We start from the raw sequence: 60948 nt of genomic DNA on the forward strand, positions 1-60948 counted from the left end.
ACCATCTTTTTCTTGAAGTGCCCTTCTGCATCATCATTACATACACACATGGAGGCGCCTTCATCATCAGAATCAGAATGAGTTTTATTGCGATGTATGTTTACACATACGAGGAATTCGTTTTAGTGACAGAAGGTCCACAGTGCAACAGAATGACAGTGACAAGACAGGACACATAATAATAAATAGATAAATAAAAACAAAATAGACAATGTACAAAAAAGTTAAAACAAGACAATTATGTACAGGTATGATATGTGCAAATTTGAAATGTAAATAACTGTGTGTGTTAAACAATGTATAATGCTGCATTCCAGGCAGGTTTTTGAGCCCATAAATCACGACTTCAAACCATGACTCACGACTTTGTAGCGTTCCATGCAAGTCACGCCAAACTGCCTGAGTGCAAGGAATTGTAGCTAGATTATTTCATTTATTGGAATCTTATATTGTCCTAAAGTGTATTTCTCACTGTGTACCACTTGCATACACACCACATTCGTAGGAAATATTATCCATAGGGGCTGCCATAGTTGTTTCGCAGGCTATGTGACGTCAGAGATCCGAACTGGGAGTACATCGATCTAGCATGAGTTCTTGAAGTCATGGGTTTGACTGCCGTTCTGATGCACTTTCATGGGTAGAAAGTTGGAAAAACACAGGTAACGGGTTGTCTGGAACGTGTCATAATAGTGTTGTGTGTTCCATGTGCATAATGCAAAGAATCTGCGCGAAGGATCGTGGGAGCCTGAAGTGTCCATCAGTTGTATCCTTCGAAATCCTTCATTCAATCCTTCGTTTTGAGCTCTTCGGTTAGGAACGACCCTTAAATATAGCGGCCATGATTGTTTTCACTGAAGTGCCCTACTGAGGGTGATATATCCGGTTTGGAACCCACTGCCAAACACAACTACTGTGTTTGTGATTGGTTACAGCTGTGTGCAATCAGTGCAATGGATGATGGGAAATGTAGTCCGTTGTGATGTGTAACAGTCTGTGAGGTGAGTGATTCAATATGATGGACGAGTGACCTCTGGTCGAGATCTTACGGAAGTCCATGGACAGAATTCGTAACAATAGGTAAACAAAAGATGTTCAATAGAAGCAGCATCAAACATGCTTCACAGAAAACACCACTATATACATAATAAAACAATGTAATCACACTAAAACTATTTTTTAAACCATTTTTAAGCATAATGAAAGAATCAGATTGGTCAGTGAATCAGTGTTGGGCAAGTTACTCTGCAAATGTAATCAAAATACTGATTACTGAATACGCCTTTTTAAAGTAATCTCGTTACTGATCTGATTACTTTATTTCAAAAGTAATAAGTTACATTACTAGTTACTAGGGATGCACCGAATCCAGGATTCGGATTCGGATTCGGCCGAATACTGTGCTTTTTGACGGGGTTCGGTTTCGGCCGAACCTTAGGTTTTTTTTTTCACCGAACCGAACCCTAGGCTTGCGCTACGCTGGTCGACGTCACGCTGATGTTGATTGCATGAAGGTGTTTAAATGAGGAGGAACAAAGTCCGACAGTTCGCTCTAAACTAAACTGTTCAGGAATCTTGAGCGCCTGGGACAATTTAGGGGCCGTTTACATATCGCGCCTAAAAACGCGTGGAAAACGCTAGCCGCGCCGCTTTCTCCTCCTTTCCAAAGCACTCGGACAGTTGCGCCCCTGAGGCGTCTGCCTTTGTTAAGCAACCATGACTTGCTCTCTCCATGAAGACGCGGAAATTTCAGCAAAGGATAAATGGATTTGCAGCTGTAAAAATCGCTTGCAGTAGCTCTGCAACTAAATTTATTTCAAAATGGCAATCCATATACAACTATGATCAGCTGTTCCTTCATCTTGGCTGATCTTTCAACGTTGTTACGGGAAAGGATGAAGCTGATTGGTTAGTTCTTGTCACATGACCGCTGTGCGCTTGCAACATTCTGAAAAGTTTAAATGTTTTTAACTCGTTGCGGTGCGGACGCGCCTGGAAAAAACGGGCGCGTCGCACCGCATGCGCGTCGTGACCGTGTCGCTTCCATTATAAGCGCGCATGCAACGCGCTTACATGGGAAATAACAAACTTGAGCGCGCAAAAGACGCGATATGTGAACGTAGCAATACAGAGCCAGCCAGTCACATCGGGTGCTGACGTGGAGAAAAGCGTTTTTTTCGGTGAGCCTTTGATTCCTCTTAGAGAGGATCCTCTTCAGTGGTGGAAGACAAACCAGCAGCGATTTCCAATGCTGGCAAAAATGGCAAAAATCTACATCTGTGCCCAGTGAAATACTTTTCAGTACTGCTGGGGACATTCGTTCCCACCAGGGCCGTGCACAGACCTTTTGAGGGGCATGTGCTGAAACTGAAAAAGGGCACCCCCTCCCTTTTTTTTATATCAATTATATATATTCTCTTTTTAGCTATTCTGTTTGGTTTCATAAGCTAATTTGTATTATTTGGTTAACATTTTTATGAATGACATTGAGAAGAGGGGAAGGTGAGCAATGAGTCAAGTATTTTTGACTAACTTTTTTGAAATATAATTTAAGTAATTATGTCCAACACTACGGTACAACTCAATTCCAGATTATAAGAAACTACAGCCATACCGTTACTATAACATATCCAACATGTTTCCGCCTACCTGGCAAAAATTTGATACTGTGGTGGACCAGGGATGTTGGTTTCTTGAAGGTCTCCTATTCACTACACTTTCCCTAAAATAAGCCAGCAATGAAAAAATAAATAAAAATAGTGTGAAAAGTACAGTCGCAGTGAAAAGCATTTCTGAAGGATCACGTGACACTGAAGAGTACTAACTGCAGTAATGATGCTGAAAATTCAGCTTTGATCACAAAAATAAATTACATTTTAAAATATATTCAAATAAAAAACAGTTATTTAAAATTGTAAAAATATTACACTATATTACTGTTTTTGCTGTATTTTGGATCAAATAAATGAAGCCTTGGAATGAATCATGAATTACATTCTGCATGATAAAATATAAAGATTTCACAGTGATCTTCTGTAATTTTTTTTAGTTACTACTACATTACTGTAGTAAAACCATGTTTTACTACTTTTTATACAGAGAGTATACGGAGAGTATACCATAACATGATTATCCCTAAATGTTAAAAAAATTAAGTGTATCAGCAATCATAAATCAAAGAAGAAATTTCTTAGAAATATAGTTATCTAGGTGACGAGGATCACTCGCTGCTTTGTGTAAATTCCAGTACGAAACTTGTTATGATTTTCCGATGGTAAAAACAAATTATATGTTGTTGTTATCAATATATCGTTTTTGACCAGCGAATGCGTGTAAATGTTATTTATTTTTTTTGTCCGTCATTAAAACATCACATTACATTTTCATCTACAGGTTACAAACTAGTTTTTTTAGCTATATAGACGGAGCGCTCAGTTTTTCCTGTGGTAAAATGCATTTGGCCAAAATCGCATTTTATAAAAGATGAAATGCTACTATATGCCCAGGCTATTTAAGTGTTGGCTATGTATTGGCTATGACTAGATGGCAAATGTTAGCCCTCTCTCTCAGGCGATGTCCCACATGTCTCAGCCAGTCAGACAGACATCCAATAAATAAAATATGAGCCTTTATAGACATAGTGTTTAGTAGTACTTATTCAAACAACAAGATATTTATTTACCCTTCGCAAAACTGTTCAGCTCAGCTGTTGTCTACTGTTCGGCTGCTGTGGAACTTCAGTTGATTCAATGAATATAGAGGGGGCTGAGTTATCAGCTTACTGACAGCTTGAGAATCGAATTAGATTTACAGACAGACAGACGACAGAAATGGTGACCAATTGCATTAAAAAAAAAAAAAAAAAAAAAACACCACCAAAAAAAAGGGCACTTCGGAGTGTAAGGGCACTACCTCAGGTTGAGCACTTCCTGTGCACGTGCCTGGTTCCCACACTCCCAACCGGCTGTCACCTGTTAATGTTTTTTTTTTTTTGTTTTTTTTTATTCAACAAAAAAGTTTTTCTCACTTGTCATCCTTTTTACAGTTAAAATAAAATAAAATGAAAAATACATTGCTGTGGACGTTGTTTGCTTCATTAATGTGTTTTACTGTGTTAATGGAATAAGGATGCGAGTAGGATTCGGTTTTCGGATTCGGACGAATCTTAAACAGTGGATTCGGTATTCGGCCGAACCCCAAAAATCTGAATTAGGTGCTTCCCTACTAGTTACTGTACGTTACTTTTTTGTCCTAAAAAAGTAATCAAATTACAATTACTAAGTAATGCGTTACTGCCCAATACTGGTAGTGACATAAACGTATAACGGAATAATTATAGATAATATGTTATCATTGGAAAATCAGACAGTGTTTGTAACAAGACCAGGCAGATGATGAATTTTCCTTGTCAACTGGGTCCTGTGGAGAAAGAAAACAGATTATTTTATTATTATGTCTATGATCATGAGTGTTTTACAGTGCTGTATGTCCATTTGGTGAATGAGTCTGTCATTTAGGTTATAAACAAAACTGTTGAAGTGAATACAAATTAGCACAAAGATCTCAGGGCAGCCTCTTGAAAAGGTGCATGAATCATTTTATCAGAAGAGCCTCTTGAGGTTATCCCGATAACATTGTTTCTGACCTGACCTACAACCTGAACCTAAAACACTCTTGTGTGCATCACAGAATTGAATATGGAAAATCTAGACTCCACTAACTTGAGAAAATGTATATAAGAGTTTATAATGATCTGGTTATCCCCGTCGTAGTAATTGTGAATGAACATGATATCATGCAAGAAAAATCTGAATCTAAAAATAAAGTTATATATCATGTCATATATATCAACTGATTAATCAACTGATCATTTGTACTCAACTTTCACTGGAAAAGTGGAAAATCCTTCAACATGCTCCGGTGTAATCATGGTCTGTTCAGGGAGAAGCTGGAGGTTTGTCCCCACTTTCAGACAATGAAAAGACTATTTAGATACAATATCTTTTTTTTTTTCAGGAACTTCGGTTGTAACAACAGTGTTGTGAAACATTACTTTGAATGTAATTCTACATTAATCTGTTACTATTACTTTGCATCAAATTGTGACCCTAACATGGAAATGGCTTTGTTTTTTTTTTGTTTTTTTTAACTAAACAGGACAATAAAGACAGTAAAAGTGGATCAAGAGAGGGGAAAACCTTCAGATTTAGTAACAAACAACGGATGCATTGCTAAGATCTTTTTGACAAAGCTGTGGGGAAGAGAGATTTCAATTGATTTTATCAGTCAATAGATGAAACTAAAACTAAATTCGATGATGTGGTGTGTGTTAAAAAGGTCTATTACAGGTGTACTGTAAATGTACGTTGAATTTTTTTCAATGGACTCCATTGTGTAGAGTTGTGATTTGATAACATTATTCATATCTTTTCACTGGAGGCCAAGTGTGTGATCTGGCATCAAAAGTGAAAGTTTAGTGTATCCTATGAAATTATAATTATTTCATGATCCTCTGTCATCATGTCTATTTAAATGTGCATTGATAAAATAATTCTTACTGTTAGGGTAATCGTTGTCTCTGCTGTTTTGTCGCACAGGTTTCAGTTCTTCAGTCGGCATCTTCTTTGATTCGTCTGTCAGTTGTGTTCCATCCACATGGAGAAAACAGTAAAACACATATCATCTCATTTACTCATCAGATCATATTATTTGAGATCTACGCAGCAGAATTGTGTTTCTCTTCTAAATTTGATTTCTTTGCTTTTGATTAATATAATTATCTAAAATATGCTTAATAAACTAGATTCAATAATTCAGGATGAATGTGACCCAATCAAGAATTCAAAAATAATTTTTACTGAAACTGTAGTTCCCAGCATGCTTTGCTTGGGACTTAATGAGGAGAGTAAAACAGTTATGTGTTATTGAAGTGTTATTTTATATTTTTTTGAGTAATATGAGAAGAGGGGGAACTTGATAGTGTTTAATGTGAAATTATGTTGGCATTATCAGAACTGTTTAAATGACACTGGGTTAACACTGAAGAGTGCAGCATTTGCATGTTGTGACTGCTCAAAGAATGTTTAATGCTTAGCATTTAGCATGCTGATATGTGCTCTTGCTAACTAAAAAGCATATTGGCTTGTACAACCATATAATTCAGTCATGAGACAAAAATGCATATAAAACTGAATTAATTAATTCTGTCAGAGAACTTTACACAGTAAAGTCAATTTGAGATTACTTAATCGGGTCACTCATTTAAAATGATGTACATGATGTAAACATGTAAATCCAACATAGTTTTTCAGGGTATAGTGTCATCTCACCTGAGCTTGTGTCCGGTGCGTCTTCTGCTGACGCTGGCAGTTTATGACCTACTTCACGATCACCCATTTCTTTCTCTCTTCTATCCAGTTCTACCTTTCTCATATAACATTTTTCACCGAGTAGTCTCACTCTTCTATCAATTTCTTCCTTTCCTCTATCCTGTTCTATTATCAGTTCTCTCTTCTATCCATTTCCTCCTCTCTTCTTTCCAGTTCTCTCTTCCTCTCCTCATACAGAGGTCTTGGAGGTTGTGGATGTGACTGTACAATACAATTATATTATTTTGTGCTTTGTTTATACTTTGCTTATCACAGATGATTTTGCATTCACATTCATTCATTCATTGGGAAAATCTATCTTTTCACCAAAATCTCTTACAGTGAATTCAATAAATTTGTATTTGTTTAGCATATTAATATTTTTTTTTGTCACATGAACACAATTTCATGGTAAACTGATTTAGTGGCTAATTCGTCTTCACACAATTTGCTCACGCTGCAGTGATAGTTATGTTTAGAAGTGATGTTAGGGGAAGGCCTTCATGCTCACTTTAGTTTTTTTCTGAAATGTTTCATTTATATCAGATTCATATGAAATCGCCACCTTGTTAAATACAGTAGTTCCACTCTCCTCTGAGATCAGCATCAGATTCTTGAAATACTGTTTTATATTTTCTAAAACACTCCAAATATTGTAGTGTCTTTTAAAAAAATTTAATGATTAGTAAACTGTCAAAAGGGACTCAGTTTACCTAAATTCACACTACATGAGTAACTTTAAAACTTTTATCATTCTATTATTGTAAAATATAATTTAAACCATTAATATACAAATTTATTTGATTAATTAATAGATTAGTCGTTTATGTTGTGTGTGTGTGTATATATATATATATATATATATATATATATATATATATATATATATATATATATATATATATATATAGTTGTTCAGTGTTATTTGTGTTTTCAAGGGATTAATGTCAGTATCTTACCTTACTTATAATTATTATAATCCATTAATTGGCCTTGCTAAACTGATACTTTCTATTATTGCTCATATGTTTCCTTTGCTCATAAATGACTAAGCAATTTTCTTTCTCTAATGCATTACTGTGCCTTCTCAATAACTCTTGCAAGATCTAGCAACACTTTCATTTTTCTGGCAATTTCCTCAACCATCGTTGGCACATCGCAGTTTTTTTAATTTATATTTATGGTTTTGTTTTTCTTGTTGTCGCACCAAATCTGTTCATATTTAGTCAGGGCCGCTGGTATAATCAACACAAGATGGCGACAAACATACATTATAATTATTCACAGGCAAAAATGAAATAAAATAAATTATAATAATAATAATAAAACTCATTCATCTTTAAAAATACGTGCTGCACTGTCGCGTGCTGTGAACGAACACTGAACAAGAATCAATCGCCTAAACTAGCCCAATACAAGTATTTTAGCATCCTTTTTAAATCGAAAGTGAAAGGAGAAGTTGTTCTTGCCTGTCCTGACGCAGGATCCTGATCAGAAGTCTCGGTCTATGTAGTTTAATGTTTATTCTGTTTTAACTATAGGCTACAGAGTGTAAGCATTTGTGTTAATTCAGTGACTACCAGTCTCTCTCTCCCGGTGTACTCCTGCTCTCGTCTGATGCTGCACTGAGAATAGCGTTCAGCAGCAGAATGTATTCCGCCCAGCGCGTGCACGAGCATGAATATGTGTTTGTGATGCCCTTCAATTTTAATTTAATTTAATTTATTTTTATGTATAGTTGCATCCTTGTGTGGGTATATAACACTTTTCAAATGTTTCCTTTTATGTTCTACATAAGTCATAAGATTTTAGGGTAAATCAGTTTTAGATGACTTCAAAATAAGTTCCATTAACACTGTTATTTGACTGTTATCTGACATTATTGTCACTGTAGATGAGCAGCTTAAAGGTGTTTTGTTCCAACAGAAAGAAAGGAAGTGTTTTATTGTACATAAAATAAGAAACAGTCCAATTTCAGCCTTCTATGAATTACTGAGTAAGTTTCAGTAATTATAATACAAATCATTGGTTTGTTTGCATCAACACTGAAATTAACATTATACAAAATGAGCAAAAAATACTTTTGTTGCATGAAATTAAATGTATAAAAAAAACTATTTCTTAACTAGTTTAAACTAAAAATATTCTTCTTTTTTTTTTAGAAGAATTCTCATTTTTTATTTATGGACATATATAAAACAATTTATACAAATTACTTACTATAAATACTTTAAAATGAAATAGGGAATGTACAAATAAAAACAAATTCAAAATAATAATAAAAACTCCGTTTCTTGATTCTAAAATATCCCTGGTTGTAATATAAATGCAAATAATGACGGGTCATGTGACCCACAGGAGGGGGTCAGAGAGAATATTGCTCAAGGCATGGCCATCCTGGGACCCTCGTTCACTCTGGACACTGTGGATGAGTGTCTGGTTAGTTACAGAAGTGTCTCTCATTCTCTCTGGCTCTCTCTCGTTATTTATTAAATGAGGGTTATCATAGTCTGGATAAAAGGGGGTATGGAGAAGCTGCGTGATCCAAATCTTGCTTTAAACATCCAGTTTATCCAGCTATCATAATAACTACCTGTTATTATTCCAGGTGTGCGTCAACTGGAGATCATGTGCGGTTTCGGCCGCATGTCGTTTCTGGCAAATTACTTTGTGTTCATGACCTTCTTCCCAGCCAGTGTGTCGCTGAGTGTGTTTGTTTGTAAGATGTTCTGTGTAACATATAACCCCAGATGTGTCTGAACTCTGACCCCGGTCACTCGTGCAGCTTTCCCAAGAGAGTCGTGAGGGTCGGCCCATCTGGCAGCTCAGCCGTTTCGCTTGCGTTCTGGTGGAAGAGGAGGAAAACAAACCAAACCCAGTCACTCAGAAAGTCAAAATGATCATGGTGAGTTACAATAATGTCATGCACTACTGCTTAAACACTTGGGGTCCTTATTTTTTTTAATTAATGCTTTCATTCATCAAGGATGCATTAAATTAATCAAAAGTGCCAGTAAAGACATTGATAATGTTTAAAAAATCTGTTACAAATAAAAATTTTGAACTTTGTTCATCTGTGAATCCTGAGAAATAAAATGCATCACTATATCCACAAAAATATGAAGCAGCACAACTGTTTTCAACATTGATAATAATAATCAGAAATGTTTCTTGAGCAGTAAATCAGCATATTTTCATGATTTCTGAAGATCATGTGACACTGAAGACTGGAGAAACGATGCTGAAAATAAAGAGCAATAAATTCCAAGACAGCAAGCAGTTTCGGCCCAGATCTGGCCCACATCCGGCCCACATGGATTTCACACGGGCCAGATGTGGGCCGGATCTGGGCCAACACTATGTTGCTCTCTGGGTTACAGTTTCACATCGAAAACAGCTATTTTATAATATCTTATAACATTTCACTCTATGACAGTTTTAATGTATTTTAAATCGAATAAATGCAGCTTTACTGATGTCTTTTTAACAGTTCTGGTTTGAATTTGCGTCAGTCTTTGGGTCTGGTGCTGTTTCACGCTCACAGTCGACTCGTGACCGAATCTCAGACACACAACATGAGCAGATCAGATGAGGGTCTGCCCGCGCCGAGCATGGAGTCCGACAGAAGCATGTCCGGGTACGAGCTGAGAAACACACAGATGATCTTTCATTCATTGTCACATTTTTGTAATAATCTCTTCTTTCTCTCAGTGTGGATCTGGAGCAGGTCATCACACTCTCTCTCGCTCTGTTACTGGCGGCCATGTACATGTTTTACGAGCAGGCTGAAACTGAATCCTCCCTGTCAATCAAATCTTCTGTGGCCACACCCAGCTGCTCCCTGACCAATAGGAGAGTAGGAGAGGAGCGCTGTCAGAGAGAGTCAGCCCAAAGCCCTGATGGGGGTCCCTCATAGACAGTAAAAGAAATGGACACAGCAACCCCATTGGATTCAACATAGAAAAATTAAGTCAATTAGAAGCACGTACTTCCTGGGGGTCGAACGTACTGCGCAGACTCTGAGTTTGATGATGTAGATGTCACGTGAGCAACCTGTCTGACAATTATAAGTCTTCTAATAGCTGTGCCAAGAGAAATCTGAATCACTGGTTATGACGCAATCATTAGCCTATTTTTACAAAACCTACTTCTACGGGATCATAACGTAAGATACAAGATAATGGAGCCTTTATACATTTTCGTGTTTCTTTAAAAATAATTAATGGACAAATGGATTCTTTAAACACCTCAGATGTAAAGTTATTCGCTGTCAAATGGGGTCCCTACAAGGGGGGCAGGGTTTCATATTTTATTAAGGCATCCCTGGGCGCTACAATTGTCTAGCGGACACCCACCTGTTTATAGCATTCCATTGACTCCCTTTCAATTTGGCGTCACTTTGACAGAGAATAACTTTTTATTACCGTATGGACAGGCAATCTTTTACGGTCTATGAGGCTATGGTCCCTACAAATAAAAGTGAAAGAGAGACGTCTGATCCGTCAGATGGACACCACACAGATGAGCTCCAGTCTCATCAGCACCACCCTGTGGACGAGTGTCTGATGATTCTTAAAGACCCCAAAGTAATTCATCAGTGACAATGCTAACTGATCCTAACTCTTCATCTGCTTTGACATCTCTCTCCTCTCTTTGTTTTTTTTTTACTTTTGTTCATTATTTTTACTACTACAATATTACTTTTTTCTGTAATTTATTCACCTGGTTTTCCCCTTCTTTTGTTTTGAATTCTGCTGTTATTTGATCATGAATTTTTTTGGTTTCTTGTGTTTGTTCTTCTGCTTTGTTAATGCTTTGCTTTGTTTATGTTGTCGCTTGTTCTTTTCTTGACATTTAATTTTTTTTTTTGTATTGTTTTTGATCTTTTCTCTGTTTTAATGCTTTGTGAATCATTTGTGAGTTATTTTTTAGTTGTTTGTTTATTTCCTTTCATTTGTTCATTTATTTTTAATCTTCTTCTTTTCTTTTTATTTTCTTTTGCTAATTCTTGTTTACGCTTTTTCTTTCTTTCTTTTTTTCTGTTGTTTTTTAAATGTTTTATTATATCTGAGTTTGTTTCCCCTTTTGTTAATTTGTTCTTATTTTGTTTATTAGTTTTTCATTGCATCGTTCATTATTTGTTTGGGTTTATTAATATTTACATTTTCATCTTTTTTCTTTCTATTTGTCTTTCTCTCTCTCTCTCGCTCTCTCTTCCTGTGTATTTCTTGCTTTATCTTTCTCTCTCTCTCTCTATCTCTGTCTTTCTTTCTTCTTTCTTTCTTTCTCTCTTTCTGTCTGTTATTCTTAAAGACCCTGACATTATTGATCAGTAATTAACCAATCTTCACGTGATTTACATTATCTCGTTGTCTTCTTTCAGAGAGTAGCTCGTTGCCTGACTAATAGCGAGGTGATGGCATTAGGACCGTTTCATAGTCAACGCGAGAAACGCGAGCAAGCAACGCGAGCGACGCGCTCCCTTTCATAGTCTAAATAGTGGACGCAAGCGTCACGGGCGATGCGTGTATGCAATACACCGCTCACGCAACAGAGGGTAGTAGAGTCGGGTGATATTAGTAGAGTCGGGTCGCGTGATATTCAGATCACAATGGCAACTGAAGAGGAGTGTATTCTGTTGCTGATGAACTATCGTATAAATGTGGATGAATACGTATAAGTTCGCATTATTTTTCCTCTTCGCCCGCCATTGTATTCAAACCTTCTTCTTCTGTAAACACAATATTCTTGAATTAATGTACAATACTTGCAATGTCGCCCCCACCGACAACGCATAGTATTGCGTGAATCGGCGCGTCGCGTATCAAAAACTAGGACGACACATTTGGCCGAAGCGCAACGATGCGTAGCCTCGGGGACGCGTATGCGTTCTTTTACTGTCTATGGTACAGATGCGTTGACTATGAAACGGCCCTTAGTGTAGAGCAGGGGAATTCTGGGATACCGTCTGGAAGCGGTGCTGGAGAGTACGGAGAGAGGCGTGGCCGTACGCAGAGTAATGCTGTCTGTTGAACTGGCGTCTGCGCTGGAGAAGATTACTCTCAGGTGCGGCTCTCCACCGGCTGCGGTGTTTGTCACCTGTGTGTTACAGGTGTTTAATGATGTTTTCTCGCTCACTCTCAGGTTTTCGCCACCAACTGTGAGAATGTGATTGGCTTTGTACTTGTGCATTAAAAACATTACCGTCTATAGCCGCGAGAGGGCACACAACTGCTCAGTGCTCCTGTAGTCTACACTGAAGACACAGAGCGCCCTCTCGCGGCTGGAGATGGTAATGTTTTCTCTTGGTTCTTGCTTCTAAATAAATGCCACTTAAAGTCCAGTGCGACTTATATATGTTTCTTTTCCTCGTCATGACGTATTTTTGGACTGATGTGACTCATACTTAGATGATCCGAAAAATACGGTATACGGTCTATATAATGGTTTCTAATAACATTATCTACTTCTCACAGATTTCTGATTCTTACCCTTGTCCAGGATGTCCTGCACAAGCTGTTCGTCATCAGTGAGGATGACTTCCTCTCTCCCTCCATCGTTCTCAACAGCACTAACAGGCGTCTCTTCAGACCTGGTGAGGGAATCTTTGGGTTGTACACAGTGTTCGTGTACACTCTGGTCTAGATTTAGCACAAGTTTTGAATTAATATCCTAAACAATTTTTTTTACTGTTACTCGAAAATGTTTGGTGTGATAATGTCAGCATTGTTTTTCTTTTCCTTAATGAAAAGGAAGAATACAAGAAGTTTCTGTAATTGAAGAATCAGTCATTTATCAATATTTGCATCATCATGTTTTTGTGAGTGTACCATCGCTCTCTCTCCAGTGTGTTCCCGCCTCTATCCAGTATTTCTCCTCGGCTTCGGCCAGATTATATGTTCCAGCTCCACTGCAAGGAAAGTGAAGAGCGGCCCACTTCCAGAAGCTCTTCATCTTTCTCCCTCCATCGGTCTCAGGAGCACCAACCGGCGCCGGTTGACGGTTCTCCGTCATGATGGGGGAGTCTTCGGGGTGTTCACAGGGTTCTCGTACACTCTCCAAACCATGTCCCATGATAACACTGTTTGTCAGTCGCTAACAGTCGCTACCAAATACATTACTCTCGAGACTTCAAAGCACAAAATAAGCAAATCTCATTTATTTGTATATACAATTATATTTTCTGTTTTGTTCTTTGAAATAAATAAAAAAAGATCACTGTCATCAGTTTGTTTTTTTTGGAGGCACATTGCATAAAATGGGATGCAGACACTGAAAATATACTGTATGTAGTCAACTGAACTTAAAACTACTTTATTGGCTTAAATGTTTCACATGCAGAATTGCCAAAGCAAAATAAAAATTTCCAAATTTATAGTTAATAAATAGATAAACAAGAACCATGGCAAAAGAAAGATTAAAATAAAAAATGCAGTGGCTATTTACACTAAGTGCAAATTGCTATAGATTCTATTTATACTATATTAAAATAGCAGGATTTTCTGCTATTTATATTATTTATTGCAAATAGTGGCAATTATCTGCACCTCAGTATTGTAGTACATTATCTTGTGGTTAATCTTGCAGATCATGACTTATATCTACTCTTCCTCTCCCTGCAGGTAATATAAAGATTCTTCATTTGAACTCCCACCTCTTCTTCGGGTTTTATTGTTCTGGGTCTGAATTTGGGCTCCTGGGGTCTCCAAAAAGAAACATTTTCAATCTCCAAGGTGAATGTTATGACAACACACTCTTATAAAAAGGGTTCATTGGGGTTCTATATAGAACCATAGGGTTTTTTACTCAACTCCAAAGAACCTTTTATGTTAAAAAGGTTCTATAATGACAAGAAAGAACCCTTTTGGCACAAAGGTTCTTTAGGCTATCATTCATTCATATATTACTTTATTCTGAAACATTTTGTATTTGTAATTAAATTATCGTTTGTAGTAACTTAATATCACATTTTAATCATGCTGATTTTTGGAGAAAAACTGAAATGGCACTCTTCATGTGATATTGATTAACTACATAAAATGATATAAATATATACAGTTTCTAACCCCAATATCTTGAATTTTGTGATCATTCGCATGCATTCATAAATGCATTTGCATACACCCAATAATGCAGTGAAAGGACACACTCAAAATGCACACGCGCACTAGTATGGCTTCATCATGTAACTTTACATTAGCCTAGATGCTTGCACTTTTTAGGCACGATTTGTTTAGTTTTCGAATATACTTGATACTGTTAAAAGGCACATCATTAAGTATTCGCTGTCAAAGTGAGGCCAAAATGAATGGGAGTCAATGGGAATGCTAACACAAGTGAAGTTCTGCTAAAAGATGGCAGCCCCCACCCAACTTCAACTTCCGGTGGAGTTCCTTGCCCCCTGCTATGAACTACCGAACTGACTCAAATGATTCGCGAACCCGCTTTGAACTCTTGAACTGATTCAAATGATTCGCGATCCTCAAACTGACTCAAATGATTCGCGAACTCGCTTTGAACTCCCGAACTGACTCAAATGATTCGCGAACCCGCTACGAACTCCCGAACTGACTCAAATGATTCGCGATCCCCAAACTGACTCAAATGATTCACGATCCCACTCTGAACTTCCGAACTGACTCAAATGATTCGCGATCCCCAAACTGACTCAAATGATTCGCGAACCTGCTACGAACTCCCAAACATACTCAAATGATTCGCGAAACCGCTACGAACTCCCGAACTGATTCAAATGATTTGCGATCCCCAACCTGACTCAAATGATTTGCGAACCGCTTTGAACTCCCGAACTGACTCAAATGATTCGCAAACACGCTACGAACTCCCGAACTGACTCAAATGATTCGCGATTCCCAAACTGACTCAAATGATTCGCGATCCCGCTCTGAACTTCCGAACTGACTCAAATGATTCGCGATCCCCAAACTGACTCAAATGATTCGCGAACCCGCATAGAACTCCCGAACAGACTCAATTGATTCGCGAGCCCTACGAACTCTCGAACTGACTCAAATGATTCGCTCCGAACTCTCGAATTGATTCAAATGATCCGCGAAGCCGCTCCGAACTCCCGAACTGTCTAATTTTCACAAATTACGAATTTAATCTATAAACACAATTTCTCTCCTAACAGGTGTTTCATCTGGAATAATAAGCACATTCTATATAAATCTAAATCTTTATTTCTTTTGAATTGGTTTTATAATTATATAATTTTTGTCAGGCAACTTTATTACCATGATGGTCTCATGTTGACCTACTCTGAATTTCTTTCTAAATATAATATTCCAGTTACTCCTAGGGATTTTGCTGTGGTTATGGATGCTATCCCCTCTGGTCTTAAAATTCTTCTTAAAAATACCTGTCCTCTGCTCTTTCCATATTGCTGGATCCTGCTGATACTGAACGGATCTGTTTCTCTTTTTCCTGTATTAAAAACAATAACCGTTGTATACGGGCTTTGTTTCAAAGGGATGTCTCCAGACCTGCTATTATATCATTCTGGTGATGCGCTGATAATTTGTTATGGTTTAAAATCTGGAAACTCCCACATAAATACTTAATTACTAATAAAATCAAAGAAATCTCGCTTAAAGTTATTTATAAATTTTACCCATGTAATTATTTCCTTGTGAACAGATTTAATTGTGAAATTGATACATTGTGTAGCTTTCAACTGTGCTTTAAAAATGTATTATTTGTTTTTTTTTCTCTTATGACAAATCTTAGCATACGGAATATTATTTAATTAATCTGCTTCTTTTGTTAGCTAAATTTAAATGGAAATTTGGAGGAAATAAGCCTTTATTTTTATTTTTAGCAAATTTAGCAATACCTAAATACAATATTGGGGCTGAAAATTAAGAAAGCTGCAAAATGCGTTTCAATCTGTAAACATTTTCAAATCTTTAACCTTTACATTTTCTTTGAATTTGTATATGTATTTTTATGTCTGTTTATTTGCTTTACTTTTTGTACCCCCTGACAGCAGTTGTAATTCCTAAAAGTCAAAAAAAAAAAAAAAAGCCTGAATTTGAAATATTTGATATTCCCGATATTTAAAAAATTTATATGGTCGACAAAATTATTCCGATATTATCGCTAATATTCCATATATCGCCCAACCCTAGTGTGTATATGTATGTTTAAGTGTACACATACACATTTATATACAAATAGATAAATAATTACTAATTTTATATATTATAAATATATTATGTGTATATAATTAAATCAGGGTTATTTTAGTTAACTAAAACCATACAATAAAATAAAGTTTTCATTTCTTGAAATAAATATTAATAAATACAAGAAGTTATTTTGTTTTATTATTTAAACTACTTCAGCTATAGATGGAAAGGCAACCTTTCTTATTTTTTTAAGAAAAAGTTTACTTTGAAGTATTAAAATAATGTATTTATCAACATAAAAACTAATAAAAATGACAAAGACACAAAATGTTCAATTACGAGGTTTTCATCATCTGCGTTGGTGTTGTTTTTACAGGTTATAATATAGACGGTGGGCAGCAGTAGCTGTATTACTTTGATGGAGAGGATCTGGACGTGTCCTGCACCATGCCTTCATTAGAGCTGGGGACTGTGGGAGGAGGAACCGGGCTGCCTGCACTACACACCTGTCTACAGGTAACACAGACACACACACACACACACACACACACACAGACTGGCTCCAGCTCTCTCTGATGGCCGCTCTCTCTGTCTCCTCCGGACCCCTCATCAAGAGTCACATGACTCACAACAGGTTCAACATCAGCACACACCTGCATCTGTGTCAGTGCTTCTCAGCTCTCTCCTGATCAAACTCTGGTCCCTGTTACTCAGGTTATCATGAAGGCCTTCATGAGCTTGTTCAGGTCTGTTGATCTTACATTTCTAGAAACACAAATGACTTTTGCTTCTTTTTCACACACTGTATATTGGTTTCCATCAAAGTTATCTTTTTAATTAAGTGTCATATCAGAAACAAGATTTTTTTTATATATATATATATATATATATATCACAATTTGACATTCCTTTCAATTTGCCAAATATTATTCCATTTATAATATGAATATATTTACTAATAACAATCTGATTACATTACGTTGATGTTTTAAGTTATTTTTTTATTCTGTATATCCATGACCATAAGCGTTTTCTTTTTAATTAGCAATCGTTCTTGTATCAAAAACAAAATCTGTTTAAACACAAATATTATAAAAAAAAATTATATAAATATTTAATTTAACTAATATGGAAAACATTGTTATCCCCTCATTGCTATGTGCATATATATATATAATTTTTTTTCTTTTGTATTTTCTATTGTCTGTCTTTTAGAGCTCGGTCACAAATGCTTTTCAAAAATTAGGAGGACTTTTATGCTGAAACTTTCATAATATTTTAATGATAGAGACTTTGTGTATGTCAAAACATCAAGAAAATGTTATTTTTCATGTCATGACACCTAAAATCAGCGGTTTTATACAAGTATGCACATGCAGAATGGGGCGGGGCTACACATATTGCTCCGCCCACAACACATTTCATTGGTTATTGGTAAAGTTCTCAACACTGGACTGTTACTGTGTTCATTAACATGTTTAACAACTAGTGAAATAAATGTATTATAAATCAATAATAAAGAGAAGGCTTTAAACAATATCTGAATAACATCTGGAGGCTGAATAACTGCACAAAGAAATGCAGGACACAGGAGTCAGGGGTGCAGAAAGATGTCAATCATTTTATTCCTCTATTCACAGTACATGTTCATCCTGACACCTTTAGTGTGACACGAAACAGCTGAACCTCAATGACATTACATTCAGTGCAAATGCAACTAGTAACACACTGGACTATTAGACGGAGGCGTGTCTCAGCCGTACACACAAGCAGAACGCCTCTCCTGATTGGCTGTTTCCACTGAAAACCCCTCCAATCAGCAAGCAGTCACCTCGGTGGGGAAATCAGCTGTACGTTTGGTAAAGCAACACATTCAGCTTTAGGTTTCTCTCTGGTGGATTCGTACATTCGGGTTCAGCGAGTGTTTTATAAATCTCATCTGGTGTAAACGTTACTGTAAATACTGGGATGTTGTGTTGGGCGCCTGCTTGACTCGTCATGCAGCGTATTTAACAGTCTTTCATGGGAACAGATTGACCAATGGAACGCTTTACAAAAATTATTAAAGCTTGTTTTGCAAAAAAAAAAAAAAAAAAAAAAAAAAGATTCTTGCTCAGTATTTTGTAGTTTTCCAGTATCAATATCTAAACATTCATAAATCAGGATACATTCATTGGAGATGCAAAATTACTGGATTTTTACTGGAAGTAAAAATTAAGTGAATTTACAAGAAGATTTTTTTTTTTTTATTCAAATGGATAAGTTTTTTTTTTTACCCCACTTACAAATATTATTTTTCTTGTTTTAAGCATAAGCTTAGTTTTGATCAAGTTATATTATTCACTGCAGATTTGAAACTTAATGCAACATTTTTCAGAAAATGTAATTCTAATTAAAACAATCATATTTGGCAGTGGGCAAAAAAAAAAAAAAAAATTTTATATATATATATATATATATATATATATATATATATATATATATATATATATATATATATATATATAATTTTAAAATTATAAAATATATATATATATATATATATATATATATATATAATTTTAAAATTATAAAATATATATTTTTAACCCATTGACAGATTTATGCATTCTTGATTTAAGCATAACCCAACTAATTATATACTGTAGATGCAAAATGGCATACCTTTTCTAAAAAATGGATCAAAATTAAGTGAAATTATGCTTGAAAACAAGAAAGAGTGGGCAGTTATTTTTTTACCCTAATGACATTTTTTTTTTATATAAGCAAAATAATTGTAATATTATAATTTTTTCAGACTTAATATCTTAAGTCATATTAACTGTAGATGTAAAATGTCTGAAAACATTTTCCTGTAAATGCATAAAAACTAAGTGAATTGATGCTTAATTACTTGTATCTTGATTTAAGAATCTGTACATTATCTTTACTGGAAAACAAAACAAAAATACCAAGAACTTAATATTTAACCAGCTTAGCCTTTTAAGATTGTTTACTAATGCTCGGGATTTAAAATTTCAATTTGGTAGAATTAACTCAATCAAGAAAAAAATAAATAAATGTAACTAATTCTACCTGATCTACAAATATACATGAGCTACGCCCCAAATTGAAACCGCTTATCCCTATTGGACAGAGAATTTGATTGACGTCAAGGCTCTTCCAATTAGAAGCCTCTTTTCTGACAACATTCTGATATGAGGTAAGAAATCAATATGAAATGATCTTTGTAGAAACACTAAAGGACGTCAGGGTGGTTTGGGCGGTACGATCAGCAAGATCAATAATGAGGCACTTTTCTAGAAACGTTTGAGTCTGTACACACCTCTGTCTCACACACACACACACACACACACTAAGGCATACAGAGTTAAATTAGTCAGGTAAAAACATCGACTGACGATCTGAAGCAATAATAAAATTATATACAAATAATCTGCACGCAATGCTCATCTGACATTAAAAATGTCTTCCGGTTACGATCGATCTGGAATTGTGCTGCTGAGACACAGATTTAATTAAATCTCCAAATAAAAGAAGCGTCTCCTCGTCAGCCGCAGATGCTGCGCTTCATAAAAGAGACGGTCAACATCGAGATAGAGTTCACTCACAAACACGCCTTTGATTTCCCCAAGCAGCCGTTATACGAGGACGAAAGCAAAGCTGAAATGTGTTCAAACAGGAAAATAACAGAGCGAGTCTCGTGTGTTCAGCTTCAAAACGCTCTGTTATATATATAAACTTGCTATCTCATTTACTTACATACATACATATAGATTCATATCAGCCAGAAGACATGGGACAGACTCTGAAGTTAGGTTTCTCTCGTCCTCGGTCTGTGTGAGCTAGTGTGGAGCTACAGAACAGCATCAAGCGTCTATCGCTGGACTTCCTGTGGATTGAGAGCAGTCTGAGGAGGGACGCATGAGTCTTCTGTGTCTCTGGAGGAGTGTGCAGGAACCAGAGGCGCTCGTACACACACACAGCAGAAATGGGGACTGCAGAGAACAACAGAGAAGAAACATGCATTTCAGATTCATGATAATAATGCAGTAAGCATTTAACATGTGTAGCAAAATTAACAATGATAATAATAAATATGATAACTAATTAAAAACCTGATGCAAATAATAGAAGTAGAAAAAATAAATAAATTAAATAATAATATATATATTATTAAATATATAAATAGTAAAAAAAAAATCATACAATAATAATGATTAAATGTATAATAAAATACGATAAAAATATATAATACTCAAAATATAATAGTTATATAAAAACCATAACATTTATATATAATACAAAAATAAATAAATAAAACAGTAATATAAAAACATAACATATAATACTAAAAAAATTATAAAAAATAAAATAAGTTTTATAAAAACAATAACATACATATAAATATCTAATACAAAAAAAATAAAGAAATAAATAGTAAAAGCAATATAAAAACATAACATATATAAAATAATAAATATAAATAAAATAGTAAAAATAAATTATTAAATGTATCATAACTATTAAAACACTAAAATATTAAATATATAACATAACTATTAAAATACATAGAAATGCTAAAATAAATTATACCAATAATAATAATAATAATAATAATAATAATAATGCTGTATTACTATTAAATATGTAAGAACATACATCGTAACATTCATAATAACAAGAATGTAATAAAAAAATATATACATAACCAAAAATAATAAGGATATTAATAAAATTAAAAAAGAAAGAAAGAAAAGTAAAGGTCAGACTCTGGCTAAGATCTTTTTCAGTGCTGTGGTCATATAAACTCTGGTCAGATGTAGTTTGGGTCACCTGGTGCTCAGAAGAGGATGGGCTTCCCGGATGTCTTCTCCTGGACGTAGGACGTGAAGCGCTTGAGGAATTTGGGATATTCTCTTTTTGCGACGGCCCTTAGGACAGACGCAGGAGCCCAGCCGCCAGGATTCACTGCAAACACAACAAACACACTGATTTATATACTCATATATTAAAGATTCATACGTTTGTATCTTTGCTCTTTTAAGAAGAGTGTAGATGAGAGGTTTCTCGAACCGTTGGCCACGTATGTGATTTTGCACAGGATGTTGTCTCTGCTGATCTCTTTGTCTCCCTCTGGTGGACTGACCAGGGTCTGGCAGATCATTGCTACGTTGATTTTAGCACGAACACATCTGTTGTTAGGCTACACAAGGACAAAAACAATGAAACTGTGAGTCATAAATGAAAATAATACAACTTATGTGTGTGTGTGTGTGTGTGTGTGTGTGTGACCCTGGAGCTCAAAATCAGTCTCAAGTATCTGGTGTATATTTGTAGCAATAGCCAAAAAAACAAACAAAAAAAAACATTGCATGGGTCACAATTATCGATTTTTCTTTTATGCCAAAAATCATTAGGATATTAAGTAAAGATCATGTTCCATGAAGAGATTTAGTAAATGTCAAAACTTAATTTTTAATTAGTAATATGGATTGCTAGGAATTCATTTGGACAACTTTAAAGGTGATTTTCTTGGTATTTAGATTTTTTTGCGCCCTCAGATTCCAGATTTTCAAATAGTTGCATCTCAGACAAATAGTATCTGATCCTAACAAACCATACATCAATGCAAAAATGATTTATTCAGCTTAATTTTGACAAAAATTGACACTTAAGACTGGTTTTCTGACACATATACATATATATAATTAACTGAAGTGGTTGCACACATTTCAAATGTTTCTAGAAGTCAGAATTGATCCACAAAACCATCGAGAGCAGACTCACCTGGGCATTCTCGTGCTCGACTGAGAAGTTACAGACGAGCCATGTGTCTGGATCGTTCTCGTTATTGGCCACGATCTTACGAATGGCAGACAGGTACAAGACGTCTCTCTGGGACGCTGGCCACACTCTCTACACAGACACAAACACAAGATAATGTCACAATCAGTCAGATTACTCTAAAGCAGTGCTTCAGTTAGAAAGCGTGCTCTCTTCTCACCTTATGAGTCTGGTAGATGATGACGGCGTTATCAGACAGCGTCTCCACAATGTTGAAGTTTTCAACAGTAGCTGGAGACAGAGACAGAAATGACAGCTGATGAAGGCTGAAACACAGAGGTACTAGACGAGGAATTCTACCCATGATGCATCACTATCGACCGAGCCAGTGTTCATTAGCTGAATCATCTGGACAGTGGAAGTGTTCTGGTAATTCACTGTATTAAAGCATGTAAGAGTATATTCTGTTTACACTGTGCTTAGTCATCGACGTGCTCCATTACTAAAGATATGATACAGCAGAGGAGCTTTATTTCAGATTATATGAAAACGTGTGCTGTCATACAAACCTGATTTTTCATGATATTTTGGAGAACAGTAAGAGATCGATGTGGTATTTAATTGTATGGAGGATTAAATCTGCAGAAATTAATATATAGATAAATAAATGTAATAATAAAAGGAAAATAAATAAATAAAGGATGTGTTAACAAAAATAGTTCATTCGTAATAGTAATTTAATCCTGAATTTATGTTTTAAATATTTCTGCAGGTTTAGTCCTCCATAACTCTACACCAGGGTTAACTAAAACTTTATTCATTGTTTAATAATTGACAAATTGGTGAAATAAAATCTAAAAAGAAGAAAATATTATATATATATTAATATTATATTATATTATATAAGATATCTATATTTATTTTTTTATTTTTTTTACCAAAAATGGCAAAAGCATGAAACTTTGCTTTCGAGTGTTGCTATATTGTAATATATTTGTGTTGTGAACTGAATGGGACAATAAAGTCTACTCCATTTCTATTCATTCTATTCTCTATCATGAATAAGAATAGAATTAATTTGTGCAATCATTACATTTTCAATTTTATTAACAATAGTTATTGAGCTACTGATTAAAGGTTTAGTGATGACATGTTCTTAATGATTCAGTACTGATCATGATTTGGGTGCGAAGAACAGAAAAAAGCAAAAATGGCAGCTTTAAGCTAATGTCTGTCTGTGTGTGTGTGTGTGTGTGTGTGTGTGTGTACACACTTACTCTCCCAATCGTTTCGGACATCCGTGTCCCAGAAGTAGTGGCAGACCTCGTGACCTGTGACCCCTTTGACAGAGTGTGTGGCCTTCAGCGGGTCCAGCACGATCCCGTTCTCCTCCACCTCGCGCCGGTACACCTGAGAGAGACGAACACACAGACGGAGAGTGAGTCTGTGGACTCCAACTAAACTCATCACAGACACCAGCTCAAACTCACCTTCATCTCTCCCTCCTCCACCACCAGCTGCCAGTTAGCGTCTCCACCCACGTCCTGCAGCGAGTAGGTCATGTGATTCTGAACCATCTCCTGCACCTGTCCGAAACACAGCACAACAACGAGGTCAGAGGTCGTGCTTAGAACACTTCATGTGAACATTATACATGAAACAGCCTTCAATCATTTCACTTCTGTAATTTGAGTTACTTCTGTATTTCTGAATGAAACAAAAGGAAAGCTACTCCCTGCCATCACATACCACCAGCACACACTCTTCTGAGGTCAAGCTGTTCCTCCGTATCTCAAAGCTAACAGGCATTTCATTTAACTCATTAAACTTTATTACATGAACCAGCACTAAATTCTAGATTTAGGACGGCTGCATTGCATCTAAAAGCTGACTGAAACAACGACAGATACATCTTTAATAATAAGACATGCAACATGCATGTAAAAAATGTCAAGGTGACTTAAAGTAAAAGAATTCCAGGAAGGAATTGAACAAGCAAATGATGATATTAAAAGCAGTTACAATGTATTATTAGCTGCAGCTTCAAACAGCAAAGAGGAAATAGAGATAAAGCAGACTGTGTGGTTTTAATGTGCTGTTTAAACAGCTTATGGTTATCCATCATTCACACTTGCCAATAAAATGGACTGAATAATGCACTGCCTTACCCTGACAGCAGTTTTGGACATTAGTGCAGAATCATACCCGTAGCCAAAAATGCTGACTAATATGGTTTTAAACACACACACACACACACATATATATATATAGAGGTTTTTAAAGCAGTTAAAAGGAGGACACTCTAATAAAATGTTTTAACGATGGCCAATAAGTCTACGATGAGTGTAGGATGAGTGTGCTACACGACGCTGTTACCTCAGCACTGAATCTGTGCTCATGGAGAGAAGGGAGGAAGGCTACAGCAGAAGATGAGGGAGAGGAAGGACGAGAGGGGGGCTACACAGATGAGGAAGAAGAGAGAATGCAGCTTCATCAGGAACCCAAAAAAGATGGGAAACCAGAGCACCACACGGGACACGAGAAGAGGAGAATGAGCTCACCTTCTCAGCGAATCGGTGAGAGCCCACGCTGGAGAAGACGTCTCCTGAAGGCACTGAACTGCTCCTCTGTATCCTGCTCTTCTCACACTGAGACTAGAGAAACACACATACATTACTGATAAACACATAACAGCATAATTTAAAACACAATGTGGGAAACTGAATAATCAGAATAGCATGCACTGATGAATCCTGCTCAATAAGACTTATTACAAAATGTAATTGTTTTAAATTTTTAAAAAGCTGAAAATATTTACCGTTGCATTACATTTATGCATTTAGAAGATGTTTTTTTCCCAAAGCGACACGTCATGTGGTAAAGGTGACCCATTTGCAGAGTTTTTAAGACTTAGTATTATTATTAAAAATATTATAAACTGCAAATATAAATGCATGTGAATTGCAATGGGTCCTAGTACTAATTTATCAATGCATTTATAGGATTTTGCTGATATTATAATGATATTTTTAAAGAAATGCAATAAAAAAATTATTGTGCGTAAAATCTATATAATCAAACGTGTTAAATAATATCCAGAAAAAAGATTTTGTGAATAATATGGGACTTTGAAATATAAACATGCCCCAAATAAGCCTGTAGAACATTTGGACCTTTTTTGGACTTTAATTACATCATAAAACAAGTTTATAGTATTTCACTAGTACAAAAGTTTAAAGATTTGAACGTTTGTAAGTGAAGAAATTAAGACTAATATTAGAATTGTAACTTCCAGTGTAAAATAAAATAATTAGGCCTATAAATAATCAAATTTATGTGTGGTACTGGACCACAAAACCAGTCATGTGTGTACATTTTTGAAAATTGAAATAAATAAGCTTACCATTGATGTCTGGTTTGTTAGGAGGACAATATTTGGCTGAGATACAACTATTTGAAAATCTGGAATCTGAGGGTGCAAAAAAAATTAAAATACTGAAAAGAAAATCACCTTTAAAGTTGTCTAGATGCATAATGCATATTACAATTGATATATTAACAGTATGAAAATTTACAAAATATATTTTCTTAATATCTTAATGATTGCTACAAATATAACCGTGCTACTTCTGACCGGTTTTGTGCTCCAGGGTCACAAATGCTTATTTTCCAAGTGATATTTATATCCTCTTTTTTTCTCATTAAAGTTAAAACACCTGTTCTTCTATTTTGTCGTGTCTGTCCAGAGCGGCCTCCACGGCGTCGAAGAACTCGTCTTCATTGATCAGGCTGTTTGGACCCTCCTGATGGACACAACAAGATCAACATCTGCATTTACTGCTCTTCCTACATGGTCAAATTCATCGGCGCGAAACAAAACCCACCTCGTAATCGGGCCCTCCAAAGTGAGACTTCTTCTTCAGCTCGGACAGGGCTGATTTATACGCCTCCTCCACCCTCCTCCTCTTCTCCATCTCCTGTAGAGAGCAAGAGAGCGGGACGGCTTTAGCTGACTAAACACTTGTGATGTTTAATGTCCTGACGTGAGCAGAGCGAGAGAGCGTATCGGAGCAGGATTGTTCATTGTTCAGACGCCCATGTTCTCCTTCTGATTGTGTGTGTCAGGATTGTGCTGAATGCTGCTGACTGCGACACATTTGCAGACAGATTCAGCTCCACCTCGATCACACACAAACCTATTAAAAACGCCTGGATGATCTCTTCTGGTAAAGAAACCACAGCAGTTATTCTGTTTAAACGTATGGCTTCCATTCATAAACCATCACCAAAACACTGCTCGATCTCTCTAAAACAGGATAAATGCACAAGTCTGAAAAGCTGTTTGATGCATATCAATAAAAATGTATAGATAATAATCCTGTCACATTAGAGTCATGCACAGATTACTGTAGCTTGTACCAGTGTTATTTTAGTATTATTTATAAATAGAAATATTTTAGTATGTTAATATTTATTAATATTTTAAATCAAGTCTTATTTTTAAATTTTCAGTTATAGTTAAATTTTATATAGTTTTACAGTATTTATTAATATTTTGAATCTTTTTTTATTTTTATAATTTAGTTTATGGTTTAGTAATTTATGTCTCGTATAGTACTACAGTATTTAATCATATTTTTTAATTTGCTTTTATTTTTATTGACAGTTTTCATTTGAATTTTATTGTGTATTTGACTAATTCTGTTATGCATTATTTTTATTTAAATTTTTTTTTAATTCAGTACTTCAACGTTAAACTTGTTTTGTATCGGTTAGTCGAAATTTAGTTTACTTTATTTCAATTTTTATGCAATATTAATATTTGTACTTTTTTTTTCAGCTTTATTAACGATACCGAAAACTAGTTTTCAGAAACTAGTCGATTAGTCGCACCAGTATTTGATGCTTGTGTCGACTAGTCATAGGTCATGTGACTTCTGTGTCAATGGGTCACATTATTGTGTTTGATAACTTGCAAAAACCAAATATATTCCACATTAAAAGATTGTGAAACTGAATAGTCGACTTCTGCTCTAGATGATTAGTATGATTCAGTAGTCATACTTTGCTCTGCTAGCTAATGTACCAAATTTGTTCACATATAGCATCAATGCAAACCATTTCAGCCAATGTTTGTTTGTTTTTTTGCTGGTGAATTACCAGGACTGATGTGCCATAATTCTGACACCATTTCCTGTTCACTCATGACTCAACTGTGTGTGCTTTTTTTAGCTTCACACTAATGTGTCTTATTTTCACATTCAGGGAAAACTTTCACTCTGTCATCAGATCCCTGAACTACAGAAACCCCATCTCTCTTCGGTGTGACCAGCTCAAGGACAAGCTCCAGAAGCCTGTGTTTCGTACCTTATCCAGTCTCTTCTGCCAGCTGTCTTCTCTCTTCACCATCAGGTCGATGCAGTGGGAAAGTGTAGCCAAGATTCCCGCCGTGGTTGCCTTGAACGTGATGGCCTCTCCTTTAAAATCTATCCCATTAATGCCTTTATGACTCAAACACTGGAATACTGATGGAGAGAGAGAACAAATCCAGTCAGACTCCTCAAAGGCACATTAGAGGCCTTCTTTTGCCAGACAGTGTTACAAAGTGTCCAAGTCAGGCAGAATGCAATAAAAAAAAAGTGTTTGAGTATTTTCTATTAAATTTATATTCATGTATTTGAAAACACACACACACACATACATATTACATTTTAAAGATCATGTGTGTGTGTGTATGTGTGTGTGAGAGAGAAAATATATAAAAATAAAAATAAAGTTTATTGTATATAATATTGTTTCCTCTATAAGTATATATACAATATTATATTTATATTATGAATGTATTAAATGTTACATACATTCGATTATATGAAATCTAATAAAAAAAAAAAAGAAAAAAAAAAAAGAAAAAAAAAAAATATATATATATATAGATTAATATAAATAACATCTAGTAGTTATGTATTTTAGACATTACACACACACACACACAGATATTATACATGTATATAATTATATTTTATTGTTAAGTTATACAAGTTATGTGTTTTATTAATTAAGTTTAAGTTTATATTAAGTTTATTAATTCATAAAATTTAAAAATGTTTGTTTAAAAAAAAAAAGATTTGTCATGTTTGGATTGGACACGGTGCAAAACGCCTGACGTTCTTGCTCATATTATACAAGAACAGGAACGGTATGATGACCACAGTCAATTCAGCCGTATAGGGTTTCCTCTTTTTTTTTAAATGCAGAAATGCATGAGTCAATGAAAACATCTCAACGCAGCTGCACTGGAGACATGCTGACTTTATGTTAGAGACTTCACACAATTCATCACTACAGGAGTAAATTAAGTTGTGAAGTTCCCCACACACAGAGATCAGCAGACACACTTACATTTCTCCTTGCTGCCGTTGTTGTTATGCAGGAAATCTCCATCGGAGCGAGTGTTAGGGAAACCGTCTTCATCATCCTCTATGACTGAGCAGAGAAAACACACACAAACACAGTCAGGATGAACCCATGGCCCTGTGCTCAGATCGGCCCACTCACATACTGAGAGACGACACAACCCTGAGAGAGATTTAGGGGAAGGACTAGGACGAACAAAAGAGGACGTTGATCATTGGTGTGAATCAATAGACCCTTGTGCTGTAACAAACGATGTATCCAGAGAAAGTGAGAGCGACGGCACCCATGCAGAGGAATCTGAATAAGCTTCAATTTGTCTAAACATGTGTCTCGTATCCTGATGTGTCCATCGCACACCAGAACGGACTCCGTCTACTCACTCTTGTCTCTCTGGAGCTCGTCTCTGGTCACGGCGTCAGAGCAGCCGTCGAAGTATTTCTGCAGCGTGTCCACCTGCCTGCACAGGATGTCCCGAAACGTCTCCATCTCCGCCAGCTTCTCTCGCAGACTGTGACCCTTCTGTGGGCCACAACACACAAACCAGTATGAATCCAGAGTAGCGAGGCACGACATACGGTCACCATATTTGATCCATACTGGACATCGTGTTTGGTTCTCACCTTAAAGGAGGAGGTGGAGGTGGCCGAGTATCCGCTGGTGGCTGATGTGAGGGACAGCATGGAGCCGTGTCTCCTCAAACTGGACTCAGAGCCATAACCAGACTCAGCCTAAACACGGAGAGAGAGAGAGAGAGAGAGAGAGAGAGAGAGAGAGAGAGAGAGAGAGAGAGAGAGAGACAGAGGGAGAGAGAGACAGACAGAGTTAATGTGATAATCAAAATTCTTCCACATTAATAGCTAATAAATAAGTAGTATATGTAATAATATATTTTTCTAGGAAGTTTACATGTATATATATTTATGCATTCCATACATACATACATGCACACAAAAAAGCTAAAAAAAAAAAAAAGACATTACTTTTATATATGCACGTTACATATGTTATGCATATATTTTATAGAAATTTAATGTGCATTATATATAGTGTGGACTCCAGTTTGCAATTGGTAAGAAAGCAATCTGGCATACTGTGCAGAATTTGATGACAACAAGCTGAACTAGTGACCTAAAGACGAAGCAGTGAATGTCTTTGAATTGCTGCTTTTCTTCGCAGAAGTGGTTCAGAGAGAGCGACGAAACTATTTCCACTTCATCTCCAGGATACGTCTCTCTCTCTCTCTCTCTCTCTCTCTCTCTCTCACACACACACACACACACACACACACACAGTCCAGAGAGTCCCTTTCCATGAACTCAGATCTCTCTTGGGGCTCATTTTATAAAAAACAGCCTCTGAAAATAGTTTCTGAGTTTCTTTAGCAGCATAAACATACACAATGATGGTCTCCCCATGAGGTTCTGAGCAGGGCATGACAGAACAAGCCCAGGTTACTGTATCTATCCTCCAGATGAACAAATTTGACATTATTACCACGTTAGTAAATAGTATGTAGCATGCTATACTGAACTTACACACTGTCTTTAGTGAGGAATTAAACTTTGTCCAGCACTAGATGGCAACAGTGAGTTCATTTACCGCTGAGTGGACAGAATCTGAGGTAACTATCAGACAGAACCAGAGAATAAGCATTCAGTGTCTCAAACCAAAGACAGGTGGGACGCATTCACTCCAGCCAATCAAGTGCTCTCTTACTGTGACTATGGCATTGATAACGCTTCCACTGACCAATCAGAAGTACAAAATAACAGCCGTGTCTTTGTTACACAATCAATAGCCTCAGTGGCTGGAGAACAGCTGATAATCTTCAGGATAATAACACCCACACACACACACACACACCAAATCAATAAACCTAATCGAGTGATTACAAAAAGACCACAGGAGAGAGAGTAAAGGAGAAGGCATTGTCATCAGTGTCATGTTTAATTCAGCATGAATATCATTCAAATATATTGTGTTATTTTATTATCATTAATATAGTATTAATAGTTGGTTTTAATATTTTGAGAAGTTGACTAGAACTAAAACTAAAGCTAAAAAAAAAAAAAAGTTACTTAAATGATAACTGGAAAAAAAACTTATTTAGGGTAATTGAGAACCACAAACACACAAAAATGTAAATATTAACTTAAAATAAAATAAAAACAAAGATAGAACTTAATTCAAAATATTAATAAAATATAATACCATCTCAAATGCAAAAATAAAATAATTATTTTTAATGTTTTCATTTTAAATTGAGTTAAAATGTTAGTAATATTATTTTGTTTTTGACATTTGTAAATGTTTTAATTAATCTTTTTTCTTTTTCATTTCAGTTTTAATTATTTTACCACTATATATATTTGGGGTGCTCCGATCACGATCGGCCGATCGTTAATGCGCATCTTGTCAGTAAAGCTGGTTTTCTAATCAGCGGTTAATTCCATCAGGTGCGTGATTTCACATAGAGCAGCTGTTACTACACAGAGCCGTTGTTAACTGAGAAGATGCGCCAAAAAACGCTGAAAATGAAGTGGATTTGCGCATCTTCTCTATTAACAACGGCTCTGTGTAGTAACAGCTGCTCTATGTGAAATCACGCACCTGATGGAATTAACCGCTGATTAGAAAACCAGCTTTACTGACGAGATGCGCATAATGATCGGCCGATCGTGATCGGAGCACCCCTAATATATATATATATGGGGAGTAAGGGTATTATTTAAACAAATACAAAAAAAAACAAGATACAAATTATATAATTATTATATACATAATTATATCCACAATTTAGTATGTATTTGGCTGTTTATTAGTGGGAATCAGTAGAATTAAGTGCAATCCCACGCTGAAATTCAAGCACTTCTTTTAGAAACAAAAGCACACGTCTTAATTCCAGTAGCTTCGCTGTGAGTGTGTGGTGTTGACAGAGAGTGAAAGGCTTAACACAATACTGCTCTGATTAGATGGACCGATTACACACAATCTGCAACGACAGGCAGATCTGAACAACAACACCCATACGGGTCCATCTCATATCTGAATGAAAAACATTCATAGCTGAAACTGATCATGGCTTGAGCAGTGATTCAGGCTGAGAGTCTTGTTCCAGGAAGAGCCATGTGTGTGTGTGTGTGTGTGTGAGTCACTATCAGAGAGGGGTCATCCTTGAAGCAAGAGAAGGATGAATGAGCAGGGAAATACGTGTGTGTGTGTGTGTGTGTGTGTGTGTGTGCGCAAGAGCGAAACCCCCTCTTCCTCCCCTGGTCGCAGAAATCATAAGCAGGTGTTTCAGGGTGTGTCCATATGACATGAACACTGCAAACGCAGCAGACAGATACTGAAAGACCAACACACACGGGGTGGAATATATAGCTCAAATATTAAAAAGTATTTTTTGACAATTTTTCTTTTTTATAAAAAGATTTCTATAAAATGTTACAATTATTTATAAATAAATAAAATAAGTCATAATATATGTTCATTTAATTTTTTATATTTTATTCATTACTTGTTTATTAAATATGATTAGTTATTTGTATATGATACATTAATATTTATTAGTTTAGAATTATTTTATTTGTAAATCAATGAAAATAAATATAAAAAAAAACATTTAATTAATTTTAAATATAAACTTATTTAGTAAACATTTATTTAATCTTATATATAGTTGTGTTCGTTTATTTTATTTTTTATTAAACGAATGTGTGTGTGTGTGTGTGTGAGATATATATATATATATATATATATATATATATATATATATATATATATATATATGTCTATGGAGTTTTTTATTTTAATATAATAAATAATTATTTTTGTTTATAATAAGCAGGGGTTACACATACGTTTTTGGGTCTGGTTCTCATGAGAGCACCTGGAGATGTGACTCATTAAATAAAAATATTAAAATAAAACAATTATTAATTATTATTATTATCATTAATTAATTATTATCAATGAAAATAGTATTATTACTGCATTTATTTATTTAGTATTTTAATAAAATAAACAAAATAATAAAACAATCAGTGTGATAATACGATTATATTTAAAAATAAATGGAGTATAACTATTTTATAGTACACTTAAAAATACAGTGCCAATATTAACTTTAAGTATATACACTGGCAGGTTCAGCACTTGAAGCATGTCAGTGATTGAAAGCCCAGCTTTGCATGTTGCTCTGAAACCAGCTTTATATATATTCGGATTGGAGCGCTTCGAAAGTCAATGGTTAAAATGATATTCAGAGTTTTAAAAAGCTTTTTTTGTTCTTTGCACGCTTTCTCTATATAATTTGTTGTTTGAATAACGGTGGACATTAAATCATTACAATTAACAGGCCTAATGTAGACCTACAATGTTTTTATTAAACCGATTCAAAAGCATCCCCCCTGTTTTTTTCACAAATCGCACCCTGTATATAAACATCTAATGACACATTTCTCATCGCTTCCCCTCTTCAGCCTGAATGTTTTCATTCTTCTTCAGTTTGATTTCCACCACAGCAGTTTTCTGTCCACACACACACACCCACTGCACTGTCTGTACCTGCCCACATCCTCTCTCTCTACAGTATTTTACTACAGCTATGCGAGTGGTGCGCTCACATGTCAACTGCTGCATGAGGTTTCATGCATGATCACCATCCCTTGTTTTTATTTGCATTTACATAGGATTGTGTGTGTGACTTGAACTGACTGATTAATCTAATAGGTCACAAAAACAACAACAAAAAGCCAGATAGTCTGTCTGCATGAGAGAAGAGCATGCTGGGTAAAGACAGACACTCACCCGGTGTTGCTCGATGGAATCGATCCACTGGTTGCGGTGTTCTGGGTCCTGAGCACGTAGATACCACACGCTATCATTGACGCTGATGTCCATCCGGCACTCGTCAAACTCATGAGGCTACAGAGACAGAGAGAGAACACGGATTAGATTGATCTGATCGTCAGACTTCATTACTAATCATATTTGGACATTTATAAACCAGGTGTTTTGGGTGAGAGAGGGATCCTAGAATCCAATCTGTTGTTGGTTAACCAGGACTATTCAATACTAGACAAAAAAACCACAACCAAAATAAAAGAGAGAGAGTCTGATGCACAGATCCAGCTGGGAATTATGATATATTTCTCTCTGAAAAAACACTAACAGCACTCAAACACTCAAAGAAGTGTGATATATTGCACTCCTATAACCCAGTGTTTATTTTCTTTTCCCTCCCTCTATCTGTAAACACCCAGTATATCATATTTATAATGTTGGTATTTTTATTTTAATTTATTTTAATTTAAACTTTTAATCATTAATATTATATCTATTTTTACTAATATAATTAATATCACATTTATTAAATTAGTGATTAATTAATTTTCATTATTTTATGAAATATTTTTCAACTTTTTAAATTATATACTAATTATAATTTGACTCATTTGAACAATTCAGAGAACGGATTCAGATCAATTACTCATGAGATTAAAATAATCTTACACAACCACTTTAGGTGAAGTCACTGTTTATTTTTGTTGGTACCAGCAACCACAGAGAGCAATGCTATAAAAAAGAAAAAAAAATATATATATATAAATATAAAAATATTGTTTTCACTCTCAGGAAATGACATAAACCTTACACGAGTAATACGTCCTTTCAAAGACACATATCATACTACATCAACAGAGAGAGAACATTAGAATAACCCCAAATGATTTGACAGACACCTGGTCTTGTGGGTAAAGCAGGGGGCGCTCATTAAAGCCTGACACTAATCACAATATGAAGAGGCATGATGGGACGACACACAAGGACTGAAACGGGCTTAAATGAGACAGGAGACAAAGCTGCATGTGTTTAAAAGGAAGGAGAATAATCACTCACATCTGAGCGAGGATGATTATCACTTATCACAAAACACAACCACAACAACAACAAACACAGAGTGCCAGAGGCCTCAAACACAGCATCTTACCACGACAAACCCAGAGCTCAATGGAAAACTAATCGACTTGTTCACAGCGTGAGACTCTTCACAACCCAGCAATGTTATGCTGTCTTATAAGATGCACTTGCGGAGAGGACATCCCAGAATGCATTGCAAAGAGCTCGGTCTGTCGAGCATTTAACAATGACGGCGTTTGAAATACGACTTGAAAATGTCCCGTTTAGATTTAGGAGTGCTTATATTTGTGGACTGGCGCGGGAACGTTCTCCTGCCCGTATGGGAAAAGTGTTGAGCAGGATTCTGGGAATGGAAAATCGAGACATGGTGGGCAATGCAGCGGACCCCGAGAGGGTCACTCACAGCGAGTACTGAGAAAAAACACTAAAATAAACACAAGGGTCGTCAGTAAGGGACTGACTTAACCTGTAAGACACCATCAATTGCATGCCAGTGTACACAAACACACACAACACTGACGCACAGCACCTTATTTAATACTTTTATGTATTTTCCATTTTACTTGTTCTGTGTATAATGCTTTGACAACTTCGTATTTAAATACAAACATGGCAATTGAGACAGACAATAATGAAGCCTGTGAAATGTACAGCACTGTGTCAACAACTAAATGAAATGCCACATATACAGCATCCCATAATAGGACAATAATCAACACATCGTGTGCGGCAACATAACAATGATGCATTAAAACACTGTACAAATACACACAGATGTATGGCTTTTGTGAAGCTACATCAATAATTTATCTTAAAAAAAATAGATGCATCCAAAGTAAATACTTAAACAATAAAATCTGATTATTCATTAAAATTATGCAAGTCAGAGTCATCTATGGTTTGCAATCCTTTTTATAAATCTGCATAATCAGCTAACTTCAATTATTCAAGCTTATAGAAACACAAGTGCATTTACGTACAGTCTAAAGTTTAATTTGTTGCACAAAACAAATGGACTAAAAAGCTTTCTGTTGCCTAATTAAATGTGCTTTATGGGTAGGTTTTACAACATCTTTTAAATTATTCAATGTGTCAGAGCAAATATCAAAATGCGCCTGAAGTTCACTGAAAAATGGTCCGCCAACGGTTCCCAGGAGTTTTAATATTTTGGTGATGGATTTGCTTTTGACGAATATGTAGCTTTTGATTTTACAAGATGTTAAGTGATGGACTGGAGTGGTGTGGATTATTGTGATGTTTTATCAGCTGTTTGGACTCTCATTCTGACGGCACCCATTCACTGCAGAGCATCTATTGCTGAGACACTGATGCAATGCTACAATTCTCCAAATTTGATTAAGAAACAAACTCATCTACATTTTAGATGGCCTAAAGAAATTTTCACTAAAAAGACAATTCCATTATTAAAAATTACAATAATCTTTATGTCAGTTACTTTAAAAAATCATGTTCATAGCAGCCACAACCTGACATTTTGAGATCTACATTTAAAGACCAAAGAGTCGCGGCATGTCAAAACAAAAACCACGGGGATAATGTGTCCAGGGTGTGAAATTAACACAATGTGCTGAAGTCCAAATAATGATATCAGGAGTGGGTTAGAGGTGGATGTTAATGCTCACAGATAATGGGTAAATGGCTGTTTACTGAGAAATTCAGTCTCAGATCTGTGCTTTGGGAAATCAGAAACACAGGAAGATGGGCATTCAGCTTGAACAAAAGAAACAAGCCACACTGACCCACAGATTAGGACACAGGATGCAAAGGAAGACAGCATGTCACATGACCAACTAACCCGCTGTTATTGACAGGTTAAAGTGCATTTATATGTGACTTGAATGTCCAGACAGAGTCTTGGTTAGAGCAAATCTAGGAGGAAGGAAGTTGAAGACAGGAGAGATGAGCAGCGGGACTTTAAGACTCGACCCCGGGGTCACCAAACAGGAATTCATCAGCTGGAGGGCACAGGGGAGCAAACTTCCGGTTTCAGACAACAGGACAGTCGTACACCTCTCTTTTCCTTTTATTTCAGATCTACACAGCCTCTTTTATCACTTGTTCCACCCTTTTAAAAATATCCCAGATCATTCCTTCCCACATCCCTGTCTCTCCGCGCTGCTCGCACCTCCTCCTCATTTCAGCATCGGTTTTCTTTACAGGACGTTTCAGGGTTCACTGACTGTTTGATCTGTAAATGGAGCCCGTTTGACACCTTCACACACAGTTTCACGCAAACACATTTTAACAAAAGCCCTCTGAAAGCCTGAGGCAACGAACTTTCCAGCAGCTCTGCCTCAAGATTTAAAGGGACGGAGCACAACAAAACGTCTCCAGTCGATCTTCACAATCACAATAATTCTGTTCACCATCCATACTAATCTAATCTGTTTATGTGGTGTTATTAGATACCGATGACACAAAAATGTAAATGTTCTAAACAAGTCTATGTTGGGGGAACCTGTTGTTGTCAAATAGATCATATTGCTGAACGTAGGAGTGCAATTAAAAGAGGTAATACAACCAATTCAGCAACTGGCCACACCCTTAATTATGCAGAACTTTATAAATAAAATTCAGCCCCCTCACAGTTGTCATTCGGTGCAAAATAAGCTATATAGACAAACAAAACACCTTTTGTACCAGGCTGTAAACGTATTTTTCTGCTGTAAAATTGGGCATTTTAACTGTGGGATTGCCTCTAGCGAGCAGTCGCTGAATTGTAGTTTAAGTCAAATAAATATATATTTGAACATTTGTTGATTGCAAATTTGAATCTTGGTTTTGTTTGTATTTCCAAAAGTTTAGCTCTAATGAAGGTCTGTGTGCCAAAACATGTTTGCAAAATAAAAAAAGATTTCTTGTAGTGTCAAGATTCTTTCATTTCTCTGCTCCACAAGTGCTGCTGGTAGGGATGCTCCGATTGATCAGCCAGAGATGGGGTTTGGCCGATAATCACATTTTATGACTTGATCGGTAATAGGGCTGCACGATATTGGGAAAAAATTACATTGCGATATTTTATTTTTCTGCGATATATATTGCGATATTTTTTCTTACAAACACAAATTGGGTGAGCACACTTACATTGTCATTTTAAATGATTAAAGATCGACACCTTGGTGTCAATTGATTAATATGCACGAGGGAGAGAGAGCAAGAGAACGCTCCTGTTGTTTGAAAATGGCTCGCTCTCTCTCGGTCTCTCTCTCTCTCTCTCGCTCTCTCAATTCAATTCATATTGCTTTATTGGCATGACATACAAAGGTACATATTGCCAAAGTATTGTAGATAGCAGAATAGAAACAAACAAAACTAAAATGCATATATATTCATAAGAAAAAAAAATTACATGCAAAATAAATCCATATACATTTCTATAAACATTGATGGTACTTCTAATGTTCAGAGAGTCTGTCTCTACCTGTCTCTCTCGCGCTCCCTCTCTCTCTGCCCTGTTAAACTTGCATGTGGTTTTCAGTCCTGTCAATGATAAACTTGCACTCTATGATGGTTTAGCTGTGCAATTAATCCGCGAATCACATTGGTCAAGGGGCCGGGGAGCAGCTGGCCCGTACAGTTAATAAATAACGGATCAATTACGACAGCCTACATCGCACATCCTGCGATGTGACTATCGTGGATTCATACATCGCGATATCGATGCTTAAACGACACATCGTGCAGCCCTAATCGGTACTCACTACACTTGGCCGATCTCACGAACCGATCACAATTTGATGACGTCAACGAGTGACGACGTACATGATGCATGAGAACACAAATCATTTGAAGCCACAGAAATGTCATCGCCGGTGTGGAAATGCTATAATGTTTTGAGAATCAATAAAAAATTAGCTGTTTGCACACAAAACCATCAAAAAAAAAAAAAAAAAAAAAAACAAACTAGTTAATATTTGCATCATTTATGACTTATTTTATCCACCCCAGGACCCAATCACAAATAATCAGAAGGAATTTTTTATTACCCAACCTCTGGAAATAGGAAAAGCAAAATATATTGGCTGTGTAAATCAGGGCTTACTGAAAATGCTAATTCATTCCCTGCCAGCAGGAGGAGCTTTAAAGCAGGAGAAACAGAGGTTTCCTCAATAACGGCTGTAGAAAAAGCAGCACTGGGCTCACAAACGCTGCTTTATCAGGCATAACATGCAAAATAAAATGAAAATGACATTGAACATTTTCTAAAGATAGTCTTCCTTCAGAAATGCAGTGATATAAAAACACCCGCACCTCGTTTTGATTTATAAACATGCAACTTTGAGAGATTAATGATTTATAATAATTCAAAGATGGTGTGAAATGTGTGCCATCATTACTAAACGGAAATGCAAAAATAATTAGTTTAAAAAAACTAAAAAAACACATTTCTGGTCAAATCAAGAAGAGGAAGACAGCATGCACCATTGGTTTCAGACATTGAGAGCTGCTTGTGTTGTCTGTGCAAATGCAAGAAAGTACACTAGTATATAGTAAGTTTGTGTTTTGATCCAAACAGGTCATGGCACAGCAACGATTTCTGATAACAACTCTAGCCCACAGTTTACCATGTGACAGAAGGTGAGAACATGCACATAAAGCCTGCGAAAGCCACTTGATAGCACTCCTCTGAGCTTTAACAAAGCAATCTAATAGAAAATGCAAATGCAAACACACAGACATACAAAGTCAGTGACATTTTAAAATGCACTTGACTCCCTTTCTCTACTTTGGCAGCTGTATCTACAAACACAGTTGCCTTTATCAAATATTCAGCATCCCAAGACGTGTGTGTATGTGTGTGTAGATATGTGGTGAAAGCAATGGGCATTGCTGCTGAGTGATATTTATAAACTTTAAGAATTAGCAAGCAGGTGTGCAAAAAGAGACATGCATGCATGGACAGTTTTAGAAATGATTCAACTTTCTGAATCACAGGTTTGGAGACATCAAAACACGTTTTGCTGTGTCATTTCTGAATATTGGTTTACACTGAAAGCTTGACCTCAGTTTGAAGAAAACGTGTTCCTGTGGCTCAGTGGTAGAGCATTGCATTAGCAGCACAATAAGCTGTGGATTCGATTTCCAGGGAACACATGTTAGGTAAAAATTATTGCCTGAATGCACCGTAGTCGCTTTGGATAAAAGTGTCTGCTAAATGCATACATTTAATTTACATTTAAAAGTAATGCATGCTTTCCTGCAGCAATGGTCTGCAATGACAAAAAGTGCCAAAGCTGTCATTTTATTTTTAAAAAGCAGCTTCATTTAGTGTCGGAAAGGCTTTTACACACCTTTATTGAACCCTGGTGACTGCTGCCGCCATAAAAACAGACTAACTCCTCTGTTACCGAGTGATCATACATCTGCTGTTTTATCACAAAACAAACTACTGTTCTCATGTGGTGAGACACCTACGTGTTAATGATTTATAATTAAAAAAGTGGCATGTAAATGTTGGAAGATGACAGAATAATTTTCCCGTGTTGGGGTTCCACAATAGTTTTCGTTTACAGAAGACTGATGGGCCGGTAACTCATCTAGTAGCAGTTTTGATCAGGTTTTCTTGTGGTTTACGTTTTGATAGATGAAACTGGTTCTGGACTGATATTCAGCCAAAATGAATGATTTAAAATAAATAAAATCACAGGAGAATGCACACAGGACCTGAAGGTTTGGACACCAAAGAAAGCACACACATCCTCAACAGGAAGCCCTAAATTCGATCCATTTTATGTCTAATGAAACCAGTAAAAAGAAACAAAAACAGTGAGGTCAGAACAATAGAGTAACTTGATGCACACTGTTTCCACATTCAAATCACCTATACAGTTTCTGCTTTTCCTCCCGTGGAACTTCATCTTTATTTCTCTTTTACTTCTCTCCACTCACCCAACTACCTTCAAGGGCTCAACATTTAGGATTTTTCTGCATGTTTTACTTACTCTATCAATATTGTCACTGATCCCACTATAAAAAAAGATCAAACTGTGTTTCAATAAAAGCACAGGATGAACAACAAACGGTAAGAATGGTGTAGTGGCCTTTCCTCTACTGTATTTATCTGTAAACTCAACTCTATTAAGAACTTTGCCTGTCCTGACATGAGCCAAAGGTTGCACTTTAGATCCCACGGTGGCATTTGCAATAAACCGCCCTGCACCAGAACAACCTGTACCTGTATACCTGTCCTTCCCCATATGCCTGATACACAAGACACCGAGAGAGCTACTCTTTGCTTTAGTCGGATCATGACATAGTCCAGGTCCAGCGTAGCTCAAAGAGAAATTGAATGTTTACGGGCAAAGCTTCAGGAGAGCTTAGCAAGAGAGCATAAGGCGGAGGGAAAATCCAGCTCACGTGAGGTTAAACTTGGCAGATAAAAGCACAGTTAAAATCCAATACACTGCATATCATGCAACTAAGACTACCAAGTCAACAGATTTTACAAACAGACCTACCAATCTCTGTGTAAAACTAAACTAATGATGCTGCTATTTTCTAAAGCCATTTTCACCCCGTAGTTTGGCTCCAAATCTCAGGTGAAAATTGACATGGTCTTTCTTCAGAGAAAAAAACCAAAACATTAACAACTCTGAAATTTGGTTGATTTAACATCGAACGTCCTTGTAGCATAAACTGTGCAGGACAAGTTGCACACTATATTTAACAAATTAGCAGATGCTTAGGGCAAAAATGCTCCCAAGTTCAAGATTTAAATGCAAAAATCCTGCACAGTTAAATCTATTTTTGGGCTTAATGTAAAATTTGAAAAAATTGTTTATTCCAGCATTGCATTCAGATCTGCTCATTTTGCATCCAGTTTGTACGTGTTTTTGTAGTGTTGTGCATTATAATCAATCATATTATGACATGTTTTGTAAAACAGCATGCTGGATTCATTAAGTGTTGCTGTCAGACCGATTAAATCAGATTGAGTGTCTGTGAAATTGTTTTTGTCTTCACACTGATTGATCTTTCACAATCTGTCTCCATCTCCTGAGGTCTGACATTCACAAATCTAAACAAGTCCAATTCAACAGTGCAAGTGTCTCACAAAAAGCACAATTAACACTATTTCCAGCTTGTGTGCCGATCCGAATGCTGAACCAGCGAAATCCAATATTAAAGGGACACACAATGAGGCTTTCTGTGTTTTAATCAGGTCTTCTTCACCTGGACGGTGTAATCCTCTTGTGCCTGGAAGGGTTAAGCTAGTCTGATTTTAGGGTGGTCCCATTTGTGTGGTTTAAGTATGTGTGAGTCACATGTGAGGACAACATAATCGCAGGCAGGAAGAGCAGTGTGACACACAATAACCTGTTTTTAGTGAAGATTTACGAGGACAGATTGCTGCTGTGTGCGCGCTGAATCAATCTGAATAAAGCTGCTGTGTATCCCATAATGGCAACCCGAGAGAAAGATTCGCTAAGAGAGAGAAATAGGTTTAGATGCACAATAAACAAAAATAAATAAATAATAACGTGCCCCCCCCCCTTTGAAATTACACAGAAAAGCACATGCAAATCCAGTGACCAGGATGCAAAAAAATAAATAAAAAAAAAACAATGGTAAATTCATGAGGAACTGGAACATAATACATGGTTGAAACGGCTAGAGTGGGACTCACCATGACAGATTTAAGTAACAAATGTGATTCAATGCAAAGAGTTACAAACTGTCAACTGGAAACTCTTGAAAAGCTAGGAATATTCCTTGCATTGAGCCAAAAAAATAAAAAAATAATAATAAAAAAAAAAAAATTAATAACAAAATCACAATATTGAAAAACTTAGGATATAGATACAGAGATGCGGAAAGGCTTAAATATGCACACAGGGACCTGCAGTAATTAACACTAATAAGCATGTGGAAAAACCCCCACTAAATAACCAAAAAATATTTAAAAAATAACTGAATGCCAAACAGGCGTCAAAGAAGCCCAGTAGAGAATATTTATATCTTATAAATTCCGTCAATTCACTCACCGTTGGCTGATGTTAAAGTTAATTTTGGACTATAAATGTCACATTTCTGCCACACGCTTGCATTTAATACCAAAGTTAATATTTACGATTAACCACAATGGTTGAAGTTCAACAAATACATAGCTGGAAAACAGTCGCTCTCAAGTCTTGAAACAAAGGAGCCATTTTTCTCTCACTCACAGCCAAAATGCAAAGCATCGAATTAGAATGACGCACACACAGCAGCGACCTGCAGCTTTAAACATGAACCACCTGAACGCAGGCCGAGCATACGGTCACAAACCTACCAAACCCTTCGATCGCCATGCCTGACTAATCAATCCATGCTTCACTTCCTGTATGTATGGTGTTTATTATGCTTTCTTATACATAAGACATTTCAGAAAACACTAGTATTGTCCTCTCCCTGTATCTTCAGTAAGAGTTCTGGTTTAATCATTGAAGGACTAATGGTAAGAGGGTCACCATAAGGACTCGTACCTCTCCAGTGGTCTCCATAACTACACAACCTTCACCCTGTTTCCTAATTTTCAGTGGTGACGCAAGATAATATGGGCAGAGCTTGTGCGCCGCTGCAGCACATGTCGAAATCTGTGTGCGGTCATGAGTTAATCCTTAACGCAATGCAGGGAATTCTCATTTCATTCTGTTTGACTCAGCCAAATCAGATCATAAGCAATCAACCTCAAATCTGAGTATAATGCAAACAAGTGTCACTTGGGCACCTATAGATGCTGTATACACTCAGCAATATTTGCATTTAATCCGTTTAAGTCTAACACAACATGTTGAAAGGTAAAGTGGCTTGCAGCTTTTGCAGGTGTGTGTGTGTGTGTGTGTGTGTGTGTGTGTGTGTGTTTTCAGCATGAATGGGGGAAAATAGGCCACAGTCTGTCTGTGCCTGGCCAGCTGCCTGTGGCAAAGGATTGTGTCTGTCCTCCGTCAATCTCTTTTCTCCTCTCCTCTGGCCTAAAATGAGCGCTCAGCACATCTACTGCCTCAGCAATAATCATTTTAGATGAAGCACAACCATCATACCAAATCTAATTTCTAGAGATGCAGCAATACAGACCCAGTTACCAAAAAACAAAAAAAATGTTTTGCTAACGTTCTGGTCAAACGTTATTTCTGAGCTTTCTCTGATCATTTAAAATGTCCAGTTAAAAAATATTTTATGGAAATTTCCATTTTATCACTATGTTTTTCATAATTATTATGGGAATGTTACTTTTGAATGTTCCCAGCACCATAAGTTTCAAAGTTACACAATTTTTTTTGACAAAAATCCAACTAAAATGTTTGAAAGAAATAAAAAAAAAACATTAACAATGTAGAAATAATGTTATTTATTTATTTATTTTTTAGAATGTTGTTAAAAACTCAACCTCACGGTAGAATGAACATTGTATTAATGTTGAACGAATGTTTGTGTTCATAAATTTCTAGATATGCAACAATACAGACTTAACTATCAAAAATATGATCTAAGTTTCCATTATATATGCTTTAAGTTCTAAATATACTTAAGTTACCATTAAGTTATAAAATTTTTATTTCCGAATGTTCAAAAGACCCAGTTTAAAAAAAAAAAAAAAACTCTTGATTATTTAAATATTAGAGAAAGCATTTAGGAAACAATTTGTTTTAACATTTTGCAAACATTATGCGAATGTTACTTTTATCATGTTCTTTGAAACGGTTTTCTTTAACATTTCAAAGAACATGCAAAATATTCCCGTAATTTTTGCAAAAAAATTTGTTCCCTAAAAGTTTTATACAAAACAATGAACAATGTATGAATAATGTGTTTTTTTTTTTTTGTGTGTGCTATGGTTTAAAAATGTTAGCCCAAAAATAGCACGATCATTCTACTAAGGTTATCAGATGAATGTTTGTTCATAACTTCAAGACAACCTTTAACATCTAATAAACAACGAGATGGCCCAAACAATCAGTGAAGTTTCAATAATGCATTAATTTCACTGAACTACAACAAAAACAGGGTTATTAATATGAAATCTGATACATACAGGTATTAAAACATCACAATGCACAATATGCAAAAAATATGCATAACTGCTAAGCAATCCTGAAGCTGGCATACTGAAAAAGCATCATGCATCCCACGTATTTCCATTCAACTACAGTTCTGGAGCTCCCAACATGACAATTTCCAATATGAATCATTTCAAGCTTTTGATTACAATGTACACCATCAATCTAATTTTGGCTCGGCTCAGAAATCCCCACGGCTGTCTGGAAGGATTTTTCCCTGGGATACTCACTGTGATGACAGCCTTGCTGAGACACAGGGAACCGCGACAGCCGTACTCGCGCTCGTCCTGGGATTTGTAGTAACTCAAGGTGTTGTTCTTCAGAACGACCCAGCGGTCCTGCCATCCGTGAATGTAGTTAGTCCACTGTAGAGAAACACAATTGCTATAAGAAAACAAAAGCTGTATCTAGTGTGCACACAGATGACTAATAACAATAAACAACAGATGCACAGTTCAATATAACATTTGATGACATTTTAAATGGGCGAGGGTTTATGTCAATTGCATACAGTGGAATAATTCACTAATCTCATGGAATATGCTCCTCTCATCACAAAAACAGATGATCAGCTGTCTGAGTCATGAGGACAGGTTTTCTCCTTTAATCCCATCAGGAAGAAAAGACAGATGAACTCTAGTAACCCTGTTTAACTCCAGCTTCAGCACAGAACCTGCTGCAAACCTTCCGTATTCATGCATCACATTCAGCAACTTACATTTAAAAAAACACAGTTTAGGTTAACATAACCTTGGGGCTTGCTGTCTAAAGAGAAGCAAATAGTCAGCATATAACGTTACTGGAAATCATCATGGAAAATATACCGTGATGCGAACAAATAATGATATATAATCATATAACTACATTTGCGCTTAATTTAATTAAGGAAACCCATGGGTCCAGGCAGTAATGAGAAACAGATCAGACGTAAAACATTGTTTATATTATGCTAATAGGTGAAAATGGTTTAACTGTCATGGAAATAATATCACCATGCAAAGTATTATGACTAAATTTGGCAAAATTTGGACATTTTCTAGACAGGCTTCGTGACATTCAGCCTGACAGACATGCCGTTTGTTTACATCGGCTCAGGTGGAAACACGCACATAAATTCACGCTTTCCCGGTTTGAGAGGGATACTTCGGGATCTGAACCCACCTTACTGAGCACCCCGCCGAATTCCAACACCCCTCCGTGCGGCCCTGGTCCCGGTTCGACGTCCAGATCCTCGTCGGAACCGGAGGAGTTCCAGCTCTGGCTGTCCGGCACGAGTCTGCCGTTAGGAAGCGGGCTGGAATTCATAACGAATCCCGACGAACACACGATCGCTCCGCTGAGGGGAAAAAAACAACAAAAACAGAAAGAGCGGGCGTAATATCAGCGACAAATGTCCGTTAGAAGGCCACGCATCGAGTACGGTGTTGTTTCTCTAGAAAATCCCGAAAATAAGCGATAAATGTGGAAGTAAACCGTCCGTGTGGTAATTTCACGAGCGTCTGAAGCTGAATGTTGGCTGCGCGAGAGACTCCCGCCCCCTCGTGCTCGCGCGCTCCCTCACTCACTCGCGAGCTCTCTCTAAAAAAAACGCCCTCTAAATCAAACATCAGCGGACAAAAGAGATTATCCTCACTCACAACCATAAAAATACGCAAAATACTCGAGAAAAAAGCTAATTCAAATTAATTCCGCATTTATATATTTTTTCCCTCGATTTTTGATTGCGGTTTACTGTAACGACATCTTCGTCAGTGAAGGCTGGTGCTCGCCGCCGCTCTCCTTAGCTTAAGTGCAGGGTTGCCAGGTTTTTAGAACAAAACCCTCCCAGTTTCTCTTCAAAACTAGCCCAGTCGCGTTTCCGTGGTGATTCCTCCTGTGAAAATCGCGTTCCGTTGGGTAAAATAGGCTACTTTTTTGAGCGATGTTCCCCTTGGCACTTGTTGCACTACAGGGGCTAAATATCACGTTATTAAGGTCGCTTCAGACCGCGGGCATTCAAAACAACAGTGTTAAAGTAGCCCAATTCCGCGGAGCTGGCAACACTGCTTTCCAGCTCAAGGGGCGCTGGCTAGTGTATGACGTCATCAAACCTCGTTTTCCTTATATGGAAACTTTTGCCCCGCCTTTCTTTAACACGTCAACAGAATTAATATTGAAAACATGTAAACATTTATTATTAATTTATTTTATTATATTCCTATGCTATTTATAGCACACCTGTAATTATTATTATTATTATTTAATTTTTTGTGGTTTATTTATATTTATGCACGTGTATTTTATTCACATCTTATTTTTATTATCTGTGTGTTTTTGTTGTTGTCTCTGTGTTTCGGAAGCTTGTGACACTAAAACAAATTCCTTGTATGGGCAAACATACTTGGCAATAAAGATCTTTCTGACTTTTGTCTTCTCAATATGAGGTTATATTGTGTGCACCATCTGTTTTTATCAAATATTGATTGATAGTTCTGGGTAACCACGGTAAAATTTTTACATTTAGTCATTTATCAGACACTTTTATCAAAAGCGGCTTACAAATGAGACCAATAGAAGCAATCAAAACCAACAAAAGGGCAATAATTATAAGTGTTTTGACAAGTCTTGGTTAGCCTATCACAGTACACATAGCAAATATAATATAATAAATAACAAAAAACACAATAGAAAAAGAACAGAGAATGCAAGTGTTAGAGGGTCAAGTGTTTGTTCTTATTCTTCTTAGAATAAAGAGGGCTAGAGGGTCAAATGAAGAAAACAAGAACCCTTAAGGGTCATTTTAAAAAAGTAAAAAGGATAGAAAATCATAGTGTTAGAGGGACCTTTTTATATAATAAATAAAAAGAAAACAAAAAATAGAATAGAAAAAAAAATAATTCTAATGTTAGGGGCTCCTTTTTCACAAAGTAAACAAGAATAGAAAAAGAATAGAGAGTGTTTTTTTTTTTTTTTTAGAATCTAGAATAGAGAGTTCTATGGTCAAATGAAGAAAACATGAAAACGTCACGTGAATGCAGCCTATTTCCAGCTAATTACAGGTTAAGACTATATTTCTTTAAACCTCCACTCAGGAAAATGTGTGTTATACTTGAAAAACATAGGCCTCTATATGATGTTGTGGTTTGTTTCCAGGCCTTTGCTAGGGAGCTTCTAGGTGTTATTAAGTGTTTGTATGTGGTTAAGTGTGTTGTGTTTGGTTTCTAGGTTAACTCAAATCGGTAACTCTGAAATGAGCAATAATGAAAGTGACGCTTCACTTCTTAGTAAACACTAAAGGAAGAAATCTAAATGTGGTTAGTTAAATGACCTTTTACTTTCTACCTTTTAAGAACCCCTTGATCTTTGGCATTGTTTTAGACTCATATTATTTCTAGCATGAGTTTCAAACAAATATGCCAATATGGATACAGCTTTATTTGTAAAATTCACACAGATTAGAAAAAAAAGCATTACGTAAGTAGGAGAATCCTTTAGCATGGATTCATATACAGTAGCTTTTAAACAGACAGAAAAGTGTGTCCCATTTCCTCTTCCCGTTGACCTCTGGTAGACATCATGTACATATATTTAGATATTCAGGTCACTCTCTACTAACTGAAAAGAGAACACCCTGTCTATGATTATAATGCTATAGACCACAATACCACCTTATTCGTTTTGCCATTAAGGTAATGCATGCATATCAAAAGCAAAGCATTACTGTCCCACCATAAATGTTCCTAACACTTCACATTGATTTCCACACATTTGGTCTCACAGGTCTTCATCTGAATCACTGTGGCTGTGCTGAAGAAGAAAGGGAGATGGATGGATGGATGTTAGGGATGGATGAAGGTGAATCAGTGGATGCATCACTGTGGAGGTTTGAGGATCTGAACGAATATGTGAAGCTGAAAAAGATGTGAACAGGTCAAGTTTGAATGCATATAAATGTATCTATATTTGTTATTTATATTAAATTATACTCTATACTGTTTTGCATACATATGAAATATAAATTATATGTATACGTATACATTTATATAGACATTAATACAAATATAAGCATATTATAATTATATAATATTAATATATACAATATGTAATATATATGTGTGTATATATATATATATATATATATATATATATATATATATATATATATATATATATATATATATATATATATATATATATATATATATATATATATATATATATATATATATATATATATAAGAATACTGTATTTTCATACATGTGAAATATGCATATTAATAAATGTATGAAAATATAAATATATTAAAATGCATATTATATAAAATATTAATGAATATGCATTCATGAAAATCTTTAGTTATACATAATGAAGCTGAATTAAAAAGATTTAAAAAATAGCTTTTTTTAGTCTAAGTGGGCGGGTCTTCACCAGAATGAACTGCTGTTTTGTGAGAACCTTTCATCCCTTCATTATTTAGACAGACTGTAAAAGTGTCAGTCATTAAGTTTTCATCTCTTTCTGTCTTTCTCTGTGTTTCTACACCTCTCACACATTGAAAACACAAGATACACATTCAGTCTCACTGTCAGTATGAAGGACGCTTGTGAACATGAGTCACTGTTGGCAGTGAAGGGAACATGATCTTATTAGTCATGATTATAGCAACGCTTCTTTCAGCACATTGTCCTGACCTCTGCAATTTCACTTCCTGGCTTTGGGGTTAAAGTTTCAATAGCTGGTAATGTTTCGGACCTCTAGTGCCAAGCTTTCCAGAAAAGTCAACATATGGATTACTGATACAGATCTACATAAAGAGAAATTAAATGATTTAAGGTATTTTCTTTTAAAAAATGTATCAAAATGAAATGAGTTTTTGCTTAAAACAAGGAGGAAATTTTTTTATCTTGTTTTCTTTTTGAATTTTAAAGTTTATTTTTGGCAGATATTTATTTTTATTTCAAGCACAAAAATAACACTTTTTTTAGGAAACTCGATTTAAAAAATAATAAGATTTATTAATGTTTATTAGAGTCTTCTGCTAAAAAAGTACAGTAAAAAATATTCAATTTTGAAATATTATTACAATTTAAAATAACAATTTTCTATTTGAATATAACATTTTTAATGCAATTTATTGCTGTGATCAAAGCATCATTACTTCAGTCATTATAATCATTATAAATCATTATAATATGCTATTATTATCAATGGTGAAAACTGCCTTTGTTGCTTAATATTTTGTGGAAACCGAGGTACGATTAAATAAAAAGAAACAATAAATGAATACCTTAATTCTGCAAAGATGAAAAGTGACAATGAAGCCATTTATAATGTTACAAAAATTAATAAATGCTTCTTTCCATTCATCAAAGAATCTGAAACAATCTTACATTTATTTGAGATTCAGAATTATTTCAGATTTTAACTCTTGTTTTTTCTGGAAACCATGATACATTTAATGATTTAAGAAATTTTGATATTTTTTTACAGGAAAACAAGACAAAAATACTAAGTAAGAAACAAATTTTGTAGCTGAGTGAAATAGAGAATTTAAAAATTAGGAAAATTGTGATTGTAAAAGTGTCCAAAAATCACCTATTCATCTTCAAAGATGCCATGACATGACTCGTAAAATCATCCTATTTATTTTATAAACTCATATGTTATGAACGATTTGTCCGTGAAGGTTTTAGTCACAGATTTGTTTAGCTATGAATCAGATTTTCCTGATGTTTGAAGTTCTTGGCCTCAACTGAAATATAATCGATTCCATCCCTTTCTTCTCAGACAGATACCCGAGGGAAGTTCACAAACGTTCACTTTCCTGTGAAAGGGCTTTTAATGGTGTCATGAGTTTGTTTCTGGTCATGAGACCCATGAAGGAGACCACAAGACCTCCATCAGGACCTCCATTAGTCCAGCAGGACTCCTCCTCTTCCCCTCATGCTCCGGATTAGCCGCGTTCCTCGGAAAGCCAGGCACGACGAGGAATTAGACACATGTTTCTCGATTCTGCAGCGCTTAATGGGTCGTTTGGCATGGCATCCGGTTTAGATTGGTTTGTTGTGGATTTCAGCATGTGACTGATGATAATATTACATAACCACGAAGCCAGAGGACTTTGAGGCATGTGAGGAAGAAATGTTTGTCACTTTCTTTCTTACTTTTATCAGCCCCCGGGTAAAAAACTGAATCTGAAAGTAACATCTGCTCAACAAGACATGTGATTCAATGCTGGAGATTCATAAAAGTTTGGAATAATAAAGTTTTTTTGAAGTTTTGAAGTCTTTTCTGCTCACAAAGGCTGCATTTATTCGATCCAAAATACAGTAAAGATTGTGAAATATTATTCCAGTTTAATATATATTGTATTTATAGCTGTGTATTTTCAGCATCATTCCCCCAGTCTTCAGTGATCTTCAGAAATCATTCTAATATGATGATTTACTGCTCAAGAAACATTTCTGATCATTATAATCAATGTTGAAAACAGTTGGAAACTGAGATATATCATTCAAAAGCTTGGGGTCAGTAAGATTAAAAAAGAAAACAAAAATTCAGCAGGGATGCATTAAAGTGATGAAAAGTGCCAGTAAAGACATATATATGAATATTATATTTTAAATAAATGCTGTTCTTTTGAACTTTCTGTATATTGAAAAATAAAATGAGCAAATCATCATATTTTCATGATTTCTGAAGATCATGTGACACTGAAAACTGGAGGAATGATGCTGAAAATACAGCGGAGCATCACAGAAATAAATTACATTCTAGCAGATATTCACATAGAAAAGCTTTATTTAAAATGATAATAATATTTCACAAAAATTTTCAATCCTTGGGGAACACACAGACTTGTTTCAAAAACACTGAAAAATCTTAGTTATTAGTAAAGTTATTCCAGATTTGTCTCCAGTATTGCAGAAGGCTCCAGCAGTGAGAGTTTTATACGGAGACAGGTGTGAGGTTCTAATCATCTTGCCATCTGTTCTTGTATTGCGGTCATGGAATGTCAGTCTTCCAGAATATTCCAACCATTCCCGGCCAGCCAATCACAGGGTCATCCAGAGTTCCAGTGAAATCCCACACTTTTGTGGTTTTGTTTTGCAATAAGTGCTTAGACCGAGTCACAGACTCACGTTTCTCGGCCAGCGCCTGGGCTAATGCTAATCTGAGAGATTGTGTTGACGGGGCTTTACAGATCTGTGTGAACCCCGTCTAACCCTGCAGTGTGAATTCAGTTCACAGCGTTATCAGTCTGTAAGCACACAATATGGGTTTCAACCAATTCAGCTATATGAAATGGCTATAAATAATCAGCGGCCCTGCCTTTTCCTCTTTCGTTGCACAATAAGGTACTCAACTTTTGCATAATCTGAAACAAAGGAGCTTTACTGTCAGTGGGAAAACAATGATCTCGGGCTGATTGAAGCATGATAACTACTTTGACTCATCAGAGTTTAATGTTTATGTTCAGCTAATGTTACGTGGCATTAATTATGCATGGTGACTCAACGAACGCAAGTCATTCACAGTTTGTAACTGAGACTCATCAGCAAGGAAAACTGTGCAATCTGTATTCTGGGCACGGATGCTGTTTAATTAAATTGGTGTTTGGCTATCTGCAATAACTTTACAGTCAGCAGTAAAAGCACGTCAAGTTCCAGTTTCTATCGTTATGATTGTGAATTCATTTTATTTTATTTTATTTGATCAAAATCGGTCAACACTCCCTATTCCTTGAAATCACTGGAATGAAAACATTTCTTACTCAGTAACCAACTTTACAACCAGCAGCTGATCACAATCCTGTGTCTGACAAACACCACACCCACACTCCCCAAACACACAACCACCCACGCACACACACACACACACACACACACACACACACACATTCACATGTAAAATCCATGCACTCACTCCTGTAAGGCTGAACGGCTTGCTTGGTGAACCATTCTCTCTCAATCACTCAGAATTACTTCACTTTGTTATTCTTCTGTATGTGTGTGTGTGAGTGTGTGTGTGTGTGTGTGTGTGTGTGTGTGTGTGTGTGTGTGTGTGTTTTCCCACTCTAATTCTCTCGGCTCAGTGAGTCACTGGCTCTTAAGGAGAAGAAATTCCATCCCCACCCTAAATGATTCCTTATGCTGGGGGTTCAGGGGTCCAGACTCGCATCTGCCTCCTACTGGAGATGAAGAGTACAACACAGACTCAAAGGGAATTTTTGAAGGGCCACTCAATATTTCCTTTCAACATAAAAATTTCTTCTCATAAACTAAAGGAATTGTCATGCTGGAAATAGAGTAGCCTACTAATGCATCAATTCCTGCACAATATGTATACTATTTAAAATATTTCAAATAGAAGTGAGCTGTACTGTTGTCAAATGACTAGCAGGGTTATAACTAAAACTAAAACCATAAAAAGGTTGTTGTTTTTTTATTTGAAATTAAGTACATTATATATATATATATATATTTATTTATATATATATATATATATATATATATATATATATATATATATATATATATATATATATATATATATATATATATATATTAATTCAGGTATAACTTAATATGCTAAAATAACTAAAAGTAATAAAACCTTTAAAAAAATTATGAAAACAAACAAATAACAAATAACAAGAAAATTAATAAAATAAAATAAAAAAAATCAGTTAAATAACAAACTGATTACTAAAACTACATTTTTTTTATTAAAATAAAAAGACAAAATATAAAAAGAAAAAACAACTAAGTCTATGAAGAAACACTAAAATATTGTGTGATTTAGCAATAGCATTATACATCCAAGTTTAAGTTAAAATGTTTTAGCATTTGGCAGTTATGTCAAAAAATATATATACAATCAAAGTTCCAGTCTATTTGTCACACAGGAAAAAAAATTAGGTAGACTGCATTGTTTAGGTGAAATGCATTGTTGAAAACAGAACCTTTTTTGTACGCTGCACAAATTGGCAAACTGGCAAATGACATGGGTTTCTCATGCAGAACATTTGTGACCACGAACATTACCAGGTGAGCAGATCACTCTCACAATTTGATTGCTCTAGTCTTTATCCACTCATCATCATCATCATCCACCACGTATCACACCTAAAGACGCTTTTAAAACGTAATTAGAACTAGATACTAAATTAGTTAAAAATGCCTATCCATACAGCTACGATTCGCGAACCCCAAACAGACTCAAATGATTCGCGAACCCGCTACGAACTCCCGAACTGACTCAAATGATTCGCAAACCCGCTTTGAACTCCCAAACTGACTCAAATGATTCGCGATCACCAAACTGACTCAAATGATTCGCGATCCCGCTACGAACTCCCGAACTGGTTCAAATGATTCGCGATCCCGCTACGAACTCCCGAACTGACTCAAATGATTCGCGAACCCGCTTTGAACTCCCTAACTGACTCAAATGATTCGCGAACCCCCTACGAACTCCCCAACTGACTCAAATGATTCGCGAACCATTCGCTCCGAACTCCCGAACTGAGTCAAATGATTCGCGAACCCGCTTTGAACTCCCTAACTGACTCAAATGATTCGCGATCCCCAAACTGATTCAAATGATTCGCGAACCCACTTTGAACTCCCAAACTTACTCAAATGATTCGCGATCCCCAAACTGATTCAAATGATTCGCGAACCCGCTTTGAACTCCCGCACTGGTTCAAATGATTCGCGAACCCACTTTGAACTCCCAAACTTACTCAAATGATTCGCGATCCCCAAACTGATTCAAATGATTCGCGAACCCGCTACGAACTCCCGAACTGACTCAAATGATTCGCGAACCCGCTTTGAACTCCCGAACTGAGTCAAATGATTCGCGATCCCGGTCCGAACTCCCGAACTGACTCAAATGATTCGCGATTCGAGCCTTTATTTGTAAGGTATTAGTGAATGCTAAAGATTCACCCATAATATGACACACTATTCAGAGAGATCAGACATGTCAGTGCCTCAACAGGAGAGACAGAACAAATGTTCTTTACCAACTGCTGTGCAGACAAACCCTAATCTTTCTATCTCCTTCTGTATCTGTCTCTTATGTTTGAAAGCTTCATGCATCGTTGCTCACTGAATCAATGCAGCATGTGATTCTGCACCTGGCCAGAGTCCAGTAGAAGAAAGATTTTGGTTAATGGGTTTTTTATTTAAGTATCTTTGTCACAGATGTTTCTCCTGAAACAGCCCAAGATCGGGCTGTATATTCAGTATAAGGGCACAGAGCTATGAAATTAATGTATTAATGGGTGCTATCAGATACATATGATGAAAGCATCACAGTAATCCACACCACTCCAGTCCAGCAGTTAATGTCTTGTAAAGAGAAAAGTTTTGTGTTTTTAAGAAACAAATCCATTATTAAGGCGTTTTTAACTTTAAACCATTGCTTCTAGCTAAAATATGGGTCCATAATACATAATATCGCTTCCTCCAGTGAAAAAGTCCATCTCCTGTTGTCAATGCAGCCACATATAGAGCTGTTTCGGGCGATAAATGGTGTTTGATGTGTGCTGATTTCTTTCCTGATTCAGACCGGACCACTTTTCCACTGGAGGAAGCGATATTAATAGATAGAGGACTTGCATTTTAGTAACTGTTAGAAGTTAAACACATCTTAATAACAAATCTGTTTCTTACAGCCACGCAGCTTTTGGCTTCTGAAGACATTAACTGATGGACTGGAGTGCTGTGGATTATTGTGATGTTTTTATCAGCTGTTTGGACTCTCATTCTGACGGCACCCATTCACCGCAGAGCATCCATTGCTGAGACAATGATGCAATGCTACATTTCTCCAAACCTGATGAAGAAACAAACTCATGAGGTTGAGTACATTTTCTGTAAAATGTTCATTTTGTGTGAACCGATGGCGATATTAAATATAATTTGATGATTTGTCTTATATGGTCTGAGGAGTTTTCTCTGTATATTTGCACTCACACACATTTACCTTCTCCAGGACTGTGTCTCTGTGTCAGGGAGACATCTTGACCCCAATTTTCTTTCTATGCATATGAAAGTGTGTTTTTGTGTCAATGTGTGTCTTTGCAGGCACATTGGCCTCAAAACGAATTTAGACACTTGAGTCTCACTTAAAAAAAAGTGTGTATGTCATTGCATTATTAGATCACAAAAAAATCAAAGCAAGTGTCAGTGATTGTAAAAAAAAATTATGCTTAAACACTTTATACTTAGTTTGTATATTATATTAATATTTATGTTGTTTATTAGTTTTACAATAATAACTCTGACTGGATCATGAAGATGTTAATGTGATTCTCTGTGATCTGATGAAAGACATTCACACATTTCCAAGTGTGAATAAAGTGTCAGAAATTATTTTTGTTTCAGGGCCACTGTATGTGCTATTGTGCATTTCTGCATGAGTGTGTGTGGTGTGTGTGTGTGTGTGTGCATTTGCTGTTTTTTTTTTTCTTTGAAAAACAACATTAGTGTTACATGTCCAGATCCTCATCAAAGACAGCGCTTCAGGCAGCTCTGGGGTATGATGGGAAATATTCGTCTAGGGAGCTCAAATCTGGGCTGTAAAGAGGCTAAACGTCTTTGATAGAAAACAAAGGCAGCTGTTGATTTGACAGCGTCGGGTTAACAGAGTTTCTCTCCCTCAGGGTTTCCATTTCCTCAAAGATAACGGTCGGCCAGAGCACAAAGAGAGAGAGAGAAAGAGCAAACACGAGGAGGAGGGAGGAGGTCGTGCAGCACTGGTACACACACACACACACACACACACACACACACACACACACACACACACGTTGAGTGTTTTATTAGTACTTTTCAGCGATGCAGTCGAGTGATCCGGTCCACACTGGCACTGCACCAGCGTTAAACCCTCACATGTTCAGCTTGCAACACTGTAATCTAATTTCAGCCGTTTTCACTGTGTGTGTGCATGTGTGAGTGCACGTCCTTCAATCTCAGTGGCCCATTTTACTGTTTTAAGCACATAAAAACCAACATCAGCTGATTTCTTATGAATTTTCCTTTCACACTATCACACAATGTAAATAAAACTGCATATGGAGAAACTGAAGAAGCTGAAGTCTGTATTTAATGCATGAGTCCAGAAGGAGTATGCAATTAAGTGCCAGTTGCATGACTAAAATATGAACATAATTATGGACAGAAAAAAATATTATAACTAGGTTTAAACATTTGTCTAAAGAAAATAATAACATTTGTCTATATACAATGTGATGCCACAATGCCAGGGTGTTGTAAGATGTTGAGGTAAAGTAAAACTATTAAAAAATATATTTTTATTAATTAAAGTTGCAATGAAGCTCAAATAAAATGACAACAATTAATATTGCATTGGCTTACAAACTGAAATAAGTTCCGGCTGAAGCACTAAAATTACTAACTAGAAATACAGTAAATAAAAACTAAAACTGAAATAAAAATAAATGAAACCTTAATAGTAATAAAAAAAAAAAACTAATGCAAAATGCAAAAGCACATAACAAAATTACTAAAATGTAAACTAAAATAGAAGCCTGAATATATATACACATATAAAAGCTACTGTAATTCAAAATATTAATAACAAGTTTAAAACTATATAAATGATCCTGAAGTAACACTCCTAAGGCCTGACGTGTATTTTCCAGCCCGTAGCAGACAGCTGAACATGTTTTCACATGCAGAAACTCATTATTTCCCAAAGATTTCATTCATTCATCACTCCTGGAATCTAAAGCATCTTTAAGCAGGAGCTCTTTAATTACTAATTAGCTTTTAATAACTCTAAAGAAAATATATTTATCTACTTTTTCTGTTCAGTAACACTAACCATAGTCACTGTATTTACACTAGTACACTGTGTGAGACAGTTTGGACATAAATTAAATATAAATAGAACTAAATAAATAGGCTTCCACCTAAAAAACAAAACACTCTGTGTCTGTTCCTGTGCGGATTGCAAATCTCAGAGGTTTGTGGGAATGATATTTCTCAACATTTCGGAATAACCGGCTCAGCAGAATGATGCCACAATCTGACAACATCACTGCCACACACACACACACACATACACACACACACACACTGAACATAGCACTGCAATAAATGAACTAATTTAGTGACTATCCCTTCTTTGTGAGTCTGTTGTAACTCTGTCCATCCTGTAGGGGGCGCTCAGTTCCCCTTCCCCAGGCTGCTGGCAGAACATGCTGTGAAGAAAAACTCCTCAACTCAAGCAAATCAGCTTGTTAAAGCAAACTGTATTTGTGGGTTTGTGTCTCTCTGATGGATGAGACCACCCAGACGGCTCATAAACACACCGCTCTCTTTAGCACACCGCTGCCTTTTTCTGTCTGGAGGTGGTTTTGATGGTAAAGTACAACTACGCTTGATGAAAGAGTTTTGTCTTATGTACACTACTGGTAAAAGCTTTTTCCATCAAATTTAAGCATTCATTAAAAATACAGACAAATCAGTAGTTTTATTTAATATCATTAACATTTAAAAGATCTGCTTTCTGTGAGAATATATTTTAAAATGAAATTTATTCCTTTGCTCATCATTTCTCCAGGCTTCAGTGTCACATGATCCTTCAGAAACCTTGCTAATATGATGATTTGCTAAGAAATCAGTATATTAGAATGATTTCTGAAGATCATGTGACACTGAAATCTGGTGTAATGTTGCTGAAAATACAGCGGAGCATCACAGGAATAAATTACAGTTTAACAGTTATTTTAAATGGTACTAATATTTAACATTTTTGCTGTTTTTATTGTATTTTTGATTAAATAAATTCAGCTTTGTTGAGCATTTTAAAAATTATTCCAAATTTTTAAGGGATATTATTTGAGCAGGGAATGTCCTTATAGACATAAACTAAAGTTGACAGTGACCACAGAAGTCAGATTGGAGTATTTTCAGTCTCTCGTTCAGATGTCATCCTGCACAGTGTCTAATCTGAGCAGAAATTGTTCACAGGTACAGTGTGACCCTTTACAGCCGTTCACAACCGGACGTCTTTTCTTCTCTCCCTGTCTCATATTTTCTCAGCGCCGCTGTGAGAAATCATTCATTGCACAGTTTCTTTAGTCTGAAGATGAGTTTGTCAGAGGCATTGCTGACTGCAGACATTGACCTGCTCTTTTCCTCGCTCTCAGTGCAGTTTTGCATTAATATATATATATATTTTAGAACTGTTACATTTTTTACTATACATTTTCATCTCAGTCTCTCTATCTCTCTCTTACTCTCTCTCTCTCAATACATATATAGTAGAAACATGCACACACACACACACACACACACATGCACACACATCATAAAATTAAAGTACTTCACATTTTTATTTAAATTGTATATTATATTTTCTTATTAAAATAATAATTTAGCTGTTTTGTATATCCATTAATTCATCATATTTGATATAAATCATTTCTATGTACATTATTATTTATACATTTTTTTTTTTTTAATAATGCACAAATGCATCTATATTCATGTTTAATAAAGTTTTAAGTCATTTTTACTTTTATGTCTAATTCTCAATTTTAATGCTCATTTTTATAATACAGTAGTAATTGCTTTTTGGATTTTGTATTTAATGCTTTATAATAATGAAAACTGGGGTGCATATCATGAAAATCACAGTGTAATAAATCTTAAAAGACCTAAATTGCCTTCATTTTGTTTATGCAAAAATAAGTTAATTTCTTCTTTATATTTTGTGGTAAAATATGACCCGGACAGGTTTTGAGTGATTTACTCTCATCGTGAATAATCCTGAATAGCTCAGATGAATCCATTCTCCAGTAGTTACTGTAGTGAATGTTATTATGCATTTTTAAAAATCAGATTTCAATCAGACTGTAACTCTTGGATACTGATGTGTTAAAATAATGTTTGTCCTGCAAACCAAACACACTGAAAAGTCTGAAAAACAGTATTTTCAGTACAGATGTTCATTGATCGATTAATGTGTTCCCACACCCATCTGTGGCCCTCGGCCCCGGGACAGAATGAGAGTTTCTGGATCATTGTGTTTTTTAACACCAGGAGCACAAGGGAAACACCCTGCGTTTGTAAAGCTGCTGCACAAAGGAAGGTGTTTTTATTGTGTTTAAGCGTGTGTGTGTGTGTGTGTGTGGGTGGGGGGTGCAGTAATATGTGTTCAGCTTTTATCAGAGCAACACCTGCTCACTGTAGAGAGTGTGTTACTTAACACAGGTTGTTATCGCTGGTGGTGACGCGCGCGCGCGCTCGTGTGTGTGTGTGTGTGTTGCGCCATCTTACGGTGAAAAACCAGACTGCATCCAGAAGAGAGGTGACCTCTATACTCTTTTTGTGTACGTTTTTTAAATGCATGATTTGGTGAAGTGTGCAGTAGGGCTATATGGTTTGGGGAAAAATCTAGTTTTGATTTTTTTAAAAAATAAAAAAATAAATAAACAAAATTGCAATGATTGAATGCATGATCGACTGACCAGTCCATATTTGCTGTGCATGTTTGGAGGGCTGACATAAATATTGATTTATAAATCAATTAAAATTAAATATGATTTAACAATTATTTGTAATAAATTTTTATATCAATTTATTAATGTATGTATATATTTATTTATAGAAATCCAGTATTTAAAAAAAAACATATAAAAATAACTTTATTTTAAATTACATCCAAATATTAATTTGTTAATTTTTAAACATTAAACCATCAAGCTCTTATTTTGCTTTCATCATATGTGCAGGAAGAGGCGGGGCTACTCTGAATGGACATGTCAATCATTGGCTAGGAAAAGATTCCAAACACACAGAGGCTTTAGGAGAGTTTAGTATGTTAAACTAATTTAATGCTTTGGTATATAATATGTCCCATTGCATTGTGACTCTTATGAGACAGAAGGTATCTGGTGAAAAACTGTTTGATGTGAGTGAATTTGGGGAATAACGAGAGGCAAAATGTTGTTGATGTCAGATGTTGTGTCGCATTCATCATCCGCATGAGTGGAATCTGTTCCCCCCACTCCAATAAATCCCACACACACACACACACACACACACACACAAAATCAATCTGCAGATGAAATGACATTGCAAGACAAGCACCTTTATACTTTTCTCTATATTCCTAAACTGAATATTTATGTATTTGCATATTAAAAGTCCCTCTGTTTGAATTACAGTTTTAAAATAAACTACAACAGGCTAATAAACTTAATGTGATTTTTTTCTGTA

General features: G+C 35.9%; 1 protein-coding gene and 1 long non-coding RNA gene across 5 annotated transcripts; one reads left to right on the top strand and one right to left on the bottom strand.

The window, feature by feature from the left end:
* Positions 1-19053: 19053 nt before the first annotated feature.
* On the bottom strand, positions 19054-46735 carry LOC127941817 (ceramide transfer protein). Of its 4 annotated transcripts, XM_052537255.1 has the most exons (19): positions 45865-46735; positions 44934-45068; positions 33530-33646; positions 29341-29448; positions 29101-29239; positions 28706-28789; positions 27674-27831; positions 26191-26283; positions 26023-26109; positions 25710-25775; positions 24868-24960; positions 24683-24763; positions 23797-23892; positions 23584-23716; positions 22527-22597; positions 22310-22438; positions 21596-21725; positions 21356-21490; positions 19054-20517 (listed from the first exon to the last, which is right to left on the bottom strand). In XM_052537255.1, exons 1-18 carry the CDS (start codon positions 46006-46008, stop codon positions 21363-21365), a joined length of 1992 nt encoding a protein of 663 aa, XP_052393215.1. In that variant the 5' UTR covers positions 46009-46735; the 3' UTR covers positions 19054-20517; positions 21356-21362. The 4 variants fall into 4 exon arrangements, with proteins under 4 accessions (XP_052393215.1, XP_052393217.1, XP_052393216.1 ...); XM_052537257.1 differs by lacking the exon at positions 24683-24763 and having other exon boundaries at positions 45865-46732; XM_052537256.1 differs by lacking the exon at positions 25710-25775 and having other exon boundaries at positions 45865-46731.
* A 2304-nt stretch (positions 46736-49039) lies between these two features.
* Positions 49040-51715, top strand: LOC127941497 (uncharacterized). The gene is made up of 2 exons (XR_008149044.1): positions 49040-49516; positions 50471-51715. It is a non-coding gene; the product is annotated as an uncharacterized LOC127941497 (long non-coding RNA).
* The last annotated feature ends 9233 nt before the right edge of the window (positions 51716-60948 follow it).

The sequence above is a fragment of the Carassius gibelio genome, chromosome A21 (assembly GCF_023724105.1).
Source record: "Carassius gibelio isolate Cgi1373 ecotype wild population from Czech Republic chromosome A21, carGib1.2-hapl.c, whole genome shotgun sequence".
NCBI lineage: Eukaryota > Metazoa > Chordata > Actinopteri > Cypriniformes > Cyprinidae > Carassius > Carassius gibelio.

What these genes read in the sequence shown, in the direction of transcription:
- LOC127941817 (XM_052537255.1), bottom strand. Translation starts at nt 46,008, where the DNA reads ATGAATTCCAGCCCGCTTCCTAACGGCAGACTCGTGCCGGACAGCCAG. An exon ending in TCGGCGGGGTGCTCAGTAAG is followed by an intron (nt 45,069 to 45,864) that starts GTGGGTTCAGAT and finishes GTTTCTCTACAG; the next exon opens with TGGACTAACTACATTCACGG. An exon ending in TTGGAGGGCCCGATTACGAG is followed by an intron (nt 26,110 to 26,190) that starts GTGGGTTTTGTT and finishes TGTGTCCATCAG; the next exon opens with GAGGGTCCAAACAGCCTGAT.